General features: G+C 48.4%; 2 protein-coding genes across 8 annotated transcripts; one reads left to right on the top strand and one right to left on the bottom strand.

Moving 5' to 3' along the window:
* Window positions 1-16,723: 16,723 nt before the first annotated feature.
* On the bottom strand, window positions 16,724-22,681 carry LOC140898218 (uncharacterized). Its single transcript, XM_073311740.2, has 3 exons — window positions 22,416-22,681; window positions 21,232-21,353; window positions 16,724-20,621 (listed from the first exon to the last, which is right to left on the bottom strand). The coding sequence occupies exons 2-3, from the start codon at window positions 21,317-21,319 to the stop codon at window positions 19,090-19,092; spliced, it is 1,620 nt and encodes a 539-aa protein (XP_073167841.1). The 5' UTR covers window positions 21,320-21,353; window positions 22,416-22,681; the 3' UTR covers window positions 16,724-19,089.
* Window positions 22,682-22,722: 41 nt separating this feature from the next.
* Window positions 22,723-60,120, top strand: LOC140898208 (uncharacterized). Of its 7 annotated transcripts, none has more exons than XM_073311701.1 (4): window positions 22,723-22,847; window positions 24,488-24,593; window positions 47,578-47,652; window positions 56,751-60,119. In XM_073311701.1, exons 2-4 carry the CDS (start codon window positions 24,560-24,562, stop codon window positions 59,012-59,014), a joined length of 2,373 nt encoding a protein of 790 aa, XP_073167802.1. In that variant the 5' UTR covers window positions 22,723-22,847; window positions 24,488-24,559; the 3' UTR covers window positions 59,015-60,119. The 7 variants fall into 7 exon arrangements, with proteins under 7 accessions (XP_073167802.1, XP_073167801.1, XP_073167804.1 ...); XM_073311700.1 differs by lacking the exon at window positions 22,723-22,847 and adding an exon at window positions 22,859-23,084; XM_073311703.1 differs by lacking the exon at window positions 22,723-22,847 and adding an exon at window positions 22,859-23,084 and having other exon boundaries at window positions 56,799-60,119.
* Window positions 60,121-70,791: the final 10,671 nt, after the last annotated feature.

Below are 70,791 nucleotides of genomic sequence, written 5' to 3' on the forward strand. Positions count from 1 at the left end.
CTTGCTATTGGATAAGTATGCTGGGAAAAAGGATGTATAAAAGCCTGTGTAACTTCCTGCTTTGTTGTACAGGATTTGAGATTCAAATCTCCCTGTACCTTTTTGAAGCTTCAAATAAACTTTTCTGCTTCTCCACCCCGTTGTGATTATTGGGTGCAGCACACCGGGTAACGAACCAACTCAAGCTGTTGTTCAGCCTCTCGGCACTGGGTGCCGGCAACAGATTTATAAAATTCTTCCAGCTTCAAGTAATGTCTCAGGCCCATTCTACACAAAGAGCTGCTTACTTAGGTTTGCAAAAAATACCTCAGACGAGGCCTACACTGTAGACTTCTGCTGTGTTGGGTCACGGATATGAAGAGGTGTGATCCCTAAGCAGGCAGAAGTCTGTAGTCTAGATGCAGTTAAGCCAGCAAGACTGTGCATTTACTGATAGAGCTTGTTTCACCTCAGGGGCTAGAATTAGCTATACTGGTAAAAGTGTTAAAAGTGTTAAGTTTTGCCCGTATGAACTGCTGTTTTGCCAGTAGGGTGTACTAGGATAGCTATACCAGCAAAGTGCTCCTAGTGTAGACATTGCTTCAGCTGTCCAGGCCCTGGGATCACTGGCAAACATCAAACAAAGCTGACAGATTTTTGCCAGACTTTTCACATCCTTTTCATTGTTTGATATCACACAAGTCCAAATAATTCCTGCCACTTTGCTCTGTTTGCTCTTTCCTCAGAGCAAAGGTAGATTTGCTACTTAAAGGTTTGCTACTTAAAGGTTTTATCAACAGCTGAGGGTTTTTCCATTGTGAATATTTCCTTTTTTACAACAAGACCAAGGCTACGTCCTGAGAGAGGGACTGAGTTTTTCACAGCATCAGCACAATATTCCAGGCAGTGAATGGAATGAGTTTCAAGTTCTTCCCCTACGGACCAGCTGCTGGGAAATTGGCTGCATTAGCAGACTATTCAGGCGGGCTTTTGCTGTCCCTATGACTTGTCACAGCTGACCACGGCATTCTCACACACACTCACAGCTTTGGAGACTTAGAAATTTTGCTGGCTGGGACAAACCCAGTGTTTCCTATTCTGGTGGAGTATTTCTCACAATATTTGGTGTCTTTCTTAAAGCCTCAATTCTTGGAAGCGTCATAATTGCAGGGAAATCTCAGCTTTCGTTTTTTCAAGAAAAGTAAGGCCTGGTGTAAACCCAGTACTTGCCTTGGGGAACTATGTCAATCAGGGGGTGATTTTATAGTGATATAGCTAAATCAATACAATCTTGAGCGTGGACACAGTTGTATCAGTACAGAGGTATCCTATGCCAGTATGGATTATTTCCCTTCCTTTGCAGAAATTGCTATACTGGTATAAGCACCTTTAGATCTATATCATAGAATCATAGAATATCAGGGTTGGAAGGGACCTCAGGAGGTCATCTAGTCCAACCCCCTGCTCAAAAGCAGGGCCAATCCCCAATTAAATCATCCCAGCCAGGGCTTTGTCAAGCCTGACCTTAAAAACTTCTAAGGAAGGAGATTCCACCACCTCCCTAGGCAACGCATTCCAGTGTTTCACCACCCTCCTAGTGAAAAAGTTTTTCCTAATATCCAACCTAAACCTCCCCCACTGCAACTTGAGACCATTACTCCTTGTCCTGTCCTCTTCCACCACTGAGAATAGTCTAGAACCATCCTCTCTGGAACCACCTCTCAGGTAGTTGAAAGCAGCTATCAAATCCCCCCTCATTCTTCTCTTCTGCAGACTAAACAATCCCAGTTCCCTCAGCCTCTCCTCATAAGTCATGTGTTCCAGACCCCTAATCATTTTTGTTGCCCTTCGCTGGACTCTTTCCAATTTATCCACATCCTTCTTGTAGTGTGGGGCCCAAAACTGGACACAGTACTCCAGATGAGGCCTCACCAATGTCGAATAGAGGGGGACGATCACGTCCCTCTATCTGCTCGCTATGCCCCTACTTATACATCCCAAAATGCCATTGGCCTTCTTAGCAACAAGGGCACACTGCTGACTCATATCCAGCTTCTCGTCCATTGTCACCCCTAGGTCCTTTTCCGCAGAACTGCTGCCTAGCCATTCGGTCCCTAGTCTGTAACTGTGCATTGGGTTCTTCCGTCCTAAGTGCAGGACCCTGCACTTATCCTTATTGTACCTCATCAGATTTCTTTTGGCCCAATCCTCCAATTTGTCTAGGTCCCTCTGTATCCTATCCCTGCCCTCCAGCGTATCTACCACTCCTCCCAGTTTAGTATTATCCGCAAATTTGCTGAGAGTGCAATCCACACCATCCTCCAGATCATTTATGAAGATATTGAACAAAACCGGCCCCAGGACCGACCCCTAGGGCACTCCACTTGACACTGGCTGCCAACTAGACATGGAGCCATTGATCACTACCCGTTGAGCCTGACAATCTAGCCAATTTTCTACCCACCTTATAGTGCATTCATCCAGCCTGTACTTCTTTAACTTGCTGACAAGAATACTGTGGGAGACCGTGTCAAAAGCTTTGCTAAAGTCAAGATACAATACATCCACTGCTTTCCCTTCATCCACAGAACCAGTAATCTCATCATAGAAGGCGATTAGATTAGTCAGGCATGACCTTCCCTTGGTGAATCCATGCTGACTGTTCCTGATCACTTTCCTCTCATGTAAGTGCTTCAGGATTGATTCTTTGAGGACCTGCTCCATGATTTTTCCGGGGACTGAAGTGAGGCTGACTGGCCTGTAGTTCCCAGGATCTTCCTTCTTCCCTTTTTTAAAGATTGGCACTACATTAGCCTTTTTCCAGTCATCTGGGACTGCACCCATACTAGGGAGGGCTGTACTACTTTAATGAACACAGGTGTCATGTGACATCCTGTCTCCCTAGCTCCCCCTCATGGCAAGACCCAGCATTGCAGCACTCAGCCTCAGTTTCCCCCTCCTCAGGCTCTCGAACAGGAACTTCACAAACTCCTCCTTCCAATAATGCCCTCTTTTGGGCTCCTTTATGAAAACAAACATCAGCCTTTCAAGTCCAAGATCAAGCCTTCCGAGTCTAGACCTGCGAATGTCCTACAGACTGGAAATTTTACACTGAAGATCTTCCACCATCACCAAGGCTCCTCTCCCCTGGTCACCTTCAACAATGGTCACACCGTGTCCTTACTAACCAGAAGAAAACATAAATTTGGCCCCCTTTCTGGGCACCCCTTCTGCATGTTCTTCCCCCTATTCCCAGGCGCTGCAGGGTTCTTCCTTGATCTCTTAGCTGAGCTCAGGCTCCCAGGCAGCCTGTTCCCTGGAGGGCCCTTTTCCCCAGCAGATTCACACCATCTCTCCTCCCAGGGATCTCCCTTCTGCTTCCTTACTGACACCCACCATTGCTGCATCTCATTAAAGGGGCAGAGTGCTCTGTTATACACCAGGATAGTTAAAGCAAGGTAGCTTTTGTGTGTGGATAAGGCCTGAGGGGCAGATATTTAATGGGATTTAGACCCCTAACTCCTATTGATTTCCAAAACCTAAACACCTTTAAAAACCTGGGCCTGTTTTTCCAACCCTTATTGTGGAGGAGAAAAGCTGGAAAACAAACCCTAAGGGCTCAAGCACCAAACGACAAAGAAAAAGACCCCAGAACATATTGCTTTTCTACAGAGTGAGGGATTTTTCAGCTGATTGGCAATGCCGCTAGCTACTTTTCTAGCACACGCTCATAAGCAGTTTTGCAGACTTGGAAGCATGGCTGGGTGTGATAAAATCTGCATCTGGTTTGTTTGGCAGCATCCAGACATGGCTGCCCACGATGGGTTGTGCATGTAAGCGACTGTCGCCCACTCTTCAAAGATCTTTCAGGGCCGTACTCCCATTGAAATCACTGGGAGTCTGACCCCGAAATATCTTGGAAGATCTGTGGCTGAGTGAGTTCACTGACTCCCTTAATTTCACTAGGGGTTTGCCACCTGTAATCAGAAGGGGGAGTTGTAGCAACCGGGTGTATTCTAGAAATTGTGTGGGAACCGTCAGCTGCTGCATCCCTGGAGAGAGACAGCAACAAAACAGAGAGTGGATTCTGGGGACAAGGCAGAGATGCCTGGACTGAGAGTTCTGCAAAGCAGGTCTGCCCTGACACTATTTCTTCCTGGAAAACAGGATCTTGTGCACAGTTCATAAATAAGCTGCACAAGAGAAAACACCCTGAACTCCATGCCACAGATTTTCCATCCAAATGGGAGCCATCCTGTATGGCTTTCAACCTCAGCTCTCTAAACAAAAGCTGCAGATCAACTGTTGTTTTTAGCATGCCTCTCTCTCTCTCCCCAAAGTTAGCTTTTTCACATGTATCATTTCTATTTGTAAGTGAGGATCCTGAACTTTCCTAGCTTCTGCACTACCCCAGTGAAATGGGCTAGCGAAAGGGTCTGATTCCTCACTCCCACTCCCTTTATCCATTGGCCTGGCTGACCTTGAGGGCTCCCCTTCCTCCCTCCCATGTGGCAGAGTCCTTGTAACCCTGACAAGGCTAGGCCCAGGGTTCCTGGGGACTCGACCCCCAATCTTGTCACGGTCACATGAGCACTTCCTACTCCAGGGTGCTGTCTCCACACACCAGCCACTTCCCTGGCCAACTGATCACTGCATTAAGTTCAAACCAAATACAATTTATAAATCAGTAGGAAACAGTAAGAAAAATAAGGAAAAAATGGGAAAAGTTAAACAAAACAAATAACCCTGCTCTGTGACACAGGGACATCACAAACAGCTGTCTCTGGAACATAAAGTTCACAGTCTGTTCCTCACACGTCCCAGGCCTCCTGCCCGGACCCTGGCTTTGCTGCAGGGATGCTGCAGGTCAGACACTTGCTCTGGAAGTGGCCACATGCCCTCAGACTCTAGGAGGCAAGACCCTTCTCCCCAGCATGGGCCCTCCCATCGGGGTCATATCCCCCGCTTCGAGTCTGGCCTGCCAGACCTCTTGGCTGATGATGTCTCCCTGTGCTGGGCCCTTGGCCCAGGGACCCTTGCTGCTCACTGCACTCAGTGCCGGTGTTACTGGTGGCACGGCAGGCATCCACTCCCCAGCTCTGGGCCCGCAGCTCCCCGTTGTAGCTCAGTCCTGGTATGCGCTGTTTCAGTTCCCAGCTCTGGCTCCAGCTCCGCTCTGCCTCCTCCACCTCAGTGCTTCTGCAGCTTTGCTCTGTTCCTCTCCCCTTAGCTCTGCCCTGCTCCAGCTCAGCTCACACAGAGGATGTGCCCTGGGCTCCTGGCTCTCTCATTGGCCTGCCTCCCTGTCAATCAGGCTGACCCAGAGTTCTGGCCTCTCCCCATTGACCCTGGGAACTGTCAATCTCACGGTCTTGATTTCTCATTGGCCCTTTCCCTTTCTTTTGGTACTGGAAGAGGGCCAACCAAAAACCCCCCCTAAGTTTCAGTAAGGGGCCAATAGTTCCCTTACCTATTCATCATCATCTACAAGCATCTTTCTAGACACAGCCAGGGTTGGTGGAGGGAGCCCAGTGTGCCTGGACTGTGTGCCATTACTGGGTCCCCAAATTAGCAAGCTTCAGATTATACCTTTGGCTGAAAAGAATAACTCATGATGAGGTAGTGTTGCTGGCACCCAGTGCCGAGAGGCTGAAAAACAGCTTGAGTTGGTTCGCTACCCGGTGTGCTACACCCAATAATCACAATGGGGTGGAAAAGCAGAAAAGTTTATTTGAAGCTTCAAAAAGGTACAGGGAGAATAAAATCTCAAATCCTGCACCACAGAGCAGGAAGTTACACAGGCTTTTATACATCCTTTTTCCCAGCATACTTATCCAATAGCAAGCTGCCCTAAGTATCCATATAGCCAGCCAATCCAGTTCCCAGCTAGTTCCCTGGTTCTCTGTATCATTTGTTAAACTATACATAAAGCTGCTTTATTCAGCATTGTTCTTCCATATCTCCCATGTGTGGCCTTGCTTAGTTTCAGGCAGTCTGACTCTGCAACATATTGTTGCAGATTCTCAGCATAACTGCTGCGAGTGCCTCCAGGCGGGAGGGGGGGGCCAAGGACACCTGGGCCTAGTGCAAGGGGGCTTCATCGGCACTCGTGGTCTTCCATCCCCTCGAGTTACCTAGTGGCCATGCCCCAGTGTCCCCAACAGTAGGGTTGCCACCTTTCTAATTCCCAGTAATTGGACCCCTGAGACCCGACCCCATCCCACCTCTTCCCCCACAGCCCCACCCCTTTCCCTACCTCTTCCCCAAGACCGGCCCCTTCTCCATCTCTTCCTTCCAAAGCCCCACCCCCATCACTAGTTCCTTTCCCCTCCTCCCCATGTCGCTCGCTGGATCGTCTCAAGGAGTCTGGAGTAGGAGGCAGCAGGGCTGAGCAGAGGCTGGTGTGGGTTAATGACCTGATGCCTCCCTCTACCCCATGGTAACTGAATTTTTTGGTTTGGGTGCCATTTAGAGTTGCCAGGTCCCAAAATCCAGATTCCTGGCAACCTAAATAGATCCAGGACACAGAAGCCCAAAACCGGACTGTCCAGGTAAAACCAGATGTTAGGCCTAGGTTGGTCCCCTCTTAGTGATTCTGGAAGGCCTTGACAGGAAGCCAGGATTTTATCCTCCATAAACCAGGAGTTGGACTGCAGCTTCCAGAATTGCATAAAAAGGATGGTGCCTACTGGGGGTGATACAATTTGCAGGCACCTAGGAACGAGCCCTGACATCATAGGGCTGCTATAGTTGCTGGTCTGTGTCTGTGAGCTGGTCTGGTGCTGGTCAAACTTTCTACCTTGCTTCTTTCCCAGAATTTTAGACAGAATCTTAGAGCCATTTCCATGGGATTTTGTCACCTTCTTTACCAGACCCACTAGATTTAAAGGCCTCTATTCTCACAAGTGACTATAGACCATGGTTTCAGAGTAACAGCCGTGTTAGTCTGTCTTCGCAAAAAGAAAAGGAGTACTTGTGGCACCTTAGAGACTAACCAATTTATTTGAGCATGAGCTTTCGTGAGCTACAGCTCACTTCATCGGATGCATACCGTGGAAACTGCAGAAGACATTATATACACACAGAGACCATGAAACAATACCTCCTCCCACCCCACTGTCCTGCTGGTAATAGCTTATCTAAAGTGATCATCAAGTTGGGCCATTTCCAGCACAAATCCAGGTTTTCTCACCCTCCACCCGCCCCCCCCCAAACTCACTCTCCTGCTGGCAATAGCTCATCCAAACTGACCACTCTCCAAGTTTAAATCCAAGTTTAACCAGAACGTCGGGGGGGGGGGGGGTAGGAAAAAACAAGGGGAAATAGGCTACCTTGCATAATGACTTAGCCACTCCCAGTCTCTATTTAAGCTTAAATTAATAGTATCCAATTTGCAAATGAATTCCAATTCAGCAGTTTCTCGCTGGAGTCTGGATTTGAAGTTTTTTTGTCATAAGATAGCGACCTTCATGTCTGTGATTGCGTGACCAGAGAGATTGAAGTGTTCTCTGACTGGTTTATGAATGTTACAATTCTTGACATCTGATTTGTGTCCATTTATTCTTTTACGTAGAGACTGTCCAGTTTGACCAATGTACATGGCAGAGGGGCATTGCTGGCACATGATGGCATATATCACATTGGTGGATGTGCAGGTGAACAAGCCTCTGATAGTGTGGCTGATGTTATTAGGCCCTGTGATGGTGTCCCCTGAATAGATATGTGGGCACAGTTGGCAATGGGCTTTGTTGCAAGGATAGGTTCCTGGGTTAGTGGTTCTGTTGTGTGGTATGTGGTTGTTGGTGAGTATTTGCTTCAGGTTGCGGGGCTGTCTGTAGGCAAGGACTGGCCTGTCTCCCAAGATTTGTGAGCGTGTTGGGTCATCCTTCAGGATAGGTTGTAGATCCTTAATAATACGTTGGAGGGGTTTTAGTTGGGGGCTGAAGGTGACGGCTAGTGGCGTTCTGTTATTTTCTTTGTTAGGCCTGTCCTGTAGTAGGTGACTTCTGGGAACTCTTCTGGCTCTATCAATCTGTTTCTTCACTTCCGCAGGTGGGTATTGTAGTTGTAAGAAAGCTTGACAGAGATCTTGTAGGTGTTTGTCTCTGCCTGAGGGGTTGGAGCAAATGCAGTTGTATCGCAGAGCTTGGCTGTAGACGATGGATCGTGTGGTGTGGTCAGGGTGAAAGCTGGAGGCATGTAGGTAGGAATAGCGGTCAGTAGGTTTCCGGTATAGGGTGGTGTTTATGTGACCATTGTTTATTAGCACTGTAGTGTCCAGGAAGTGGATCTCTTGTGTGGACTGGACCAGGCTGAGGTTGATGGTGGTCACTTTGGATAAGCTATTACCAGCAGGAGAGTGAGTTTGTGTGTGTGGTTTTTGGAGGTGGGTGAGGGGGTGAGAGAACCTGGATTTGTGCAGGAAATGGCCCACCTTGATTATCATACACATTGTGAAGAGAGTGGTCACTTTGGATGGGCTATTACCAGCAGGAAAGTGAGTTTGTGTGTGGGGGGGGGCGCGGAGGGTGAGAAAACCTGGATTTGTGCTGGAAATGGCCCAACTTGATGATCACTTTAGATAAGCTATTACCAGCAGGAGAGTGAATTTGTGTGTGTATGGGGGTGGGGGTGAGAAAACCTGGATTTGTGCTGGAAATGGCCCACCTTGATTATCATACACATTGTGAAGAGAGTGGTCACTTTGGATGGGCATTACCAGCAGGAGAGTGAGTTTGTGTGTGTGTGTGTGTGGGGGGGGGCGGAGGGTGAGAAAACCTGGATTTGTGCTGGAAATGGCCCAACTTGATGATCACTTTAGATAAGCTATTACCAGCAGGACAGTGGGGTGGGAGGAGGTATTGTTTCATGGTCTCTGTGTGTATATAAAGTCTTCTGCAGTTTCCACGGTATGCATCCGATGAAGTGAGCTGTAGCTCACGAAAGCTCATGCTCAAATAAATTGGTTAGTCTCTAAGGTGCCACAAGTACTCCTTTTCTTTTTATAGACCATGGGTAACCAATGTTATGAGCTGGGTAAAACCTTGTTGTGGGCGTGGCTTAAAATCCCCATTTGGGTTAAAGCCCCATTGGATTAAAACCCCAAGGGTGTGAACTCACCCTTCAATTAACATAACTGTGAACATAAGCCCCACCTAAAACACGAGGTGTGTATGAACCCACCCAGGAGCTTTTTGGCTACATCTCACGGTGGCTTGTCTACACTTCAAACTCTGTAGCTGCACTGCTGTAGGGGTTCAGTGATGATGCTACCTATGCTGACAGGAGGGGTTCTCCCAACAGCATAGATACTCCACCTCTGCAAGAGGCAGGAGCTAGACTGAGGGAGAATTCTCCCGGCAACTGAGTGCTGTCCACACCAGGAGTTGGGTTGGTTTAATTGCATCACTCAGTGGTGTGGATTTTTCACACTTCTGAGCAATGTAGTTATACAGATCTAATTTCCTAGTGCAGATCTGGCATGAGTGAGAGAGAGGCAGAGGCAAAAAGCAAGAAAGCATAAGCATAGCCTCTAAGCAGAGTTTAACCTTGGCAAAAAAGCTAGAGGGAGAGCTTTTGGGACCATTGGATAAAGAGGATTGGGGCTGGAAACTAAGAAATTGCTCTTTTTCTTCTTGGTTCCTTCTGTGTTCAGATACACGGGACTTTGCACATCCTTTGTAAATAAATAAAACTGCATCAGTGAAAATATCAGACACCATCAGTTTCTATTTCCAATGGGAACATCCCCAGGGCCTGAACTTTGATTAACTGCTCAGGTTGAAAGGGGCCACAGCCAAGATGAGACACTGTAAAAGGGCAGGATTTCCAGAAAGTGTTATCATCTGCTCTCTGCAAATCAACCCTCTTTAGGGGGACATTTACAAAACTCTAAGGGGTTTAGGAAGACCAGTCTCATTGAAACTCAATAGGATCAGTGCACCTAAAGCTCTCTGAGTGTCTCCTGCTGTGCCTCAAAAACTGAGGCATCTAAAAATATTTGCCATCAGATTATTTTATTCTGCTGCTCTTGAAAAGTATTAAATTTGTTTTAGAAATTCTCCAGTCTTTGACAGATTTTTTTCTTTTTTTTTTAAAAAAATTTTTTTGCAACTGAAACAAACCAAAAGTGTGGTATTTTTTGTCATTTGCAACAATCCCACCAATATGATATCTGCTGGGAGAGCAATACAGCGGTGCACAGACAATCCAGGAAGTTTTTGGAAAGTGTAGGGGACAATTTCCTGGTGCAAGTGCTAGAGGAGCCAACTAGGGGCAGAGCTTGGGGGCTTTCTTGACCTGCTGCTCACAAACAGGGAAGAATTAGTAGGGGAAACAAAAGTGGATGGGAACCTGGGAGGCAGTGACCATGAGATGGTTGAGTTCAGGATCCTGACACAAGGAAGAAAGGAGAGCAGCAGCATACGGACCCCAGACTTCAGAAAAGCAGACTTTGACTCCCTCAGGGAACTGATGGGCAGGATCCCCTCGGAGATTAACATGAGGGGGAAAGGAGTCCAGTAGAGCTGGCTGTATTTTAAAGAATCCTTATTGAGTTGCAGGAACAAACCACCTGTATGTAACCCTTCTGCCTGTCAGAGTTGGCAGCAACAAGGGCCGGGTTCAGTATCTAGGGGTTCCGTTTCAATAACACAATGCAAAACTGGCTCAAACATCAACCCAGTGACCTGGGACAATTACATACCAACCCCCTGGGTGCCTCTAAGAAGCAATACTTCCCTTCTCACAAGCACAGAGTCTGAGTGTAGCAAAAGCCTTTTAATAAAGAAGGGAAACAATGCGGCATTATGTTGGGGAAACACCACAAACAGGATTCATAACACCAACCATGAGCAAAAGACCCACCCCCAAGCAAGTTTTGCAGCGTCCTTTTCCCTTCAGGGTCTTAAGTCCAGCAACACAATAGTCACCCCCCCCCCCCAGTTTCTGTCCTTAGTCAGTGCAGCCCTCGAGAGTTCAGAAGTTCATCTGCAGAGTTTACCTCCCAGCCTGGGTGGAAGTGGAGGGAGGTATGGGGTGGGATTGGGGGCATTTTACATGCTCCGCTGCTTGGGTCGACAGCCAAGTGCCACACCTCTCCATGGGGTTCTGCTGCAGCCTTCACTGGCCGCTGTGCCTCTCCGCCAGCCGCTCTGCTATCTGCTCCACTCCACTCTCCAGGCCTCTTCGCTTGCCGTCCTGCTGTCTGCTCCTCTCCACCAGCTGCCCGGCTATCCGCTCCGCTCTCCGCATCCTGCTGTCCACTCACCAACTTGTCTTCAGGCCCGCCCCCTTAACACAGCTCTTAGTGATCTCAGCTCTTAGTAACTTTAGCTCTCAGTGATTTTTAGCTGGTAGTAGGGGAGCCTCAGTGCTGGTGCATCACTAGCCCCAAGTAGATCTAATGCTTAGACCTAAGTATCAGTGATTTCAGCTCTGCTGCATGTAATAAGACTCCAAATGGAGTCAAAATTAGCTGTGGTATTACACAGGGAAAAGAGAAGAGGTCAAAATACCATTTAAGGTCCTCAGAAGGGGCCCACACTACAAGAAGGATGTGGAAAAATTGGAGAGAGTCCAGCGAAGGGCAACAAAAATGATTAGGGGGCTGGAGCACATGATTTATGAGGAGAGGCTGACGGAGCTGGGATTGTTTAGTCTGCAGAAGAAAAGATGAGGGGGGATTTGATAGCTGCTTTCAACTACCTGAAAGGGGGTTCCAAAGAGGATGGCTCTAGACTGTTCTCAGTGATGGCAGATGACAGAACAAGAAGCAATGGTCTCAAGTTGCAGTGGGGGAAGTTTAGGTTGGATATTAGGAAAAACTTTTTTCACTAGGAGGGCGGTGAAGCAGTGGAATGGGTTACCTAGGGAGGTGGTGGAATCTCTTTCCTTAGGTTTTTAAGGTCAGGCTTGACAAAGCCCTGGCTGGGATGATTTAGTTGGGGATTGGTCCTGCTTTGAGTAGGGGGTTGGATTAGGTGATCACCTGAGGTCCCTTCCAACCCTGATATTCTATGACTCTATGATTAAGCTGGCCAATCAAAAATTGTGATGAGGGGAAAATAACTCCTTTCCACCCCTCAGTGGGAAATAAAATCTGAAAAACAAACAAAAAAGTAAATGAAAATGGAAAATACTTATTGCTAAATGAAAATGTTTCCACCAAAAATTTTCAAAAAAATTGATAATTTTGAGAATGTCAAAATACTTTTGAGAAAATTTCTGTCTTTCAAAAATGGAACTTTACTGGCAGAAAACTGGAACGAAACATTTCTACTGGTTCTAGTTATGATTCACCCTTCTGGAAACAGAAGAATCTCTGTGTTAATGTGAAGGGACATCACCTTCATTCAATATTCTTGATCTTTCTTAGACAAATAATTAAAGATCCAATCTCTGTTCCCTGAGAAGCAGTGTCTTTGAAAATGACTTTACCATGAGCTCCCAGTGTGATGTTATTGCTAAAAGGGCTAATGAGATTCTTGAATGCATGAACAGGAATAGCAAGTAGGTGTAGGGATGTGATATTATCTGACATGTAGCATTAGCAAGATCACTACTGGGATGCTGTGTCCAGTTCTGGTGTCCACACATGTTGAATGGTCACGGAGGATGTAGAGAAGAGCTACAAGAATGATGCAAGGCCTGGAAAAGAGGCCTTATAATGGGATGCCAAAGGAGCACCATCTGTTTAGCTTACTGAAGGGAGGGTTAAGAGAAACAGTGATCATGGTCTATGCCGTCTCAAGGCAAATTGAAATCCAATGGCTGAAAGTTGAAGTTGGCAGGGTTCAAACCGAAAATGAGGTGCGCATTTTAACCCATTGGAACAGCTTCCTGAAGGACGCAGTGGATCCTCCATCACTCGGAGTCTTTAAATCAAGACTGGGTATCTCTTGTTAAGGGTACGTCAACCCTGAAATTGGTGGTGTAATTACAGCCTGGGTAAACAGACTCGGTGCTAGCTTTAATTTAGCTAGAGTGGGTAACAACAGCTGTGAAGCATGACAGCCCAGACCCTGGGGCAGGCTAGCCAATTCATAGTGGACTTGTACTGGGGCTGCCATGTCTTCATTGCAACTGTTAGCCATGCTAGCTAAACTGAAGCCAGCATGGGTATGCCTTCCCAAGCTGCCATCACACCTTAATTTGCAGTGCCAACCTGCCTTGAAAGATCTGTTCTAACTCTACTGCAGGTTATGGACTGGATGCAGGAATCCCCGGGTCTGATGCAGGAGGTGAAACTACATGATCAGAATGACCCCCTTCTGGCCTTAAAATCTATGGCTATATAAATCAGATCCTCTTTTGGACCCTGATTCAGCAAGGTATTTAGCACACCCCTAACTTCATGTGTGGGAACAGCTTCATTGAAGTCAATGGGCTCCCTAATGTGTTGAATGAGGGACTTTCCTTGAGTTACGCTGCCCTCTAGTGTTCATGAGTCATCAGAAGCATTGGGCATGCTGAAGTGAGTATGCATGAAATGATCTAACCTGTGAATATTGGGAGCAATTCAGACATTGACATGGCATTGCTGTGTCTATACCATGCATGTTGACTGCTAACGTTACCATCACCTAAACATCACCCCCTTTGCTGAAACAAATCTCATGGGATTTTTATTAAGTGACTAATGTTTAGACATGAGCTGCCTTTACACTGAAATAAGAGCATCCACACAGGGGTTTGCACTGGTTTAACTAAACGAGTTTATATGCACACCTTTAATTAAACTGGTTTAGACGAGCTCTTGTGTAAATAAGACTCAGGCCCAAAGGAGTCCTCTTTGAAAGCTGCTGTCTGTATGTATGAAGTCACCAAGGACTTGTCTACACCAGAAAGCTGCACCAGTATAACAAGGTGTGAATTGAAACTGGTTTTGATAAATAAGCGCAAACCCTAGCATAGGAGCTCTTATTCTGAAATAAGACTGTCTTATTCTGTTAACTTTCCAACCACAGTGGGGAAATCAGGCCCCTTTGTATCAGATCCTCAGCTGGTATAAACTGGCACACTTCTGTTGAGTAGCTATGCCCATTACACCCACTGGCTCTTGCTAGGAATATGTACTGCCTGAGTAGCTCACAGACACTTAAGTTCTCCACACAGCATCCCTGAGAGTCAGGGAAGTATTATTCCCATTGTGGGGAACTGGGGACCCAAGGAGCCAAAGACACACCCAAGGAGTCTGTAGCAGAGTCAGGATTTAAATCCAGATCTCCTTAGTTCTGGGCCAGCAGTTTAACCACAGTGTTGCTAATCTTCCCTGCAAGGTGCTGTTAGGAAAGTGGGGCTAATTCCATCTCTAGCAGAGAAATAACTGAAAACAGACCCAAGATAAATTCCCCCCCTTGTCTATTTTATTCACAATACACACACAGTCCCAGCTCCCCTTGACCAGAGATGGACCCGACAGCAAGGACAGTAGTGGAGCTTATGTCGAGTGAACATCATTCCCAGAACTCTAGCTAAAAAGCTCAGGGTTCAAGCCCCCATGCTAAACTACTACTCTACCTGGGCTCCTTGCTCCGGAGATGGGATTCTATGGCTGAAAAGAGACCTGCAGTGTATTGGAAAACAAAACCAGACCTGTGTCTTTGTTTCCTGGTGACGCAGAGCAAAGGCTGGAAAGATTTTATTTTTTGTAACTACATGTGTCTTTTTGGCTGCTTGTTTTTTACCTCTGAAATGTCAGGCATGTCAAGCCACATCTCCCCTGGCTAGGCTGGATGTCTTGTTGGGGCCTTAGAGATATCGACAGTGAGTCTTCATTGCAATATTTTTGAGCTGAGATGCCTAAAGCTTGGCTCCAAAATCCACATTTAGGCACCTAAAAATGACCTAATATATTAAATAATATAATTATTTAGGTGCCTAAATATGGACAGAGGAACCCACTGTTAGGCAAGCTTTTCAAACAGGGCTGCCTATAATTGTTAACATTGATGTTCTTTTTTCACAGGTGTTGAATAGGTACTGGAGTGAAACAGGTATTAATAAAAAAACAAAAAGTTTTACAATAGGCTGGTCAAAAATCCCTTCTCCTTCCAATTGCTCAATTTCCATTTTCTTGGGATGTCCTCTCTTCACTGGTTCTCCCAGGCACTGTAGAGTCTTCTACGGTAAACTAGACCAGAATTTCTAACATAAAAAACAAGCATAAAAGAAAGCAAAATCCCTTTGCAGGTCACCTTTAACTCCAGCCAATAGCCTTTTCTGCTTGGGCCATCGCTCAGCAGCATGTGTCGCTCCAGCCCAGCCAGGTAACCAAGTGTCCAGTCAAAGCCAATGCCCAGCTAGGATAACCCACTCTGGGGCTTCCCAACCGGCCCCATGTGAAAGGGCTGCTGCCTCCATGAGGGACGTAGGCTTTGTTGTCCAACATTTCCCACTATTGCGAGGGCCGGTTCAACTCCACCTGTGGTAAGAATGGGGTGAGTGCTACTTTAGGCAGGGCTCCAGGAACAGACCAGCATTTGAAGCACTGTGTTGACATGCACAGAATTAGCTTACACAGAAAAGTGCTTAACATGCTGGTAGCCACAAGTACTCAGTCTACATTAGGGCTCCCACTTCTCACATCAATGGAAAAACAGAACCAGTGGTAGCAGCGGTGGGACACTTTCAGGCCTTGTCTACACAGAGTTTTTGGACTAGATTAGCTATATGGGATAGGAGTTTGATTTTCCATCAGAATAGTACAGTGGGTACAGCCCCTAGTGCGGAGGCACTTATATTGGCATAAAGATGTCTTATGATGGTAGAGTTTATTCTCCTTCCTTTATGGGAACAGTTATACTGAGAGAGGACACCTTTGTACCAATACAACTCATGTGATCTTCGCCAACTGCTCCATCTCAAGTGTTGGGACAAGGTCAGCAATGAGGATATTTGTAGCCAAACCCAGCATCTGCTTTCATCAGCCCAGGTTCAGTTTCGGTGGCTTTCTTGGTACTGATGTATTATTAGGATGAATTAATAATACTAATGAATACTCCTCGGGGAAGTCTGCACAACTGTGCATTCGCAGAATTTATGTCCCCCACAAATTTCTTTGCTTCCCTGCAGAAAAATGACTTTCTGATGGGGAAGCAAAGGGAAGCCACAAGAGAGATCATGAGACCCTCCCCAGCAGTATGTTTTGGGTGCCCAGGGCAGCTGGCAGAGAGGTAAATCACTGTGGGGCAGGAGGCAGAACTGAGGAAGAGCCGGCTGGTGACTCCTACCCTGTGCCAGGCTCAGCTGCTAGTCTGGGTTGGGCTGTGGAGGACGGGACTTCCTCTTCCCCTGCACAGCATCCAGGGCCAGCTCAGACCCATCCCCAGATTTCTCCCACAGCTGCAAGAAGCTCTGCAAACTCCCTTCCCTGCCACTTCCTGCACTCATTGCTCCTCAGCTGCAGGGGTTGGGATAACTGTACAGAGAGCTTCTCCCTGCATCCACCCAACCCCTGTGCATCCAGACCCCCTCATATCCAGATCTTCCCGCTGACATTCACTCCCCTGCACCCAGAACCCCCCAACGAGCCCCACTCCCACTATACCCGGACCAACCCAACGAGCCACCTACACCTTGATCCCTACCCCACCAAGTCCCAACCAGTCGCACATGGATCCCCAGCCCACTGAGCCCCACTCCAGCATCTGGACCGCCCACTGAGCCCCACATACCCAGACCCCCCTGCCAAGCTCTATCCCCCTATACCCAGACCCCCCCTGCTGAGTCCCAACCACCTTCACCTGGATCCCCTGTCAAAGTCCCATTCCCACTGCACCAAGAACCCCCCAGCAAGCCCCTGTGCATCCAAATCACCTGCACACCTGGATCTCCCACTGAGCCGTCCACACCCAGATTGCCCCACAGAACCCTCTCAACCCATAACTGCATTCCCCCCACACTAAGATCCTGCCTTGCTTAGCCTACCTGGTGCATCTGGCACGGAGGGGCAGGGCCATGGGGTGTTTCTGGGGCAGGCCCTGTCCTTGCACTATGTCAGGATTGGGTGACGCCTCACCGCTGAGTCTGTGTCCCGGGAGGGAGCTGCACAGTGATCTCCCACCTCTGTACAGCCAGTGGCCAATGCTCCCTAATGCCATGCTGGAGCCTCCACATTTATTTGACAAATAAAATTTTCAGAATTTTAAAATATTGTGCACAGAATTTTAATTTTTTTGGCGCAGAATGCCCTCAGGAGTAATAATGAATTACGAAGTGCGGTTACCAAGGAACACTGCTACACAGCTAGCGATCACGTGGTTGTCAAAGACTTTGATAAGCTCACCAGTGACGGACATAGACTGACCATCCAGCAAGACCATACTGAGGATCTAGCTACAAATCGATTCGGGTGGCGCTCAATCTGCAGGGAGGTTACACCCCTTTGGGATTTGCTGTGATGATTTTGATAACATTCATACTAAAGGGGGTGAGGGTTACACTGCTTTAACTGTACCCATCGAGTTAAGAAGCAACTCAACTTTGATGCACAGACAAGGCCGAAGCCTACTGTAGAGAAAGGACTAATTTATCACTGGGCATAAATGGGCAGAAATCCCTGGATGTCCATTGACACCAACAAAGAATCTGACCTCTAACAACAACAGATTTCCTGGTATGTAAATACCTCACAGATCCTTCCAAAAAGTGCAGCTGATGAAGCTCACGACCTTCTGAGCCCCAGCTTGGATAGCTAATTTCAGAAGTGACTAGCTTTCTTCCTTTACAGAAACTCACCCCCTCCATATCCCTAGAACAGTGGAGAGCAGGTTCTTGTCCCTCATGCTCTGAATTAGGATCGGGACTGGCAGGGCGTGTGTCTAAGGGAGATTTTCACACACGCAGGAAGTCGTTTGGAAGTCAACAGCCCCAGACTGCTCCATGGAGCTGGCAGAGGGCTTTGCTGAGGTGTTTGCCCCAGTCATCTCCTGCAGCTGTGAACTCCACAAGTTAATCACACTCTACCCTAAGGTTTTCTGTCTCTCATTCCTGCTGGAGTCAGGTGCATTACACACCAAGCTCTCTCCACTTCCCAGGCTCTCTCCATGCTGAGTCCCCTGCATTTCCCCTCCTGGATGGGATGGCTTGCGGGGGGTTCCGTGTGGCAGAGTTTCTTCTCTTCCTGGGTCCTGTCTGATCAGGAGGCAGGGATAGGGCATGGAAACCCAGAGAAGGAGTGGCAGTAAACTTGGTCCCATCCTCCTCAGTCTGGAGACCCCTAGCAGTGCCATATCTGCCCCACCAGCCCAGTCCACAGACATGCCAGTCCTCCATCACCCACATCCCTCTCTTGCTCCCACCACACAGACACTCCAATCCCCAAACACTTCATTTCCCCTCCCAGTCTGGTTCCCATCTTCCTCGCCACCTCCTGCCCCACCTGCCTGATCCCCAGATACTGCCTTCCACCCGATCCCCAGATACTGCCTCCCGCCCCAGCTCCGATCACCCATTCACCCTTGCCTCCACACTCCTGTAACTGCACTAACCGCAGTGGGGTTACTCCTGGTTTACACGGGGGTGAGCGAGAGGGGAATTGGCCCCAGTGACTCCAGTGGGGTTATTCCTGATTTACACCAGGGTGAATGAGAGGGGAATCAGCCCCCATGACTCTGGTGAGTATACTCCTGATTTACACCGGAGTGAGCGAGAGGGTAATCCGCCCTCAATCACACACCATTTAACATTCTCCCTCTCTTATTTTCACCCTACCCAGCCCCCTAGTACAGCCACCACTCTGCTCTACCTCCTACCTATCCTACCTACCTAATCTACCTTATCTACCTATATCCTCAGGGCTGATCCAGACCCCCATTGACATGGAGCCCTTCAAGGGGCTCCAGACTGGGACCTTACACTGCACCTGTCCCTGTGGCCCCAGAGTGCCCACAACGGGGTTGCCCGCTGCTCTCCTAGAGGTCTCAGCTACCCCTGCAGGTCGGCGATCCCCATGGTCAGATCCCTGTGAGGTAAGCCCCACTAATGCTCTGGCTGGCAGTGCATGGGGTTCACTCCCATGCTCAGAGAGGGGCAGCCAGGTCCAGGTGAGCTAAACCTCCAGCATGGGGGGGTTCCTCTCCCAGGTAAAGGGGGAAGAGGAGTTGATCTCTAGTAGGATGCGATCTCCTCCAGCGGCTTCTCCTCGGTGTGGCTCCTCAGGTGGCGGTACAGGTGAGAGCTGATGCTGAAGCGCCGTCCACACTGGGGGCAAGGGAAGGGCCGCTCTCCGGTGTGGGTGCGCCGGTGCTTGGCCAGAGCGGAGCCGTCAGCGAAGGCCTTTCCGCAGTCGGGGCAGGCATGGCAGGGGGCTTCACCTGCGTGGGCCCGCCGGTGCTTGTGGAAGTGCAGGGTGCTGTTGAAGCTCTTGCCGCAGTCGGTGCAGATGTGGGGCTGGCCGCCGGCATGGGTGCGCTGGTGCCGGTAGAGGTGGGAGGTGCGGCCAAAGCGCTTGCCGCAGTCGCCGCACTGGTAGGGGCGCTCCCCAGTGTGGATACGCTGGTGTCGTTCCCAGTGGGAGCTCCAGGAGAAGCTCTTGCCACAGTCGCCACAGCGGTAGGGCTTCTCGCCGCCGGTGTTGGCAGCGGCGGCACCGTGCAGGCTGCGCCGGTGCCGGGCATACTGCGCCCTCGCCCCGAAGCTCTTGCCGCACTCCTCGCAGTGGAAGGGCCCATCCCCTAGATGCAGGCGCTGGTGCTTGACCAGGGCCAGCCCATCGCCAAAGCCCTTGCCACACAGGGTGCATTTGTAGGGGCGCAGGCCGGTGTGGGTGCGCTGGTGCCGGTCGAAGTGCAGGGTGCTGTTGAAGCTGCGTCCACAGTAGGTGCAGATATAGGAGCGGCCCCCAGCGTGGGTGCGCTGGTGCCGGTAGAGGTGGGAGCTGCGGCTGAAGCACTTCCCGCACTCAGGGCACTGGTAGGGCTTCTCGCCGGTGTGGATGCGCTTGTGCCGGTCGAAGTGGGAGCTCCAGGAAAAGCTCTTCCCACAGTGGGTGCACTGGAAGGGCAGGCGCCCCGTGTGCAGCCGCTGGTGGGTCACCAGTTCCGTGTTGCGCCGGAAACTCTTGCCGCACTCCTCGCACTTGTAGGGCAGCCCCCGGGGCCGAGGAGTGGCAGGGTTAGGGGCACTCGCTGGCACCGGTGGTGGGGAGCTCTCGGGGCATGGGCAGGCCCGCTCGGCGGCATGGGCCCGCTGGTGGCGGTACAGGTTGGAGCTGACATTGAAGCTCTTCCCGCAGTGCAGGCAGCGGAAGGGTTTCTCGCCAGTGTGGGTGCGCCGGTGCTTGCTGAAGTGCGAGCTGCAGCTGAAGGTCTTGCCACACTCGCCACACTCGTAGCTCTTCTGCAGCACGATGATGCTCTTGAAGTTCTGGAAGCTGGCGCCAGCTGACTTGCCCCCGCCGCCCCGCCGCTGCGCCGGCTTCCCGGGGGAGTCGATCTGCTGCACCACCGTCCAGCGCAGGCTCTCACAGTCTGGACCCTGCTCCTCCGGGCTCCTGGCCCCAGCCCCCTCCAGCCTGCCCAGCAATGCTGGATCCAATTCCACGATCTCGGGGCCTTCCTCCCCGGCATTCTCCTCCTCAGTCTCACTTGCTGCCCTGTCCCCGGCTGGGGTAGGGAGAGAATCCGCACAGGAGTCAGGCCCTGCACAGGGGAGTGGAGGAACAAACCCAAATAACTGCTGGGGCACGCTGAAAGACCAGAAGTCAAATCTGCCCTCCCCCCACCCCAAACCCTTCCCTCTTAGAGCAGGGAGAAGAGGGGACCCACCCTGCCTCAACTTCCCATCTGCAGGTTCAGGGAGAAGGGAGCTACTGCCAGGGGTCAGGCTGAGTGGATGGGAAGCCCGGAGGATACACCTGCTGGAGACATGATCCTGAGGGAGCTGAAGGGGATTCTCACATTGATTTAACTCTTTCCTCACTTCTCGGGCTCTTATTTTCATTGAGCTTTGGGATACATGGTTCTTCCCCTTGTTCCCTTAGGGAAACCTCAGTCAATAGTAGGACTGGATAGACGTTTGCCCTGTCTTCTCACCCTCACTCTTGCCTAGATGTCCTCCCAACTCTGCTTCTCTTGTGGAAACCTGTCCCTTTCCTCTGTCCCCAGGAGTCTGAGGGGAGTCTGTCCCTTTCACCACACAACCATCCTCCTTCCCGTTGTTCTGAGTTCTGTGGAAGGGTCCACAGGAGAACACTGCTCAGAAGCTGACCTGGCAGCTGCAAAGACCCCACAGCCTCCATGGGATACTTACTCAGAATCATCAGGGGATCATCATTCTCCTGTATGCCACCCCTGCACAAAGGTTTCTGATCAGGATCCACAGCAGCCCACTGATCCATGGTGAGATACACAGACCTCGAAGGCCACTAGCCCCTGAAACAAGAAGCATCCCCTCCTCTCAGTTCCACAATCCCATAAGGGCCTGGGATTGCTGCCCCTGCACCAGTCTGCTCGCACTACTGCTAAAGTCTACATAAACCCAAATGACATGCCTTGTTATTTCAAACCCAGACCTGTACCCCGTGTCATGAAACAAAATGGGGCAGAGCCCCTGGCCTTTCACCCGTGACCCAACCCCAGGTGACAATCTGCAAAAGTGTTCACAGATGCTGCCTAGTGGAATCTGGGAACATTTAAAAGGTTTATAAAAAGGTTTAAAAGTTTTTGCAAAGTTTCATATAGTGAGAGTTTGGGTGTCTATAAAAAATTGGGGGCCAGATCCTCATCTGGTGTAAATCAACTGTGGCTCCACTGAAGCCAAGGGAGAAAGACTGATTTACACCTGCTGAGGATGTGACCCGGTCTCTCCCTAGAGCCGGAAGGGCAAGGCAAGTGGGGAAGCTCATGCATGCATTTTAGTGGCAGCTGGCTGGAAGAGGGGAGAGGATCTGCTAAAGCAAGTATCTGAAATCTTTGCAGGTGCAGGCAGCAGGCAATGCAGGGAGGGCAGGTGCAGGGATTAGGGCATATATGGCTTTAGAATTCAAAGGGGAAGAAGACACAGAGATGCCCAACTCTCCTTGAAAGACAATGGGAGTCAGGTACCGATCTCCCTAAACCTTCAGAAATCCCAGCCTTTCTACCGAGCTAGGGTATTTCCTAACAGGGTAGCTGAAGAAGAAACGGACCAGTGCCGAAAGGAAGACTCCGAACAAAAGCCCTAGCATGCAGGAAGGAACTTTGCTCCCAGTGTCAACGTGACCTCAGGAATCACTCCCCGTGGGGCAAATTTTTGCTAGTACCAGTGGGAGTTACCAAACTTTTGGTTAATAAACCAGTGGCTAACAGCTATTGTTCCGCTGGCTGGCTCGGCTCCTGCAGGGGCTCAGGGGAGCCGGAGCCTGGGGGTGTCAGTGAGGGGACTGGTAGAGATGGGGGCCGTGTTTTTTTTCTGCCCAGCTCCAGCCCTTTCCCCCCGGGGTCTTTCTCAGTTACCTGCAGGCTCCGGCTCGGGAGCTGGTGTCGGCAGAGCCCGGGGCTGCTCTAGGACGCCAGGGCGACCAATTGCAACAATGAGAAAGTCCCTGGCTGGCAAGATCACACCTCCCCGGCGCAGCCCGGCTTCCCGGCTCACAATGGAGGCACCCTGATTTTTTTGCAGCTGCAATGAAAAAGAGCCAGCCCCACCACGGGCTGGGGGGATCCTTCTGTTCTGTATTGTCCCCCCTTCCTGTCTCCCCTCCTCCCACCCAGCACCTAGCTACAGCCACTCTCAGCTGCTCCATCCCCTTCCTGTGTCCTTCCCCATACCCAACCCGGGCTGCAACAAACCCGGGCGCTATAGGACTTTTTCTCACGGCACTGAGCGGCCCAGGGAAGCCCCGGCCCCTGCCGCCCGACATCAGCTCCCTGAACCGGAAGCTCCAGGTAATTGAGAGCGAGCGAACTCGGGGAAAGTGCTGGGGATGGGCAGGAAAGTGACTCGGGAAAGGGCTGCTTTCTACCGCTCCGGAGTCCCAGCGCTGCCGCTGCCCGCCCGGACACACCCCGGCTCTGCCTGCCCGTAGCGCCTGCACCAGCCCAAGCAGCCCCGGGAGAGCCAACGCGCCCCCCCCAGACCAATGCAACAATAAGCCCGTCTCCCCAGCCAGAGGAAGGAAGAGGGTAAGGCGACGGGAAGGGGCAGCAGGAGCAATCTGAGGAGGGAGGTTCCCGGCTCCCAGCCCTGCCCAGCCCCATTCCCTGCAGCACCCCGGGCAGATTGAACTTTCCTGGGACAAGGTGAGGAGCAGGGAGAGGAAAAGCCAGTTCCTGCCTCTGCCTGGTCCTCGCGCTGCTGGGAACCGTGTGTGTGAGGGGGCATCCCTGCGATCAGGGCTTCTCAACCTTTTTCTTTCTGACCCCCCCCCCCCGCTATAAAAACTCCATGGCTCAGTTGTGCCACAACCATTGTTTTCTGCATATAAAAGCCAGGGCCAGCGTTAGGGGGTAGCAAGCAGGGCTATTGCCCAGGGCCCCACACCACAGGGGGCCCCTGTGAAGCTAAGTTGCTCAGGCTTTGATTCGGCCCTGGGTGATGGAGCTTGGAACACCAGGCTTTAGCCCGTGCAGTGGAGCTTTGGCTTTCTGTCCTGGACCCCAGCAAGTCTAACACTGGCTCTGCTTGGTGGCCCCCCTGCAGCCTGCTCATGGTGCCCCAGGGGGCCCTGGACCTGTGGTTGAGAACCACTGCCTAGGGTTGCCAACCCTCCAGGAATTAAAGATTCATAGTTAAAGATTCTGTCATATGAGGAAACCTTCAGGAATACCTCCAACCAAAATTGGCAGCCCTAGGGATCGCCCAAAGTGGCACCTTCGATTCTGCATTTTTCTAGCATTTGGTTCAGAAACTCTTTTACTGGCGGGGGTGGGGGGGTTAATATAGGGAGAGGGGCTGGATCTGATCTGTAATAAAACGACTGAGCATGGTCCCAGGGTTGCAGAGTGTCTGTCTGCAGGGAAAGGCCAGGGGAACTGGGGGTGTGAAATTGACTAAAGCCCCTTCCAAAACTCTCCAGTCACCCTTCTCCTCATGACAGGCTGCAGAATCACATCCGCTTTTTGTTCCAGCTCCTCCCTGGCATGTTGGGCTCACTTGAGCACCATCGCTAGGAAGTTTCAACCCAAGACTTCTTAGCCCTGCCATAGCCCAAATATGGTCCCTACCGCTACCAAGAGAAAGGAGACCAGAGAAATGGGAGTGCAGGGAGCTCATGATGTGCCTGGCTGTGCTCCATTAGAATAAAGATCCTGCCCCAATCCTGTATCCCTGCTGTCAGTGGTCTACTACATTTGTAGGGCCAGAGAAGCCATTCAGGGGGAGATGACTGTCTGGTACTCACCCAGAAATGCGGGTTGGCTTGGCGGGGGCGCTAGAAAGAATCATATGGGAATGTATAACCATCACTTTAAGGGAGGGACATGTAGGAGAGAGAGAGCAGAGAGACCGACTTAGGGGTCCTGTGGCTGAGCTGGTGGGATTGTGGCTGGGACAGCAGGTTCTGAATGAGGGTCTCTGGCTGTTTCAGGGACTGTCAAGGAGGCGGCTGTGTATTCCACCGAGGGGCAGTGAGTGAGCTAATCTGGATCCCACAGACGAGATGCAGGAGAACTATGAGAATGTGATCTCATTGGGTAAGGATCCCTGCACCCTCTGGTGTTAGACGGTGGGGGTGACGGGTGGGAGGTGTGTCCCTCAAAGTGCCTGGGTCAGATTCTCCCCTCCTCTGTAGCCTTCAGGGGGATCAGCCCCATAGTCCGCAGAACCCATTTGAGAGAGCCTGTCCCCTCCATGCCTCCCAGATTCAGGAACATAATACTGGTGGTGCTAATATATGGATTGATCCCTGGGTGAGGTTCTCTGGCCCTTGTTAGGCAGGAGGTCAGACTAGATGGTCATAATGGCCCTTTATGGTCTTTAAATCTATGAATCTCCTCCTCTCCAGGGCTTTCTATGTGGTGGTGCAGGCTTAGCTACTTGTCCAGACACACAGACAGTGTTGCTGCGCCTCCCCTTCCCAGGACTGGCTCCACCCCTAGGCAAGGCTTTGGAGTGGAGCCCGCGGAGCAGCTCCGGAGCAGTGGAGCTGCAGATTTTTGCCTGGAGCTGGAGCGGAGCCGGAGCACAACTCCAGAGCCCTGCCCAGGGGCAGGTTTAGACACAGATGAGGGGTTAAACACTTAGTGCTGTGACTGCATCATCATATCCCCTGGTCTATGGGGATGGTGGAGGAATGACCCCTCCTCCTCCAGCAAAATCTGCCCCTCCCACTCCATGAGCAGATTCCTATCTGTTTCGATGCCAGGTCCCCCCAGCCCAGAGTTAAAATAGTAGCATGGTCATTGTAACAAATGACTATTTCTGCAGCATCATTGGGATGCTAGATACTTTATAGAAATAGAAGAAGGGATGATTCTTTGCCCTCAGAAGTTCACAGTATGTTGGAAACTGGGGTGGGGATAACAACAGACAAAGGGTGGAGGAGAGCTACTCTAAATAAAGATTCTGAGATCCATTTAGCTTTCATTGCCTTTGCATCATTTTAGTGCCAGATTAATTTGTCCTTCCCCTTGGTTTCTTATCCTGGGAGGATTATACAGAGTTTTGCTTTAGCAGAAACTTAGGTTACTAGTTTTGCCCTCCTTTCCCCCTAAACAACATCACCATCACTGTTAGGAGGAAACGGTTAAGGTTGAAGGTGTATCTCAGATGAGAGGCCCTGATTCCTAGAAAATGCATCCGATGAAGTGAGTTGTAGCTCACGAAAGCTTATGCTCAAATAAATTTGTTAGTCTCTAAGATGCCACAAGTACTCCTTTTCTTTTTGAGAAAATGGATTGTAATTAATTTCCACAGGCTAATTCTTCTACCTCCAGAAGGAGCTCAGAAGAGTGAGGGTCAGATCCTATTTAGATTGAAAGCTCATCAGGGCATGGGCTATATCTTACTCTGTGTCTGTACAGTGCGCAGCACAGTGGGGACCCTGATCTAATTTGGGATCGCTAGGTGCTACTGCAATACAATTAATAATAATTAATGAAGTTAGCAAGCTAATCCTGCCAATTGCTGTAAATCAGCAGGCGCTTGCCAGTTTATATTAGCTGAGGATCTGGCCTTGAATGTCTCAAGCTCACCAGTTACTACTAGCAGCACTTCACTCCTGCTGTATATTTCATCTACATTAGCTATCACCCCTGCTTCTTGCACCTCTCCAGCCAGCCTAACTTTAATCACTTTTCATTTGCACAAATACATGTAAATTAAAGAGCATATTAGTAATGATTGTAAAATCCCATCTCCAATAACTATTTCCTAATGTTTTTTGTTCACCAGTTTTCCACTTGTTTTAGTGTTGATTTCTCTCTTGCCATATTTCTTTATACTATTTTATTTTAATTTGATTCCGAATCATGAATGGTGCCCAGACACTGGCTCTGAATCCCCTGAGAATGATTTAATGTTATAAGCCCAAAACTGCATTTGTACCAAGTGGCAGATCATAATCATCCATATATCAGCCTCCACTGAGGCCTTCTACCTCTCTTCACAGCCCAGGAGAAACAAATGCAGCATGTTTCGAAATTTAGCAAATCTGGGCCATTTTGGAGTTTGTATATGTATAATTAATGTGCGAATGAAGAGTCGCCATACAGCCTGAATGTACAGAGACACCCTTGTTTTTCCTTGTTGTCCCTGTGTTTTGGGAACTTCTTTTGGAATTCTAGAAATGTGCCAGATTTTAATTTCATCAGACAAAATATTTGGGTTCGTTTATAGTTACAAAGTGTTTGTTCCAGATGTGTTGCTCTAGTGGTAGAATTGACTCTGTGTTTGCCTGGCTGGCGGAATCAGGTTTGGAGTTGTTTGGAGGAATGGTGTTTGGAGTGAGGAGAAAAGTTGAATGAGCATAGATCGTCTCAGAGCTGTTCTTTTGCTCAGAGTGAATGCTAATGACACTCGGTCACAATCTCATGGTAAACTCATGCAGACACTGAGTTACTGAGAACAATCTTTTACTCCCACGTGGCTGTTGAGTTGGAAGCAGTCAGTAGCAAAATCAGCCCATTTTTTTTTTAAAAGTTCTCTTGTTTTTGCAATAACTATTTTGTGACTCTAAAAAAATTCACCACAGAAGTGCTCTGGTTTTTTTTTTTTTAAATCAGCTTAAGGCATGAGGTATAGAAAGAGTTGTAAAGTAAAAAATAGAAATAATTAAGACTAACAATTACTAATAAAGAAATATGAAGTAAACAGAGAGATCATATGCACTGGAAAAGGCCAAATATAGTGTCCATCTATAAAAAGGGAAATAAGGACAACCTGGGGAATTACAGACCAGGCAATTTAATTTCAGTACCTGGAAAGATAATGGAGCAAATAATCAAGCAATCAGTTTGCAAACACCGAGAAAATAATAAGGTGATAAATAACAGTCAGCATGGATTTGTCAAGAACAAATCGTGTCAAACCAACCTGATAGCTTTCTTTGACAGGGTAACAAGCCTTGTGGATCGGGGGGAAGTGGTAGATGTGGTATATCTTAACTTTAGCAAGGCTTCTGATGCTGTCTCGCATAACCTTCTCATAAACAAACTAGGGAAATACAATCTAGATGGAGCTACTATAAGGTGGGTGCATAACTGGTTGGAAAATCATTCCCAAAGAGTAGTTATCAGTGGTTCACACTCATGCTGAAAGGGCATAATGAGTGGGGTCCCGCAGGGATTGGTTCTGGGTCCGGTTCTGTTCAATATCTTCATCAATGATTTAGATAATGGCATAGAGAGTACACTTATAAAGTTTGCAGACAATACCAAGCTGGGAGGGGTTGCAAGTGCTTTGGAAGATAGGATTAAAATTCAAAATGATCTGGACAAACTGGAGAAATGGTCTGAAGTAAATAGGATGAAATTCAATAAGGATAAATGCAAAGTACTCCACTTAGGAAGGAACAATCAATTGAACACATACAAAACGGGAAATGACTGCCTAGGAAGGAGTACTGCGGAAAGGGATCTGTGGGACATAGTGGGTCACAAGCTAAATATGAGTCAACAGTGTAACACTGTTGAAAAAAAAGCAAACATCATTCTGGGATGTATTAGCAGGAGTATTGTAAGCAAGACACGAGAAGTAATTCTTCTGCTCTACTCTGCGCTGATTAGGCCTCAACTGGAGTATTGTGTCCAGTTCTGAGTGCCACATTTCAGGAGAGATGTGGACAAATTGGAGAAAGTCCAGAGAAGAGCAACAAAAATGATTAGAGGTCTAGAAAACATGACCTATGAGGGAAGATTGAAAAAACTGGGTTTGTTTAGTCTAGAAAAGCGAAGACTGAGAGGGGACATGATAACAGTTTTCAAGTACATAAAAGGTTGTTACAAGGAGGAGGGAGAAAAATTGTTCTTCTTAACCTCTGAGGATAGGACAAGAAGCAATGGGCTTAAATTGGAACAAGGGAGGTTTAGGTTGGACATTAGGAAAAAATTCCTAACTGTCAGGGTGGTTAAGCACTACAATAAATTGCCTGGGGAGGTTGTGGAATCTCCATCATTGGAGATTTTTAAGACCAGGTTAAAACACCTGTCCGGTATGGTCTAGATAATACTTAGCCCTGCCTTGAGTGCAGGGGACTGGACTAGATGACCTCTCAAGGTCCCTTCCAGTTCTATGATTCTATGATTTCTATATTTGATTGACCAGAATCATAGAAGATTAGGGTTGGAAGAGACATCATGAGGTCATCTAGTCCAACCCCTGCTCAAAGCAGGACCAACACCAACTAAATCATCCCAGCCAGAGCTTTATCAAACCGGGCCTTAAAAACCTCTAAAAATAAATCTTAAGGCCTTAGTTCTCCAAAGATTTATGTATATACTTAACTTCGTTTACTGTGGGTCAGATCCTCAGCTTGTATAAATCGTCACAGCTCAGTTGAAGTCTATGAAGATACAACAGTTTACGACAGCTGAAGATCTGTCCCTGTGAGTTGTGCCATTGAAGGCAATAGGGGTTTTACCTCTGGTTTCAATGGGAGCAGAGTAAGACCAATGCTGAGCCCTTTTGAAAATCTTGTCCTTAGTGTATCAAAAAAAAGGGAGGGAGAGAGATTTGTAAGGGAAAAGTCAAATGCAAATTGAAAATCCTTTTCTGACTCAATGGTGGGAAACACATTCTTAAAGCTAAGGATCTAAATGAACAGATGTCCACATATATATTTAATTATGTCTCTAACTTGAAGTCATCTACATCTGTTTACTGTAGCAGGAAGATATCATATTGCTCTATTCGAGTATCCCATAATGGATGACAGCCACAAACAAATTTACTGTAGATACTGGAGTACCAACACCACAGGATTTTTTGTAAAAATGAGGAATCCTAGAATCATAGAATATCAGGGTTGGAAGGGACCTCAGGAGGTCATCTAGTCCAACCCCCTGCTCAAAGCAGGACCAATCCCCAACTAAATCATCCCAGCCAGGGCTTTGTCAAGCCTGACCTTAAAAACCTCTAAGGAAGGAGATTCCACCACCTCCCTAGGTAACGCCTTCCAGTGTTTCACCACCCTCCTAGTGAAAAAGTTTTTCCTAATATCCAACCTAAACCTCCCCCACTGCAACTTGAGACCATTACTCCTTGTTCTGTCATCAGCTACCACTGAGAACAGTCTAGATCTATCCTCTTTGGAACCCCCTTTCAGGTAGTTGAAAGCAACTATCAAATCCCCCCTCATTCTTCTCTTCTGCAAACTAAACAATCCTCATAAGTCATGTGTTCCAGTCCCCTAATCATTTTTGTTGCCCTCCGCTGGACTCTTTCCAATTTTTCCACATCCTTCTTGTAGTGTGGGGCCCAAAACTGGACACAGTACTCCAGATGAGGCCTCATCAATGTTGAATAGAGGGGAACGATCACGTCCCTCGATCTGCTGGCAATGCCCCTACATATACATCCCAAAATGCCATTGTCCTTCTTGTCAACAAGGGCACGCTGTTGACTCATATCCAGCTTCTCGTCCACTGTAACCCCTAGGTCCTTTTCTGCCGAACTGCTGCCGAGCCATTTGGTCCCTAGTCTGTAGTGGTGCATGGGATTGTTCTGTCCTAAGTGCAGGACTCTGCACTTGTCCTTGTTGAACCTCATCAGATTTCTTTTGGCCCAATCCTCTAATTTATCTAGGGCCCTCTGTATCCTATCCCTACCCTCCAGCGTATCTACCTCTCCTCCCAGTTTAGTGTCATCTGCAAACTTGCTGAGGGTGCAATCCACACCATCCTCCAGATCATTTATGAAGATATTGAACAAAACCGTCCCGAGGACCGACCCTTGGGGCACTCCACTTGATACCGGCTGCCAACTAAACATGGAGCCATTGATCACTACCCGTTGAGCCTGACAATCTAGCCAACTTTCTATCCATCTTATAGTCCATTCATCCAGCCCATACTTCTTTAACTTGCTGGCAAGAATACTGTGGGAGACCATGTCAAAAGCTTTGCTAAAGTCAAGGAACAACACGTCCAACGCTTTCCCCTCATCCACAGAGCCAGTTATCTTGTCATAGAAGGCAATTAGATTAGTCAGGCATGACTTTCCCTTGGTGAATCCATGCTGACTGTTCCTGATCACTTTCCTCTCCTCGAAGTGCTTCAGAATTGATTCCTTGAGGACCTGCTCCATGATTTTTCCAGGGACTGAGGTGAGGCTGACTGGCCTGTAGTTCCCAGGATCCTCCTCCTTCCTTTTTTTAAAGATGGGCACTACATTAGCCTTTTTCCAGTCGTCCGGGACTTCCCCTGATCGCCATGAGTTTTCAAAGATAATGGCCTATGGCTCTGCAATCACATCCACCAACTCCTTTAGCACTCTTGGATGCAGCACGTCCGGCCCCATGGACTTGTGCTCGTCCAGCTTTTCTAAATAGTCCCGAACCACTTCTTTCTCCACAGAGGGCTGGCCATCTATTCCCCATGTTGTGATGCCCAGTGCAGTAGTCTGGGAGCTGACCTTATTCATGAAGTCAGAGGCAAAAAAAGCATTGAGTACATTAGCTTTTTCCACATCCTTTGTCACTAGGTTGCCTCCCTCATTCAGTAAGGGGCCCACACTTTCCTTGACTTTCTTCTTGTTGCTAACATACCTGAAGAAACCCTTCTTGTTACTCTTAACATCTCTTGTTAGCTGCAACTCCAGGTTGATTTGGCCTTCCTGATTCAAGGAAATAACCATGAATGTTATTGATATATCTGTATGCAAAGATATATTTACATTGTACAATTATGTACATACAGTAGACCCTCAGAGTTACGAACACCAGAGTTATGTATTGACCAGTCAATTACACACCTCATTTGGAACCAGAAGTACGCAATCAGGCAGCAGCAGCGACAAAAAAAAAACCAAAAAAACAAAAACCCCCCAAACCAACCAAATACAGTACTGTGTTAAACGTAAACTACTAAAAAAATAAAGGGAAAACAGCATTTTTCTTTTGCAGAGTAAAGTTTCAAAGCTGTATTAAGTCAATGTTCTGCTATAAACTTTTGAAAGAACAACCATAACATTTTGTTCAGAATTACAAACATTTCAGAGTTACGAACAACCTCTATTCCCAAGATGTTCGTAATTCTGAAGTTCTACTTTAATACTATCAGTAAGGCTGTGAGTCTGTCGTGGAGGTCACGGAAGTCACGGATTTGGAGACTTTCTAGGACCTCCGTGACTTCTGCAGCAGCTGTTGCAGCTGGTCTGGGAGTTTCCTGAGCAGCTCAAGCAGCCCCCAGGCCAGGCGCACTGGCCGCTGCTGGGGCAGTCTCGGGCCACCAGCCCTCCGAGCAGCAGTGGTGGTCTTGGGCCACGCGCTGCGCTCTCCCTGCTCCCTTCTGAGCACCAGCACCCCTGCCCTAGAGCACTTGTGGCGCCCCTGGAGCCCCCCCTCCAGAGCACCCAAGATTTAGTCAGGGCTATATAGTACAAGCCATGGACAGGTCATGGGCTGTGAATTTTTGTTTACTGCCTGTGATCTGTCCATGACTTTTACTAAAAATACCCGTGACTAAGTCTTAGCCTTAACTATCAGCAGCTAAGGGTCCAGGGGGCTCCTTACATATATCAATTCACTATGCCCCTGATTAACCAGTGTATTTAAACCCATGCTTCTTTCCTAGATTTAATAGATTATCAAGCCAGAGGGGATCATGTAGTCTGACCTCCTGTATAACTATAAATATATGAGTAATCCCATCCTTCTTCAGCAAATCATGTAAACACATGCTTAATTTTAAGCATTTGAGTAACTTCAATGGCCTAGACTCACAAAAGTGCTTGGGTGCCTAAATAATTTAGGCTACACTGAGATTCACAAAACTTCAGTGCCTTAGGTACTTATGTTTCTGCCTCTGAGTGTGAGCACTGTTGCCTCCCTCTAGGTGCCTGTCTGCTGCCTAAGCCCTGGAGAGATCCACAAACCAGGGGAAGTTAGGTTTTCAGCTACCTAAATCATGTGCGAGGCCCAATCTGGTCTGAGCACGCTGACTGTATTGGGGCCCTCTAGGCGAGTTTACACAAAAGTCGGAGGGAGAGGAGGCACCTAATCCGCTTAGTTGGATTTTCAAAAGTGCTTATCTGCATCTTTAGGCACCTAAATACCCTTACAAATCTGGCCCAAAGTGAGTCCTTATGAATGGTGACATGATCTATAGAATCATAGAATATCAGGGTTGGAAGGGACCCCAGAAGGTCATCTAGTCCAACCCCCTGCTCAAAGCAGGACCAATTCCCAGTTAAATCATCCCAGCCAGGGCTTTGTCAAGCCTGACCTTAAAAACCTCTAAGGAAGGAGATTCTACCACCTTCCTAGGTAACGCATTCCAGTGTTTCACCACCCTCTTAGTGAAAAAGTTTTTCCTAATATCCAATCTAAACCTCCCCCACTGCAACTTGATCTCATTGTTTCCACTTGCTATGTTTCAAGAGCATTTTGCATCTTTCATATTGTCTGGAAGTCTGCCTTCAGTACTACAAATTGCATCCTGATACTCAGACGTTTTGTAAGGCTTTCATAACCCTGTCGTACAATGTCCTCTGACTGTATTTTGGTCCTTGCGGAATGCAATTCCTTCAATGCTGAGTGTGCATTTGCCTGTGAAAACTCACCCCTCTGCAAAGGGCCACTTAAGCGGTGCTTAGAACTTATGCTGCTGATGGCTAGATTTCTAAAAGGGCCCAATTATTATTAAATATTGATGTTATGGTAGCGCTCAGAGGTCTCCGTTGGGATCAGAGCCCTATTGTGTTGGGTGCTGTACAAACAGACAGAGAAAATCCCAGCCCTGAAGAACTTATGATTAAATGACACAACCAGACAAAGGGGACAGGGATACAACCTAAAAGCAAGTGAACATGGCAAAGAATTTGCACCGTTTAATTAGTATTTCAATCAGAGCTGTGTGAATAACTGACTTTTTGGTTCACAGTTCAGTTCCAAAAAAAACAAAACAAATTTTATTTTCAGATCCAATACAATGCTTTGTTTGACCTGAAATGAAATGGTTTGTTTAGATTTTGAGCGTTTTTTCAAGTTCTTAATTTTTCTAAAATTTAAGGAAATTTCTAAAAGAAAAGTAATTTTGAATAGAAAAATAGAAATGTTTTGATTTTTTTTTTATTATTTTTTTCTTGACTGAAAGAATGTGGGGAATTTGACATGAATTTGTGAAATAATAATAAAGTCTAATACAAATAACAAAGTCTAATACAATAAGCGATAACTTGATCTGACTTGTTAGTGAATTGGCAAAATGCACATGACCGCAGGCCTCAGCTGGAGCAGCATGATTCATATGGGGTGTTTTCTTCCCTTTTCCCTAGCCCACACAAAATCATTTACCATTGACAGAAACTGATTAGGTTTGGCTGAAAGTGGGGGGCTCGATACAGGAATCATTGGATGAAACTCTGGCCTATGTTGTACAGGAGTTCAGACTAGATGGTCCCTTCTGGCTTAACATCAATGAAGAAGCAAAGCATCTGGAGAGGTATAGAGACACTATGGAGGAGCAGGGTATAAAGACCAAGGGAGAGGGGGAAAGTGCATGGGAAGGGAGAGATGGAGCAAGGGAGAGCTGGCGTGATAGAGGACGACTGCGGCTGTGGTTAGTCTAACTGCTAACATAAGTCTTGGGAGACCTGCATTCAATTCCCTGCTTTGCCCCAGATAGGGTTCCATATTTGAACATTCAAAAAGAGGACACTCCCCGGGGTGGAGGGTGGTATTTGCTTGTGCGCCCCTGCCCCTTCCCAATTCCAACCCCTTCCCCAGATTCTCTGCCCCCTCCCTGCCTCATTGGACGCCTTCCCCAAATCCCCAGCCCCGCCTCCTCCCCTGAGCACGCCGCGTTCCCCTTCCTCCCCCCTCCCTCCCAGCCGCATGAAACAGCTGTTTCGCGGCGCAAGCACTGGGAGCTGGGGGAAAAAGCGGCACTCTCTCAAGTGATCAACATTCACTCTCTTTCTTGAATGATCAACTCTTCTTTGGGGAAAAATAATAATGGCAAAATCCCAGACGTTTAAATTTAATTTAAAAATTCCTCCCGGATGGCGATTTAAGAACCAAAAAGCTGGACATGTCCAGGAAAATACGGACATATGGTAACCCTAGCCCCAGATTTCCTATGTGACAGCCACTATCCCTTAGCCTCTCTATGCCTCATCTCCCCTGTCTGAAACACAGAGACAGTGGCAGGGCCCTGCCTCCCAGGAGTGTGGTGAGGCTAAAGATTGTGAGGAGCTCAGATACTATGGTGATGGGGCTGTATAAGTAGCTTAGATAGCTGTGGGGCTGGATGGCTAGAGGCAGTGTATGACTCTGCCTTCCCTTTAGACCCCCACATCCAGGTTCTGTGAGACTCTTGCCATTTTCCCCCTACACCCAGGCTCTCTCTCTCCATGCCTTTAACCCCCTCCTCTCTGCCCCCATCAGACACAAAGCCTCTCTCCCCAGGGTCCCACTTCTCTCTCTTACTCCCATTGGGGGCAGAGGGTGGGTGAGGAGTGCACTAGGTCCTGTCTCCTTGGTTACAGTGCAGAAGGGAAGCTATAGGACTTCAAACCATGGGCAGTGGGATAGAAGGGAAATGGGAACCAATCCATGAGGGAATTCTGGGGGCCAGCCAGAAATGGTGGGGGAGTTATGGTAGGTAGCCAGAGAGAACAGGGAGTGAGGATGGGGGAAGTTGAGGAGGAGGGAGGGAGGCAGAGATGTAGGTACTGTGTGTATGGGAGTGAGGGATTTTTGGAATAGGAGGCTGTTTATGCAAATGAGTTGATGCATGTTTATCATTATGCAAATATGATATTACCTTGTTTGCATAGACTTTCCCACTCAGTGCCCCAGAGCCAGCCCCTCCACCGACTTGTATGGAGCTAGGCCAGGGCTGAATGTGGCATGTTCATTTTGAAGCCAGGTTTGTCACCATGAGTCCGGATTGTGTCGGAAAGAACCAGGAGCAGGCTCTGAGAAGCAGAATGAAATAGAATTGTTCTTTTTCAAGTGATTGTTCACGTTGATTCTAATCAGATGTGCGCGTGCCGCGTGCATGGTCATCAGAAACTTTTTCCCTCAGCAGTTCCCATTGGGTCGGCCAGGGAGCCCCCTGGAGTGGCGCCCTGATGGCGCTCAATATATCTTAGAATCATAGAATATCAGGGTTGGAAGGGACCTCATGAGGTCATCTAGTCCAACCCCCTGCTCAAAGCAGGACCAATCCCCAATTAAATCATCCCAGCCAGGGCTTTGTGACCCTGCCGAGCCGACCCCCCTTCAGTTCCCTTCTTACCGTCCGTGGCAGCGTTGGAACTGCATTTTGCTTGCATGCAAGTGTTCCCTTAGCTATTACTTAGTCCTACAGAATCTTTTGTTTTGTGGTTGGTTTATTGTTCGGTAGTTAGGATAGTCTTGGTGAGTAGGTCATTCTCCCTTCCCCCCACCTTGGGTTTCCGGGCATGCCTCAGGTCCAAGGATTTAAATCTTGCGGTGTATGCAAGAAGCCTATGCCCAATAGCGACCCTCACGACTCGTGCTGGAGGTGTCTAGGGGAGGCGCATCAGTCCGAGCGCGGTCAGATCTGTAAGGCTTTCAAGCCCAGGACTATGAAGGAACGTGACTTCCATTTGAAGCAGCTATTATTGGAAGCCGCACTTGGTCCAGCAGCACCTGACTACCAAGTCCCAGGCCCAAGCTTGGTGTGGAGCGCCCGGTGTCAGACCACGAATTGGTACAGGAAGGATTCTGGTGCTAGAGACCCTCAGTAATGGAAATTCCTGACGCCGCAGTACGGAGCAGCGCCCTGGCACCGATCAACATCCCCAGTGCCCCACAAGCGCCATAAGAAGGCGGACAGAGGGCACTCTCCTCAGAGAGCGAGACCATCTGGGGAGACTTTGCTGCCCCAGAGGAAGGACTCAACTTCCAAGCAGCAAGACCTTGTGCCGTTGACTCTGGGGCCCCAGTTGGCACCGTTGAGCCCACTTAGTGACTTTCCGGCTGGGCAGTGCTTTGTGGAGGAGTTGGAACTCCCCTCCACCCCAGATACTTTCCAGCCTGCAAAAGAGCTTATAGAAAGTACTGTGCCTCAGCCCCTTGCTGTTAGAGAGAAGCCTCCGGCACCGCCCAGACAGGTGCCATCTAGAGGCAACCCTACAATGATGAGGCCCTCTTCATTGCCAGACCGGCATCGTTCCTGGCACTGTTCCCAGTCTACATCACTGCAACACACACCCCCTACCCCGACACCGACCTCAGTACAAGATCACCTGGAGCAGGGAGCACAACAATCTGTGTCTCCAGCACCGAGAGGTTGGCACCGATCATGGTCACCCTCTATCGGCCGGTACCGAGACACGGCACCGGAACACAGGAGACATTCTCCGGCACCGGACTCACAGCACCGGTCTAAGTTGTAGGACAGCTGGCACCGATCCTCTACATGATCGTCGCAACTCTAATCCCCAACTTCCTTTTCTCAGCACCGACCACCAGCTTGAGGATCGTCGGCACCGCCGTGGTCATTGCCTTCGGGATCCTCGGACTGTGAGGCTGACTCCTACTACTTGTGACGCAGTAGGCACAGTTCAGATAAGCGCCGGAGATACACACAGTCGACCTGGAAGCCACAATGGCCACCCGCTGCACGATGGCCCTTCTGGACCCCCTGGGCTTACCATCAACCCCATCCAGGGTTTCTAGGTCTGTGACATCGTGGTATCATCCTGCACAGTCACCGGTGGATAGACCCACGCCTTGTGCTACAGAGGCGACCCTATCCAGACCTCCCCTCATTCTACAGATGGGATAATGGAACTGGCTCCAGACCCACCCACAGCTCAGGTCACATATGACCATGCCAAACAACTGGACACCAATGCTACCCAGGAGCAACCTGGGCACATAGTGGGCCACGATGACCCTGTTCCCCCAGTGGCCTCCTCGTCAACTTCGCCTGATGAGGCAGTGGCAGGAGCATCAGCTTCAGGTCCTCCGTACATTGACCATAGGGTGCACCAGGACCTGCTCCGCTGCATTGCCAGTAACATGGGCCTACAGGCGGAGGAAGTCATTGAGTCAGAGGACCTGGTGGTGGACATTCTCGCTCTGGAAGGCAGGAAAATTTATGCCGTGGGGGTCTACAGCTGAGGACAGCTAACCAACAAGCTATCCTCAGCAGGTATAGTTTTAATTCATGGGACTCCATGTCCAAATACAAGGAGTTGCTCCCCACTGAGTCGAAGGCTGAGTTCTTGGCTCTGGTCAAGGAAGGGAAGGCAGTGGCCAGGACATCCTTGCTGGCTTCACTCAACTGGGCTGACTCTGTGGCATGTACCGTCTCCTCTGGGGTGGTCATGAGGAGAACTGCATGGCTCCAAGTTTCCGGGCTTCCACCGGAAGTTCAACAGACCCTGCAGGACCTTCCCTTTGAGGGCACAGGGCTGTTTTCGGACCAGACAGATTCGAGGCTCCACAGCCTAAAGGACTTGAGGGCAACTATGAAATCTCTGGGGAATCACACTCCTGCTACCCAGAGAAAGTCCTTCAAGCCTTAGCCCTTACCACGCAGAGGCAATGCCAACCCCGCCCAAGGCAGGATACATACCGCCGTAGGGGCAGGAATACCAGGCGTAGACCTTCCAACCCTCCCTTGAGCCAAGGGCAGGGCCCGACCAAGCCATCGTCGGGGTCCAAGCAAGGGTTTTGAAGGGATGCCCGAGAATGGCGTACCAGCCACTATCCCGGATCCTTCTGAACCGTCTATCCCACTTCTGTCGTGCATGGTCCCATATAACATTGGACCGCTGGATTCTTCGCATGGTAGAGGTGGGATATTCTCTCCAATTCTGCTCCTCCCCTTCCTCCCACCCCCCTTTCCTATCCCTCTTCAGGGACCCCTTTCACGAGCAACTCCTTATCCAGGAGGTGCAATCGCTCCTCACTATAGGGGTAGTGGAGGAGGTTCCTCAGGGAGCTAAAGGGCAAGGGATGCTACTCCCATTATTTCCTAAACCCCAAGGCAAAGGGGGGGTCTCAGACCCATCTTAGATCTGCAAGGATTCAATCAGTTCATGGTAAAGTTTAAGTTCCGCATGGTCTCCCTGAGCGCAATTATTCCCTCCGTGAATCCGAGGTACTGGTACGCTGCCCTCGACATGAAAGACACGTACTTTCATATAGCCGTTTGGTCAGCCCACAGACGTTTCCTGAGGTTCGTTGTTAACCGCATACATTATCAGTTCAAAGTGCTCCCATTCGGGTTATCATCAGCCTCCTGGGTGTTCACCAAATGCAAGTCTGAGGTTGCGGCTTTTCTCCGCAAGAAGCAGGTGTATCCCTACCTCAACAACTGGCTGCTGCAGGGACGCACCAGGAAGCAGGTGGAGTCCCAGGTCCAGTTGGTCAGAGAGACCTTCCAGAGGCTGGTTCTTCTCCTCAATCTGGACAAGTCGACATTGTCACCCACCCAACAAATAGAATTCATTGGGGTAGTGTTGGACTTGGTTCAGGCAAGAGCCATTCCACCAAAGCCCAGATTCCAGTAGGCTGGTGGTTGGACCCTCGCATGGTCTGCGAAGGAGTCCCATTTAGCAGCACTCAACCATCCATGACCTTAGTAACGGATGCGTTAGACCTGGGGTGGGGGCACACCTAGGAGACCTACAGACTCAGGGTAGATGGTCGCAGTCCGAGATCCCGCTTTACATCAATATAAAGGAACTCAGAGCAGTGAGACTAGCCTTCCAGACCTTCCATACCATATTGCAAGCACAGTGCGTGGCGGTGCTGACCGACAACACCACTGCCATGTTTACATAAACAAGCAGGGCAGAGCCCGCTCCTCCCTTCTCTGTTGGGAGGCCCTCCACCTGTGGGAGTTTTGTATAGCCCACTCCATTCACCTGGAGGCGTCCTATCTCTTGGGAACACAGAATGAGCTTGTGGACCACCTCAGCAGGTCGTTCCACAGTCATGAGTGGTCCATCCGTCTGGACATCATACATTCCATCTTCCAAAGGTAGGAGTTTCCCCAGGTAGACCCATTCGCCACCAGGCGCAACAGGAAGTGTCCAACGTTTTGCTCCTTCCTAAAGCACAGTCCAAGCTCTATCTCAGATGCATTCATGATACACTGAGGGATCCATCTACTGTATGCCTTCCTTCCGATACTACTCATCCAAAAGGCTCTCCTCAAGATCCGCAGGAACAAGGCAGAGGTAATTCTGCTGGCTCCTGCATGGCCAGGTACACCGTGCTTCCGGAGTGGTCAGTGGACACCCTGATTGCGCTGCCGCTCCTCCTTGATCCGATTACACAGGACCACAGCTGCTTGCTTCACCCGGACCTCTAGTTCCTCCATCTCATGGCCTGGAAGCTTCATGGTTAAACCCAATGGAGCTCCAATGCACGGAATCGGTGAGGGAGGTGCTGCTTGGAAGCAGGAAACCTTCCACCAGGGCCACTTATCTGGTCGAATGGAAAAGGTTCTCGTGCTGGTGCGATCACAGTCACGTATCCCCACTTCAGGCATCTATACCATTCATCCTGGACACTCTACTGCACCTGAAGCGGCTAGGCCTGGCCGGATCATCCATCAAGGTACAGCTATCCCAGCGTTCCACCCGGGAGAGTTGGGATGCTCAGTCTTCACCAACCCTATGGTGGGCTGTTTCCTTAAGGGCATGGAATGGCTATATCCACAGTCCCACCCAAAGATACCGACTTGGGACCTCTACCTGGTCCTAGCTAGATGAATGGGAGCCCCATTCGAGCCACTGGCTACATGTTTCCTTCTGTATCTCTCGTGGAAGGTGGCCTTTCTGGTTGCCATCACATCGGCCAGGAGGGTGTCTGAGTTAAAAGCACTAACCTCCAACCCCAATCTTCCACAAGGACAAGGTACAGCTCAGGCCACACCCAGCCTTCCTGCCCAAGGTGGTATCCCAATTCCACATCAGCCAGGACATTTTTCTACCAGTTTTCTATCCCAAGCTACATGCCAATGCACAGGAGCAGAGGTTTCACTCACTAGATAAATGGAGAGTGCTAACATTCTACATTGAGCGCATGAAGCCTTTCAGGAACCAGCTGTTTCCCACCTTGTCACAGTGCATTTCTTCCAGGATTATGGACTGCATCTGTACCTGTTATGACCTTGCCAAGGTCCCAGCCCTGGCTATTATGGCCTCATCCACTGCTTTCCGGGCCCAGGTGCCCATCCAGGAGATCTGCAGAGTGGCAATCTGGTCCTCGGTGCATACGTTTGCCACCCACTATGCCATCACCCAGCATGCTAGAGATGATGCAGCTCTCGGCAGAGCGGTGCTCCAGTCAGTGATTCACAGAATCTTAGAATCATAGAATATCAGGGTTGGAAGGGACCTCAGGAGGTCATCTAGTCCAACCCCTGCTCAAGGCAGGACCAATCCCCAATTAAATCATCCCAGCCAGGGCTTTGTCAAGCCTGACCTTAAAAACTTCTAAGGAAGGAGATTCTACCACCTCCCTAGGTAACGCATTCCAGTGTTTCACCACCCTCCTAGTGAAAAAGTTTTTCCTAATATCCAACCTAAACCTCCCCCACTTCAACTTGAGACCATTACTCCTTGTCCTGTCCTCTTCTACCACTGAGAATAGTCTAGAACCATCCTCTCTGGAACCACCTCTCAGGTAGTTGAAAGCAGCTATCAAATTCCCCCTCATTCTTCTCTTCTGCAGACTAAACAGTCCCAGTTCCCTCAGCCTCTCCTCATAAGTCATGTGTTCCAGACCCCCAATCATTTTTGGTGCCCTTCGCTGGGCTCTCTCTAATTTATCCACATCCTTCTTGTAGTGTGGGGCCCAAAACTGGACGCAGTACTCCAGATGAGGCCTCACCAATGTCGAATAGAGGGGAACGATCACGTCCCTCGATCTGCTCGCTATGCCCCTACTTATACATCCCAAAATGCCATTGGCCTTCTTGGCAACAAGAGCACACTGCTGACTCATATCCAGCTTCTCGTCCACTGTCACCCCTAGGTCCTTTTCCGCAGAACTGCTGCCTAGCCATTCGGTCCCTAGTCTGTTCCTATTCCTATTCCTTAACCCCCATGGGAGGATTTGGGAGTCCCCTGATTGGAACTAATGTGAACAAGTACTCGAAGAAGAAAAAAAGATGGTTACTCACCTCCTTGTAACTGTTGTTCTTCGAGATGTGTTGTTCACATCCATTCCAATACCCACCCTCCCTCCTCTCTGTTGGAATAGCTGGCAAGAAGGAACCGAAGGAGGGTCGGGTCGGCAGGGTCATATATTGAGCGCCATGGAGGGGGCGCCACTCCAGGGGGCTCCCTGGCCGACCCGATGGGACCTGCTGAGGGGAAAAGTTTCTGACGACCGTGCATGTGGCGCGTACACACCTGATTGGAATGGACGTGAACAACACATCTCGAAGAACAACAGTTACGAGAAGGTGAGTAACCGTCTTTGTTTCTTCAAGTATAAAGACACCACATGGTGTCAGGCTGTTATTAATATTAGTTGTGATCATTATGGTGGCATATTATGGCCCCAGGGCCCCGTCATGCCATGCACAGCACAGAAACAGTGACTGAGATCAGGGCCCCATTGCACCGGAGCTGCACACATACGATGACTGAGATCAGGGCCCCGTTGTGCCGGGCACTGCACAGACACAGTGAGAGACAGTCCCCTGATCTCGGGCACTGTGCGTCCGTGCAGCATCAGGCACAGTGTAGCTCTGGGACATTTATGTGCCACCATAATGCTCACAACTAATATTAACACTTGAAGTCTTGCATGACCTTTTCATATTCAAACTAGGGAAACGCAGCCTAGATGGAGCTACTATACAGTGGGTGCAAAACTGGTTGGAGAACTGTTCCCAGAGCATAGTTATCAGTGGTTCACAGTCATGCTGAAAGGGCATAACAAGTGGGATCCTGCAGAGATCAGTTCTGGGTCCAGTTTTGTTCAATATCCTCATCAATTATTTAGATAATGGCATAGAGAGTACACTTATGAAGTTTGTGAATGATACCAAGCTTGGAGGGGTTGCAAGTGCTTTGAGGATAGGATTAAAATTAAAAATGATCTGGACAAACTGGAGAAATGGTCTGAAGTAAATAGGATGAAATTCAATAAGGACAAATGCAAAGTACTCCATTTAGGAAGGAACGATCAGTTGCACACATACAAAATGGGAAATGACTGCCTAGGAAGGAGTACTGCGGAAAGGGATCTGTGGGTCATAGTGGGTATATCTGGGGATAATAGTGGACCATCAACTAAATATGAGTCAACAGTGTAACACTGTTGCAAAAAAAGCAAACATCATTCTGGGATGTATTAGCAGGAGTATTGTAAGCAAAATACGAGAAGTAATTCTTCTGCTCTACTCTGCGCTGATTAGGCCTCAGCTGGAGTATTGTGTCCACTTCTGGGCACCACGTTTCAGGAAAGAAGTGGACAAATTGGAGAAAGTCCAGAGAAGAGCAACAAAAATGATTAGAGGTCTAGAAAACATGACCTATGAGGGAAGATTGAAAAAATTGGGTTTGTTTTGTCTGGAAAAGAGAAGACTGAGAGAGGACATAACAGTTTTCAAGTACATAAAAGATTGTTACAAGGAGGAGGGAGAAAAATTGCTCTTCTTAATCTCTGAAGATAGGACAAGACTCAATGGGCTTAAATTGCAGCAAGGAAGGTTTAGATTGGACATTAGGAAAAAATTCCTAACTGTCAGGGTGGTTAAGCACTGGAATAAATTGCCTAGGGAGGTTGTGGAATCTTCATCATTGGAGATTTTTAAGAGCAGGTTAGACAAACACCTGTCAGGAATGGTCTAGATAATACTTAGTCCTGCCATTAGTACAGTGGTCCCAAGGCCCTCTCAAGGTCCCTTCCAGTCCTATGATTCTATGATTCTCTGCTGGAGCGGGGCATAGTGAAATGAACAAGTTTCTCCTACCAGTTGATGTGCTTTTATTCTTTATTTTATTTTTTTAAACTAAACAAAAAGCACTCCATTTCTATTTTCTTTTTATATTTTTCTTAAACCACTTTTCCATTAATTTTGTAACTTTAAAAACTTTTCTATATTTAAATTCCTGTACCTTTCTTCTCCCCCCCATATGTGTGTGTGTGTATGTGTATATATATATATATATATTTAAATTTTCGGCTTATTTATATTTTTTTAAAATCATTTGCTTTTTCCTAAGTCCCCAGGCCACTTTGTATTATTTTCAATAATTTATTTTACATCTCTGCGAAGCTATATTATTATTTTCATATATATATTAAATCACGGCCTATATGGATTGAATATTTGTCATAGTTTTTGTTTGGTTTGGTTTGCTGTTCTTTTTTAGAGAATCTGAGCCAAAGTTTTGTCCACTCAGTTGCTGTTTGCATTCCAGAATTGCTTGGGGCTCATTTCCATCTCCTGGATGTACAAGGACCAGCACCTCAAGCCCCAATCCTGCAAACAATCAGGCCGATACAGTTTTTGTACTTATAGAACTATGTTGTTATTGTTAATCATCATCATCATCATGTTTATTGCGGTAGGGCCTAAGGACCAGCCAAGAACGGGTCCCCATTGTGCTAGGTGCAGTAGAAACAGAGAAGTTGATAGTCCATGCCACAAAGAGCGAACAGTTGAAATAGACCAGACATACCCAGGGTGAGGGAAGGAGTAGAACACAGCAGGAGAGTGAGAAATGGGATGGGAGCAAATGACACATTAGTGCCATGGGGTATTTTTTGTTCTGGGAGGGGGGGAAGTGGTTAGTTAGGAAGGGATCAGCTAGATGGAAAGAAAAGGGAAGGGAGAGGGGACATGAAAGGGAAGAGGTAGGGAAGAGGGGGGACAGGGCAGGTGTGGAGTGAAGCAGGTGAAGAGACAGTGAGGATGTGTGTGTGGGGGAGGTTTGGAACAAACAGCTTCTCAGCACAGGGCAGAGGAAGTCCAGTCAAAGCTGCAGTCAGTTCCCTGAATGTCCAAAGGTCACTGCTGTGACTAGAGTCTCTGGCTGGCTCCTCTCTGCAGTTTTCCCTAAAGGCCACATGGCAGGGGGGAGGGGAGGCGAGGCACCACCTAAGTCCTATGGCCCCCAGAATTTGTCCATGTGTGTGTGAGGGGGTCCCTCTGCACAGTTCTGGGTCCAGGGGGTGCTGAGCCCATTTTATCCCCTTCCCCAATTGCAGCCCTACTTTGGCTGCTTCACTCAGGGGCAGTATTTATTTATTGATATGATTATAGTAGTTTTCAGAGTAGCAGCCGTGTTAGTCTGTATTCACAAAAAGAAAAGGAGTACTTGTGGCACCTTAGAGACTAACCAATTTATTTGAGCATAAGCTTTCGTGAGCTACAGCTCACTTCATCGGATGCATTATAGTAGTGGTTTACGCAGTTATGTGGCTATAAAGGTGCCTTATACCGGGATAGCTTATTCCCCTTCCTGTACGTGAATAAACTGTACCAGTAATATGGACCTTTAGCCCCATAATACTGTGTCCACAGTAAAGGGGGTTATACTGCTTTAACTACACTAGTAAAGATACAGTGGTACAACTTTCTAGTATAGACAAGACCTTACACTGACTTGCTCCACCAGAAGTCATCTGCTCGGGGTAGAAACTGTTGGGGGAGGTCCCTGGCCTGTGTTCTGCAGAAGGTCAGACGAGATGATCAGAATGGATCAGACGGGAGTTCTCCTGTTGCTGTAGCTAATCCTCCTCCCTTCGATGCCATGATTAGGTCCACCCAGCTGCATCTACACCGAGGATTAGGCTGACCTAACGATGTCACACAGGGTGCAGAATTTTTCCCAGCCTTGAACTAATTTTGTAGGTGTAGACCAGGCCTATGTGCTTAACGTTTCTCACCTGTGTAGCGTTAAACATGTGCACAAGTGTAGGTGGGATGAGGGCACTGCCCGCTAGCAGGCCAATGGATTAGATGACGCCTGTGCAAAGGAATGACAGACACCCTCGCACTTCTCGTGGGCTCAGAGGAATAGATGGGGCTACCTGCCCATTGATTCTTTCTCTTGAGCAGGCGATGGGTGTAGCCTTGGGTCCATCACCTGGCTGCTCACTGAGCCAGCATGGGGTGGGGTAGTAATTGATTGCCGCTCTAGGCTAGCTGTAAATTACTCCCCCCTCCAGGAGTGAACGGGAGGAATTGTGACTCAGAAGGGTGTGTCTGAGGCACAGTCCCAGGACTGGCATGACACTCTGGTCAGGGCTGGGCCTAAAGTTACAATCTCACCTGCTGAAGCCAGGGAAACAAGGCTACTACTCAAGGGCTGCAATTTTCTAAGGAGGCTAAGGCCAGATTTTTAAATGGGTTTAAGCATCTAAATACCTTTTAAAATCTGCCCCTTAGGGCCAGCCTCCAGCAAGAGGGAGACTTGCTGGTGCTCACCCTTTAACCACCCAAACAATCTCCTCTGGGCTGTGCCAGCCCTTACTTCACCTGGCAGGGTAACGATCAGTGTACCCTTGTCTGAAGTCCCTTTGATGCATCCCCCTGTAGCGTCCAGCCCCTTGTCCCCTCACAGAAATCCTAGGTTGACTGTCCCCAAAGGCCCAGCTTGAAGGATTGAATTCAGGATCAGCTCCTTGGATAACACCATGCACTGAGATATGTGTATAATGAAAACAACAGTACTTTTTTTTTTTTATCAAAGGCCAAGATTCAAGAGATAGTGAGTCAGTATAATGGAAACAGAAGGGTTACGTATAAAACTAAGGCTATAGGTGCTTTCTAGAGACTAAACTTAAGAGGCTAACCTCCTGTCTCGGGCAGTCTTATCTCACCCAAAGCCTTCTGCAGGGTTTCCAACCAAGTCCAGTTGGCATCCTGTTTTTATGAATGTAAATGTGCTGCCCGTTAACTTTCTAGATGCAGGATTAAGGAGTGTGTCTTCTTGCCTTCCTCTTATGTTCCCCAAAATTCATTGTCTGCCCCATAGGCAGGACAATCCCCTGGAGTTCATTTTCTGGTGTTGTGTCTCCTGTTGACTTTGTATGTAAATGGCGTTTCCATTGTGTTGGCTTGCAATGCTTAATTTACATGTGAACGAGAGATACAGGGGTGAATATACGTCCCTGGTCTGGCAGAAACCTGTTTGTCGACCCAGCCTTGATACAAGTTCTAGGAACATATTTTCTTTACACATCCATAAGTCTATACATAGTCTGCACGCACGTTTCACAATGATATTAATGACCAGAATGACTGTGGCTTTCATTTTAGATCCTACTTGACATTCTTTGGTGAACCAGAATATGTGTATCAGGATATTAGAATAATAGACCCATAGGGCTAGAAGGGATCACAAGGGTTATCTAGTCTAACCCGCTGCCAAGATGCAGGATATTCTTGTAACCTCCTTGACGTGTTGACATTGAAGGGCTCTTAGGCTCGTGGGGCCATATCCCATTGATATTGAATGTGGTTTGGGCTCCTGACTGTTAGATTGCTTGGAAAATCCCAGGCGGGTGCAGGTGGTTCAGTCTGGCCCTTTGTGGAGCTGTGGTTCTGATTTGCCAACTTCTGTGTGAGACCCAATGTTTGCACTGGCTCAGAAGTTTGGTTTTGCTGGGTATGTGTTCATAGAGCATAGGGCCAGAAGCGGCCATTAGACCATGAAGTCTGCCCTCCTGCATAATACAGGCCATTCAGTTTCGCCCAGTTACCCCAGCCTTGAGGCCAGTGACTGTCATGAAACCAAAGCATTTGGGTCCTCAGGAGACTACACCGTTGTGCCCCAGGCACAAGAGGTAGGGAAGTGGTGGGGATGGGGCAGGTGTGGAGTGAAGCAGGTGAAGAGACAGTGAGGATGTGTGTGTGTGGCGGGGGGCAGGGGGGGCAGAGGTTTGGAACAAACAGCCTCTCAGCACAGGGCAGAGGAAGTCCAGTCAAAGCTGCAGCTTTGAGAGACTGGGGTGTTTTGTTGATATTGGGGGCTGGAGGGGAGGGAGTGGCTGCTTTCCAGAGAGCACCCGCACCTACCCTGCCACACATCTAACTCGTGTCCAATCCATGTTTCGCCTAGCGGAGGAGATTGCGATCAGCTGGCCCCGGATAACCGCGTTTGCCGAGTCACACAGGAGGAGAGGATTGGTCTCTGGTAAGTTGCTGTGGGTGAGGCAGTGGGCGATTGCAGTGCTTTGCTCTCCCGGACTCCACCCCCTCCCCTGTGGCTGAAGCCCTTGCTATTTGGGGAGGGCAAGATGGAGTACTGGGAAGCTGGGGGGACGCGGCGGGTGAAATTCCCCACTCTGTAGAGGGCCAGCAACACAAGGAATGGGGGGGATGGGACGGGTGGACTAGCAGGAGCTCAGATCACAGCTCACCAAGACACCTTTCTGTCGCACTAGTCCCACTCCAAGACCCTGATCCTGCAAACGGATGAACAGGGGTACAGGCTAAAGGATCCAGCCGCATAGATCTGAAACAGGATTGGGGCTCATATGAGGCTTGCTGAGCTGCTGAGGGCAAAGCATGTATCAAAAATGCAAACTGCAAAGAACAAGGAAAGGCAGAAGAAAAGTGTTTTTAAATAAATCTTTAACCAGACACAGACTAATATGGAAAGGTTGCTAGGCAAATATTTTTCCTTTGCAGTTGATCTGTAATTGTCTGTAAATGTAGGGTTGGGATTCACCAGCAGGCTCTGGTTGCTTTGGGCTATTCTGGTGACACAAATCAGCCAGAAACAAAGGTTAACTGGCTGGTTATGCCAGGTTACAGCTGCGTTGCACTGAGCAGAAGCCAGGTAGGTACTGATGAATCTGTCCAGATGCAACCTCAGCAGATGCAACCCCAACAACATTCATACTACACTAGAATGGGGCCCTAGTCTGAAAAGTGACCACCTTTCTCAACAGCCCTGCTGCTTGTGTGCAATGTCAGCCAGAGCTGCTGACTTCCTGTAAATAAGTTCTTACTGCTGTTTACCCCTGCATGGATCTCACTACAGGACTGAGGCCTTTTATGGTGCTATTGTTCTTTATCCCTGCTAGCCCTGAGCAAACGTAGCTCCACCTCACCCATGATCAACAGCCTTGTGAATTAAATTCTGAATGCAGATACTTTGTTGTTGGTGAGGTGTGAGGCAATGGAAAAAACAGCTTGGTTTTCAGACTGCAGGCTCACTTTATCTAGCTAAGCGTTAGGAAAAAAATACATAATATGACTAGCGTGGTCTAATGGTTAGAGCACACAGAAGAATTAAGTTTAATCTGGGCTCTGCCACTGACCTTTTGGGTGACTTCGAGCAAATCTCTTCCCTGTCTATCTCCCTTTTCCCTCTACCCCTTTGTCTTGGGCATTGCAGTGGTGAGCTCGGTGAGCCAAGCCTCTTACTATGTATATGTGCAGCATTGAGCACTATGGGGCCCTGAACTCATTTTTAATAACTTTAGCTCAACGGATTTCATCTGAGAAATCACGGACCCCATAAATATGAGCCCTCTTGGGGCTGTTTTCATGGATCCCTTTAATGGTGTTGCGCTAAGTAGTCGAAAGTCAGGAATTGCCCAAGTGAAGGTTGATCATGCAGCCGGCCCTCTGCCCCCTTTGTGCAAACACATGGCAATCCAGTCTTTAACCACTCAGTCAAGTGCCAGTTCTCATCAAATACAGTGAAACACACCATTTTTCTGACATCCTTAGATACTTTGGGGCAAGTTGGGTGGGGTTTTTTTGTTTTTCCTTTTTAATAGATGAGATTTTCACATATGTGCTAGGCAGAGCAAATCATTCTACAGCATCAACTATGTGCGAAATCAATGCTTTTCTGTGACTGGTCCGTGGACAGGTGCCAGTCCCTGAGATCTCCCTGACACAGTTTAGGAAGGCAGCAAGCCAGTCCCTGGTATCAGCAAGGTTGAGAAACACTGTGCTAAATAAAGTGCTTTTCTTTTGAGATAAGTACATTTCCATTCAACTGACATATTCTACTCTGAAATTCTCTCTGCAGTTTTTAATTCACTGATACACTGTGTCTTCCTTGTGCAAAGGTTAACAAAGCTGGAATAGCTCTGAAAATTAGCTAGCATAGTAACGTGTCTTGGTTGGTGCGCTTCAGCATTCCACATAGTCTGCAGTTTCTAATGGGCCTGAACAAACTCCCTCACTGGAAAATATGTCTGCAAGTGATGGTGTAGCTCTGCCAGCGCCCCAGCTGGTGCCCATCGCTGTAGCTCTGCTGAAGCCAAACTTTAATTTGAAGTCAGTGGTGCTTTGCCAATTTACACCAGCTGAGGATCTGGCTGAAGGTTCTTTTGCAAGCTGTCATCTCCCCTTTGTTTGCAGATAAGTTCTGATTTGCTATTTTGCAAGCATTTACATCCCTCTCCTTGGGTCTTTGCCTTTCTGTATCATCGCTACAATGAAATGCGTTAACCCATCTGCCCCGACTTCCTGCTTCAGAGGAGATTCCACATTCCTTGTTCATCTGAGTCCGGTGTGATTACAGAAGGCAGTCCTGTCTCTGAATTCCTCTTATAATTCTCTTTCTATCTTTGTGCTTACTTTGTTAACTCTTTGGCTATGCCTATACTAGATGCGCTTTATCAATTTAGGAATACGGATGTACTATATTTGCAAAAGTGCTCTTAATGTGGACCCAGCTATCCTGGCTAAGATATGCACTGTCCAACCCTCATGAGTGAAAACAAGCAATACCAGTAAAACTGCACTTTTGTTTGTGTAGCTGTATCCACATGACAGACTTTTGCCCGCACAGCCCTGCTGGTCAGCGATCACACCTCTTCACGCCCCTGACTGTCATAGCAATGCCAGTGGAAGTCTGTAGTACAGACACAGTCTTTGTTAGGATGCACTGGGAAGACAGTGTGGGACTTCATTTACAGGATCTCACCCATGGCATGGCAATGCACCTTTCTCCTTTTATGACTCCATCTAGCTTTTTATGGCCTGCACACATCTGGACTTTCACTATTGCTTTGTGGCTTAGGCTACAAACTGCCACTATTAAAAACTATTCATATGCCATTATTGCCTAGATATCCCATCCAATATCAGAACCTCTTTGTGCTGGGCACTGCAGAGATATCGTTTCTATCCTAAGGGTCTTACAGTCTCAGTGAAGAAGTCCCACAAAGGATGTATCATTACAGGTGGAGAGCTGAGGCCCAGAGAGATGAAGGGGCAGTGAGCAGGTCTGTGACAGAGCTGGCACTTGAATCTAGCTCTCCCGAAGGCTAGGCTATGATTACAATGCCATCCTTCCTGTTGCCCCTTCTTTCTCTACTCCTGTTACCTGCTCTACGCATGCTGGGCTCAGGCAGGGCGGAATTCCCCTGGGTTAGGCTGTTGCTGGAGGCGAGCCTCTTGCTCTGTGTCACTTCACAATCCTGCCTCTTGCACTCCGTCCGCATTGCTCCCATCAGCTGGGTTTGCAAGCACTCTGTGACAGGCTCAGTTTGTGCTCTTGCCACATGGTAACCATGGCAGCTGCAGCCTGTCGATATTGCCAGAGGCCTCAGCTGGCACCTGGCTCTCTTTCTGTAACCGGTTCATCCTGCCGCTTTGTTACAGTGCAGATGGGCCAGTCTGGCAGAGCCCGTGCTCCTTTCCCTCTCAGAGCCCTATGTGCCCCTGGGCGGAGGGCCATCCCAAAGCCTAGGCACCACTCGAGCGTGGCATGGCCGTGATGTGCTCTTCCTCTGCATGGGGGTGGATTTCAACCCGTATGGATAAAATCCAGCAGCCACAGGCCTCAAACGGGACATGGCTCTGCTAGCTCTTCTTTGAAGTTGAGCTTAGTTTATCATTACAGTGTTGTTGTAGTCTTGTGGATCCCAGGATATTGGAGAGACAAGGTGGATGAGGTGATATCTTTTATTGGACCGACTTCTGTTGGGGAGAGAGAAAAGCTCGTGGACTACACAGAGGTTTTCTTCAGGTCTGTGAAAATTCAAAAGTTTGTCTCTTTCACCAACAGAAGTTGGTCCAATACAAGATATTACCTTGCCCACCTTGTCTCTCCATTATGATAAGACATGCTTGAATCTGCTGTGAGATCAGAGCCTGATAGTGGTACATTTACATTAACTTCTCGGCTGCTGGTTCTCCAGGCCTGGTGGAAAATGGGAACACAGTCTGTTTTACCAACTGAGAAGAGGGCTGCATTGTGCCAGGTGCTGTATACACACACATTGCAATCAGAGTTGCGACTGCAGTACAGGTAGCATACCTGCACTAGCTTTAACCTAGCTAGCATGGCTAAAAATAGTAGTAAAGCCAGGTCAGCACAGAACCCAGTGTGGATTAACAACGCTAGTACATTGCTTGTAAAGCCCATGCTGCTGTGTCTTCATTTTTAGCCATGCGGGTGAGATTAAAGCCAGCATGGGTATGTCTAGTTGAGCTGCTGTCACACCTCTGGCTGCCATGGAGACATTCCATAGTGAGAGACATTTATAGTCTAAACAGACAAAGGCTGGGAGGGGGGAGAGAGGTGCAGCAACTCACCGCCCACAGAGCTAGGACTAGAACCCAGGAGAGCCCTGCCTGCCTGTCCTGTGCCTTTTGCACCACATCCTGCTGCCTTTCAAGAGTTGAGGGTTTCTGTTGTCAGCAGTGAGAGGCTCACTCATGCTCTCATTAACATTATGGGGAGGTTTTTGCCATTAATTTTGGTGAGAGTGAGATTGAGCACTATGGCTGTTTCTCTGCAAATACTTTTATTTTTGTGGTGGGGCTACTCAAGTGCTTAAAGTTAAGCAAGTGCATACATGTTTGCAAGATCAGGGTCTTTCTATTTGTGTGCTAGAATACTACCCTCTATCACCTGGTTTAAGCTTACAAAGGAAACAAAAGATTCAGAGTAGCAGCTGTGTTAGTCTGTATTCGCAAAAAGAAAAGGAGTACTTGTGGCACCTTAGAGACTAACCAATTTATTTGAGCATAAGCTTTCGTGAGCTACAGCTCACTTCATTGAATGCATTCAGTGGAAAATACAGTGGGGAGATTTATATACATGGAGAACATGAAACAATGGATGTTACCATACACACTGTAATGAGAGTGATCACTTAAGGTGAGCTATTACCAGCAGGAGAGCGGGGGGGGGGTGGCTTTTGTAGTGATAATCAACGTGGGCCATTTCCAGCAGTTGACAAGAACGTATGAGGAACAGTGTGTGTGGGGGAAATAAACATGGTGAAATAGTTTTACTTTGTGTAATGACCCATCCACTCCCAGTCTCTATTCAAGCCTAAGTTAATTGTATCCAGTTTGCAAATCAATTCCAATTCAGCAGTCTCTCGTGGGAGTTTGTTTTTGAAGTTTTTTTGTTGAAGAATTTCAACTTTTAGGTCTGTAATCGAGTGACCAAAGAGATTGAAGTGTTCTCCAGCTGGTTTTTGAATGTTATAATTCTTGACGTCTGATCTGTGTCCATTTATTCTTTTACGTAGAGACTGTCCAGTTTGACCAATATACATGGCAGAGGGGCATTGCTGGCAAATGATGGCATATATCACATTGGTAGATGTGCAGATGAACGAGCCTCTGACAGTGTGGCTGATGTGATTAGGCCTTATGATGGTGTCCCCTGAATAGATATGTGGACAGAGTTGGCAACGGGCTTTGTTGCAAGGATAGGTTGCTGGGTTAGTGGTTCTGTTGTGTGGTATGTAGTTGCTGATGGGTATTTGCTTCAGGCTGGGGGGCTGTCTGTAAGCAAGGACTGGCCTGTCTCCCAAGATCTGTGAGAGTGATGGGTCGTCCTTCAGGATAGGTTGTAGATCCTTGATGATGTGTTGGGGAGGTTTTAGTTGGGGGCTGAAGGTGATGGCTAGTGGTGTTCTGTTATTTTCTTTGTTGGGCTTGTCCTGTAGTAGGTGACTTCTGGGTACTCTTCTGGCTCTGTGAGACTGTTTCTTCACTTCAGCAGGTGGGTATTGTAGTTGTAAGAATGCTTGATAGAGATCTTGTAGGTGTTTACCTCTGACTGAGGAATTGGAACAAATGTGGTTGTATCGTAGAGCTTGGCTGTAGACAATGGATCATGTGGTGTGGTCTGGATGAAAGTTGGAGGCATGTAGATAGGAATAGCGGTCAGTAGGTTTCCGGTATAGGTGATGTTTATGTGACCATCGCTTATTAGCACTGTAGTGTCCAGGAAGTGGATCTCTTGTGTGGACTGGTCCAGGCTGAGGTTGATGGTGGGATGGAAATTGTTGAAATCATGGTGCAATTCCTTGCAACAAAGACCGTTGCCAACTGTGTCCCCATATCTATTCAGGGGACACCATCCTTGGGCCTAATTACATCAGCCACACTATCAGAGGCTCGTTCACTTGCACATCTACCAATGTGATATATGCCATCATGTGCCAGCAATGCCCCTCTGCCATGTACATTGGTCAAACTGGACAGTCTCTACGTAAAAGAATAAATGGACACAGATAAGATGTCAAGAATTATAACATTCAAAAACCAGTTGGAGAACACTTCAATCTCTTTGGTCACTCGATTACAGACCTAAAAGTTGAAATTCTTTGACAAAAAAACTTCAAAAACAGACTCCAACGAGAGACTGGTGAATTGGAATTAATTTGCAAACTGGATACAATTAACTTAGGCTTGAATAGAGACTGGGAGTGGATGGGTCATTACACAAAGTAAAACTATTTCCCCATGTTTATTTCCCCCCCCCCCCACAGTTCCTCATACGTTCTTGTCAACTGCTGGAAATGGCCCACGTTGATTATCACTACAAAAGGTTCCCCCCCGCCCCCCGCTCTCCTGCTGGTAATAGCTCACCTTAAATGATCACTCTCGTTACAGTGTGTATGGTAACACCCATTGTTTCATGTTCTCTATGTATATAAATCTCCCCACTGTATTTTCCACTGAATGCATCTGATGAAGTGAGCTGTAGCTCTTGAAAGCTTATGCTCAAATAAATTTGTTAGTCTCTAAGGTGCCACAAGTACTCCTTTTCTTTTAAACAAAACAAAGGTATTTCTGTATGTAGCAGGATTCTTCCTTTATAGCTGACATGCCTGTGTTTGTAGAACCTCTGGAGCTGGGGTTCTCACCCTGGTTCGGTTGGCGTGTGTTTAACTCAAAAAGAGGACAGTCTCTTCATAGGAAAGGTTGCAACCACAGTCCCATTGCTAAGGGTGATTTTGATCCCTCTCGTAAATCAAAATTCCTTTTGCTTCCACATGATTTGAGTTAATTCTCCTTGGCACACGGTGCATTCCTGAAATATTTCATATGTACTTTCTGACAGGAAAAAACTAAAAATGGCTCCTTTAGAAAATTTTGGAAAGGGCTAAGGTTTGTTTGTGCCCAGCAAAATCACACAGCTCCACCAGAGCTGTCCAGAAAACGGCAGGAAAAAAGGGGAGAATTTCAGCAAATTGGAAGTTGTTCCTCATCCCATTCCATTCCACAATAGTTCCATATTTCATTTTCGCAATTTCCATTGGAATTTCCTACTTACAATACAAGCTGGTTGCAAACTTAACAATGAAGGGACTCTCGCCTCAGTGAAATGAGCCTTATTTTAGTCTCACTCTTTAACTTCACCTGGACTAAACCGATCCTTCTGGAATTTCATACAAGTGATCTTATGCCCAAGTAGAAAAATCTCTGGACAATCTGAGACAAAAATGGGAACTCACTGGGGCAATCTGATTCAGAAAATGAAGTGATCTCAGTCCTTCAACATTTTTCTACTCTTGATTTATCTCATCATATATGATTGGGCCAGACACAGCAATCACTGGATGAAATCCTCCATCCTATATTACGAGAGTTTAGACTAGATGATCACAACGGTCCCTTCTGGTGTTAAGCCCTGTGAATCCAAAATCACTGGGCATAGAAACTCCAGATGTGCTTTAATCAGTGCTTTTGATGAGGAGTGGAGCTGCTAGCTAGTTTGGGTGGCAGGAATTTGGGGCTAGATTATGATACACTTACATTGAATGGTACCTTACTCCATGAGCGATCCCAGTGAAATTGTTATAGGATTCAGTACAGGGGTAATTGGGTGGAATTATACAGGAGATCATACTAGATGATTTAATGGGCCCTTCTGGCCTTAACATCTATGAATCTATGCGCAAGCAAACTGTGTGTTATAATATGGCTAAATGTAAGTGTATACGTCTAGGAACAAAGAATGCAGGTCATACTTACAGGATGGGGGACTCAATCTTGGGAAGCAGTGATCTTGAAAAGGACTTGGAGGTCATGGTGGGTAATCAGCTGAATATGAGTTCCAAGTGTGAAGCTGTAGCCAAAAGGGCTAATGCAGTCCTTGGATGCATAAACAGGGGAATCTCAAGTAGAGTAGAGAGGTTATTTTACCTCTGTATTTGGCACTGGTGAAAACACCGCTGGAATACTGTGTCCAATTCTGGTGCCCACAATTCAAGAAGGATGTTGATAAATTGGAGAGGGTTCAGAGAAGAGCCACAAGAATGGTCAAAGGATTAGAAAACCTGCCTGATAGTGATAGACTCAAGGAGCACAAGCTATTTAGCTTAACAAAGAGAAGGTTAAGGAGTGACTTGATCGGTCTATAAGTACCTACATGGGGAACATATTTAATAACGGGCTCTTCAGTGTAGCAGAGAAAGGTCTAACACGATCCAATGGATGGGAGATGAAGCCAGACAGATTCAGACTGGAAATAAGGCATATATTTTTAACTGTCAGAGTAATTAGCCATTGGAACAATTTACCAAGGATTGCAGTGGACTGTCCATCACTGACAATTTTTGAATCAAGATTGGGTATTTTTCTAAAAGGTCTGCTCTAGGAAGTATCTTGGGGAAGTTCTCTGGCCTGTGTTCTACAGGAGATGAACCTAGATTATCACAATGGTCCATTCTGGCCTTGGAATCTATGACTCTCTGATTTATTGGGCCATTCTGGTCTTGACTTCATAGATTCATAAATGTTAATGGGACTGTTCGCAGCATAAGGTGCTACTCAGTAAAGCTATGAGAATCTGGCCCTGTTTCTCAAAGGCTTTTGCAATGGACATTACGGGTCATGAGGCGGGTGGCTAGGTGAGGGGAAGCAGTGGGTGGGAGCTGGGGGGGAGGGAGGGTCTCAGGGGATGGGAGGGGGCAACGGGAGCAGTCTGGCAGAGCCGGCTCCTGATCTGTTCCATTGTGTTGATGGGTATTTGAATATGTGACAGACCCTCTCCAATTCCCTTCTCCAAAGTTTCCTTTCCTAGACCCAGGGAGTTACTGGATTCTCTCGTTGTTCCAGCAGATGATGGGATGGTGAGTGAGAATGAGGAGGAGGATGCTCAGCAGGGAGGCCTTGAGAAGGTGGACACCCAGGGGACAATGCCGGGCAAGTCGAAGGGGAGTGCTCCCCAGAGCGCTGATGTGGGGAAGGCTGGCGAGGGCCCGCAGAAGGTGGAAGGGCAGCCAAGGAAACCTTCAGGCAAGAGGCAGGGAAAATCCGCTCACCGTGGCTTCAAGAAGTTCCACCAGAGGAGCCTGCTGGGGCACAGCCGGTGCCATGACTGCGGCAAGAGCCTGGGCTTCGGCTCGGGCTTCAACAAGCGCCCGCGGTTGCGCAGTGCCGAGAAGCCCTACAAGTGCAACGAGTGTGGCAAGTGCTTCCGGCTCAGCTCCACCCTCATCACCCACCAGCGCCGCCACGCCAGCGAGAAGCCCTACAAGTGCGCCGACTGCGGCAAGAGCTTCAGCGTGGGCTCAGCCTTCATCCAGCACCAGCGGGTCCACACTGGTGGCGTCAAGCCCTGCCAGTGCAACGTCTGCGGCAAAAGCTTCAGTGCCAGCACCAGCCTGGTCAAGCACCAGAAGCTGCACCTGGAGGAGAAGCCTTACAAGTGCGACGAGTGCGGCAAGGGCTTCAACTGGAACTCACACCTGGAGCGCCACCGGCGCATCCACACCGGCGAGAAGCCCTACACCTGCCCCGAGTGTGGGAAGAGCTTCAGTTGGAGCTCCCACTTGGACCGCCACCGTCGCACCCACCTGGGTGGGGAGAAGGCCTGCAAGTGCACTGATTGCGGTCGCTGCGACGGCTCCAACGGCACCAAGCCCCAGCGTGGAGCAGGAGGAGCTGCCGCTGCCGAAAAACCCTACCAGTGCCCTGAATGTGGCAAGGGCTTCAACAAGAGCGCCACGTTGGCCAAGCACCGGCGTTCCCATGCGGGTGACAAGCCCTACAAGTGCGAGCAGTGCGGCAAGAGCTTCGGGCTGAGCGCCTCTCTGCTGCAGCACCAGCGGAGCCATGCAGCCGGCAAGCCCTACCAGTGCGGTGACTGCGGCAAGAGCTTCGCCTGGAGCTCCCACCTGGACCGGCACCGGCGCATCCACATGGGCGAGAAGCCCTACCGCTGTGAGGACTGCGGCAAGAGCTTCTCACAGAGCTCCCACCTGGAACGGCACCAGCGGGTGCACCTGGGCTCGGAGCAGCCCTGCCAGTGCACTGACTGCGGGAAGAGCTTCCTGGCCAGCGCCAAGCGGCGCCGCGTGCTGAGCGGGGAGCGTCCCTGCAAGTGCACTGACTGCGGGAAGAGCTTCCTGTGGGGCTCCCGCGCCAGGCCTGCCCCCGTGGCGGAGAGGACCCACAAGTGCACGGAGTGCGGGAAGAGCTTCACCTACCGGGCAGAGAATGTCAAGCACCAGGGCACGCAGACGGGCGAGAAGCCCTACACCTGCCCCGAGTGCGGCAAGAGCTTTGGGCAGAACTCGGCCCTGGTGAAGCACCGGCGCATGCACACCGGCGAGAAGCCCTACAAGTGCGGGGACTGCGGGAAGAGCTTCAGCGTCCGCTCCAACCTCATCAAGCACCAGCGCACCCACCTGGGCGAGAAGCCCTACAAGTGCCCCGACTGCGGGAAGGGCTTCATCCAGAAGTCGGACCTGACCAAGCACCGGCGCATGCACACCGGGGAGAAGCCCTACAAGTGCAACGTCTGTGGGAAGTGCTTCAGCGTCAGCTCCAACCTCATAAAGCACCAGCGCATCCACCTGGGCGAGAAGCCCTACCAGTGCTCCGAGTGCGGCAAGAGCTTCATCCAGCGCTCAGAGCTCACCATCCACCAGCGCGTGCACACCGGCGAGAAGCCCTACAAGTGCCCCGAGTGCGGGAAGTGCTTCAGCCGCAGCTCCCACCTCAACCGGCACCAGCGCACCCACGGCGGCGACAAACCCTCACTGCTCTCCACCTCCAAGAACTCCGTCTCTGCCGCTGCCAGCAACCCCCTGCAGGCCTCCTCCGCCTTCTCCTCTGCCTCCTTCTCGTCCCCACTGGGCACCTCCTCCACCCCCCTCCCCGCCCTGCCCTCTTTCCCTTCCTCTCCCTCGCCCATTTCCATCCCCGCCCTCTCCAACAACCCGCTGGATCTGCCCTGGGCCCTGTCCTTCCCATCCCGCGCCTTCCCCCACCCTTCCTTCCCCTCGCCTGCTCCATCTGGGGCCCCGGCCCCGTCACTAATAAACTAACCGCCCCCCGCAGCCTCTCCGTTCCCCGTTGCTCCCCCTAATTCTCGCCTGCCTCCCTCTTCACCTCCTCCCTATCTGCCCCCTCTGCCCTGCCTTTTGCTACCCCTCTCACTCTGCCTGCTCCCAGGGCTGTGCAGTTGGCTTCCTACTCTTTCCTCCTTCCCCATTCCTTCTCCTCCTTTGAAATTCACACCATCCACCTCTTCTCTCCCCTCTCCTTGCCCTTCACATGCCTGGCTCCTCCGTTCTTGGTGCCTCCAGCTTCCGTGCTGGTGACCCATCCAACATGACTGCATCTTGCTTCCTGTCCCCAACATCCTCATCTGACTCGCAGCACTGGATCAGTTTCCTTGACTCTCTTTTGACCTGGTCCTCGCCACACCCTGTTCCCTTTCTGGCCCCTCTTGGGCTCTGAATTCTTATTCCCCAGTAATCAAGTTACCTCTTTCCATACAGCCCTCTTCCTGCATACTGCCTACCCAGCTTGATGTTCCTCTCATGATCTCCTGTCTATGCCTTCCTTGATGTTCTCAGCCCCTTTCTCATCTCGCTACAGATTCACACTGGGAGGTGTGAGATTCATTATTTACAATCCATTAGCCATGGAATCCCTCGCACGTCCAACCTTTCTTGTCTATATCACCACACCCTGGCTTATACTTCTATTCCAACTCCCTTGCTGCAGGGGGACTCTGGAGAATATCCTATAATGATGCATATTTCCTCCACTGAAGGTTAATACTTATTCTCTTCTACTATCTTCCTTGCCTAACTCTGCCCATCACCCATCCCTCAGTCTAGGCACCATCCAGTGCTGCTTCTCCCTGGTTATAGCCTAGAGCTAGATGAACAACTGAGAAAGTGATTTGTGAATATGTTTGTGTTCAAATGGGCTAAATTCTATTTTGCTCCCTTTTGTGGGATCATATTATTCTATGTTACTGTTATTCACAAGTTGAGCTGTTCAGTGTTTTTGAGGGGTTTTTTAAAGAGAATATTTTTTGACAAAACATGTCCTTTTTCAAAAATGAACATTTTTGCAAAATCATTTGGGTTTTTGTTTTTTTCAAATTTTTCAATTTTGTTTTTTACAGAAATGTTGCAAATATTTTAGACTCTTGTTCTTTGATGTGAGTTTTTTTTTCTTCACTTTTTCACATTTTCGGTTTCCATTTTGTTTTATTTCCATTGCCAGTTTTGACTGGTGGGCTTAGTAAAATGCTGGTAATTATTCAAAATCAAAAAAAATCTTTCATTGTCAAAAAAATTTTCATTTCAGATTCAAACATTCCATTTTCTAAAATTATGATTTTCAAAAATGAAGACTAATCTATAAAAAAATTATGAAAATTTAGAAAAAATGAAAATGATCAATAACTATTTTTAAAAGCAAAAGAACAAAAATACTTTTGAAATGTTCACAGTTAAAAAAAAAGTTTCAGCCAATTTTATTAATTGGAGGTGCCTACAACTTATTTGTGAAAATGTTCACAAATCCAGAACTTTTCCACAAATTTTCATATTCATATGTGTGTGTTCGAAAATATTCACTGGAAAGTGTGATATCCTTTTTTACAAAAGTTTCACTCATCCAATCAGGAAGCAGAAACAATACCAAGTGACTTAGGTGACCAATGGCACAAAAGACACACATAAAAGTAGTGTATAGTCAAATTAGGCAACTGGCAAACAATCCATAGAATATAAATTGTTCACGTAGGTTATTCTGCTGATATTTACAAATCATTGGCCCTGGTGTTCAGCTAGTCTTTGTTGGGGTAAATAATGGAGCGGTATCAGTTTATGACAGCTCAAGAACTGGCTCCATAAATCTATTGGTAGGAATCAGGACTGGTTTGTGAACAACCAATTCACAGAAGAAAGCTAAAATCAAAACAAATATTATTCACAATGAAAAAATTCTACCAGCTACATTGAAAGCCTCTTGACCTGCCTCTGCTTTCAGTCCTGATCAATATTCCAACTGCCTTCTCCTCTCTCTCTCTCTCTCTCTCTCTCTCTCTCTCTCCATCCAGAACTTTGCTAAGTACTTCAGATAAGGGAAAGAAATCAGTGCCATCTGGTAGGAGTCCTCTGTCCCCCACCCATGCTGCCCCAATTCTCTTCTGAACCCCAGTTCCATTTGCTCATCCTTTGATCTGTCCCCATCTCCTTTCAGTTCTTGATTTCTCTTTCTCTAGCTCTCTCCTGGACTGGTCTATACTAAAAAGTTTGATCGACCCAGCTATATTGCTCAAGAGTGTGAAAAATCCGCACTCTGGAGCGACGTAGTTAAGCTGACCTAACCCCCAGTGTAGACAGCACTAGGTTGATGGAAGAATTCTTCAATCGACCTAGCTACCATCTCTCAGGGAGGTGGATTGCCTACCCTGATGGGAGAACCCCTTCCGTCAGTGCAGGTGGTGTCTACACTGAAGTGGTATAGCTGCACTGCTGTAGCATTTCAAGTGTAGAGAATCCCTCCGTATTCCTTCCATCGGCTTTCCAGCATTCACTCCAGCGCAGCAGGATCCCAGTTCCCTGACTTCCCTCCCGCTCTGTCCTTAGCCTGTTTTCTCTGCCTCTGTTGGCAATTCCACTGTCCTCCTGTCTGCCTAGAGTCACCCCCTCAGAATTATCGCAGACTCCAATCTCTCCATTCCCTTCTACCCCATCCTGGCTGTCTTCAGCTCCCAACAGTTCTTCCTCTTACAGCACCTCCCTTTCTTTCCCACTGCTCCCTGGCCCAGTCTCAACATGACCACTGCACCCTACTGCCTTCCAGCCTCCTTGCTTCCCACTTCACATCCCTTCAGTCCACGCTGACCATCTTCCTTGCTCTCTGCTCCAACTATACCACCCGCCTCCCAGATTCCAATCCTTGCTTCTTCCTGCAGCAGTATTGTAGCCCTCGCATCTGATCCCACAGACTGTCCCATTTCAGCATTGATTTCATTGGGACTCAAGTGCTTTGCTGAGCTAGGTCCCTCATCCTCCCCTCCAAGGCTGCATGAGGCTGCTCCAGCCTGCATCTCGGATCTTATCTCCTCCTACACCCCACTCCCTCGTTCCATCTTCCTGCCTACATCCCCCTGCCTAATCGTGCCCACTGTGGCCTTCAGCTGTTGGGCCAGAGCCTGAGTTAGTGCAAATCTGCATCAATGGGGCAAACACCAGGTTATGCTAGCTGAGAGGCCATATCCCATTTTCTCCATTGTGTTCCTTATTGGAAGGTGTAATAGGGAGGGAACAGAGGAGCGTATCCGGGCATTGGATAAAAGTTAAACAAGAAAGTAGGAAAGGGTTAAAGCCCCCATCCTGCAACATATAAGCACATGCTTAATTGATACAGTCCCATTGAAATCAGCAGAGTGATTCTCAGTGCATAAAGCTAAGCATGAGCATTAGTGTTTGCAGGCTGAGGGCCTAAATGAATAAACCCAATAATCGTAATAATTCAAGAAAAGTGCAAAGAGTTAAAAGATGTTTCTGGAAAACCAGTGGAAAAGGATAGGGTTAACCACAACTGAAAAATGCTAAAGAGTTTAAAAGAAAATCAGAAAAGAAGAAAACAAAAAAGGGTTAAAGGAAAAAAACCTAAAAAATAGAAAATAAGAAAGGTTAAAGTTTTAAAAAAGAAAATAGGGAAGAGTTGAAAAATATATATACAACTGTAAATGGTTAAAATTAAAAGAAATTAGGAAAGGATTAAATGTTAAAGAAAGGAATTGGAAGGGGTTAAACAATTAAAAGTAACTGAAAGGTTTAAAATAGAAATAAAAACCAGAATTGGACGGTATTAAAAATGAAATTTGAAATGTTTGAGTCTAAGAAAATAGATTTTAAAAAATGAAAAAAAAAAAAAGAGGAAACTGTAAAAGGTTAAAAAGTTATAAAAAATAGGAAAGGCTTTGTTGGGTTTAGCGTGTGGGTGCTGGTGGCCTGTGATGTACAGGAGGTCAGACTATTTTATTCAGTCATCCTTTCTAGCCTTAAACTCTGATTACGTACAACAAGAAGAGGAAAATTAAAGAAAACGTGTATTAAATAGAAACAAGGCAATGGTTCAAGATAAAAACAGAGAAAGGAATAAAAAATTTTAAAACTAATAGAGAATATTTTAGGCAATGGTTCGAATCATATAAAAGCAACTGAAACAAAACAATAGACAATGTGGAAAGGAGGAAACAATAAATGAGAGGAATCAGGCGCGCAGCTGATGATCCGAAAGGCATGGAGGCATTGGTGTCTAGTGAAACCTATGGCCACTGCAGATGCTGATATAGCCCGAACCCTGTAAACGCTCATACACATGGGGTGAAATTCATCCCTGATATGGGGTCACTGAGCTCTGCAACCCTGCAGGCATGCAAGTTGTAACATGAGGCCCCTGGATGAGATGTCAGCAGCTGGAACCCTGGGCCTCTGGTTCTCAAAGCATGAGCTGAAAGCTGTGCTGCCAGAGCTAAAAGAATTGGCTTTGATAGCTGAACAGAAGGCTGCAGCAGCTCCTACATCTGTATGTGATCCACCACTAGAGCGGGACAGAAAACCACATTGAGTAAGCTGGTGTCCCTGATCTCTTTGTGGGAAGGCACACTGGAGTTAGTGCAAAGGGGCTGCCTGCTGCTCTAGCACAGAGGTTGGAGTAGCAGCTCCAAGGGACCTGAGCAACAGCCAGGGGTGGGTGTGGATGGAGTCTGGATATCTGGAGAGAGACTGTAAACTTTACTCACCTGGGTCACCCCGTTAAGCTGACTGGGACCGTGAACAGAGTTGCTTGTGTGTGTGAGTGTTTGCAGAATCAGGGTATGACTGCTGACTGCCTTTCTCCCATCTGGTGGAGCTATTTACACCTGTACAAATGTGGGTGTTAAATATTGGGAATTACCCACTGGAGTCCTGGGGGCGGGTTCCCCTCTCGCTCACCCTGGTGTAAATCAGATGTAACCCCACTGGAGTTACACTGATGTAAAACTGATGCATCGGAGCTGAGGATCAAGCCCAGTGACTCCCACGGGACTACTCATGTAATTAGTGCTGGCAGAATAAGCACCTGGGGAACCCCATACACAGGCAGCTGCTCTCATGCAGATCTTTACTGGCATTCATAGTCAGTGTGGGAGTAATAAAGTTTTAGGGACAGATCCTCAGCTGCTGGAACCTGGCAGAGCAGCATTGACTTAACGGGAGTTATGCGAATTAAATCAGCTGAGGAACTGGCTGAGGAAACTGTTTGCAGGTTCATAGAAGTTCTGGGGGAAGAGACCTGGCCGCCTAGCTCAATTTCAGAGCATGTTGGGCCAGACCTGAAGTGATCCTGAGCACCTGCAATGATACCATCGCGATGGGTGCCAGATAAAACCCTGCAGATACACTGGTGCTTGGCAGCTCCCCCTGGATATGGCCCAGCGTTCTGTCATGATGCTGGGAATGGATGCTACGGCGGGAACACCTCCCCATGCTGGTGGAGCAGGGTCCTGCCCTCTCTTCTTCTTCAGATCCCTGCGAAGTGCAGCTGTGCTATTCCGCTACCTGCAAAAGCTTGACTTATTAACTTGTTAATAACAAACGCTGCTATGCTCTGTGACACTCCAGTTAGTAGTCAAGCAGGAGGTACTGGCTCCAAGGCCTGCCAGAAGTCCAAGCACCTGTAATTATACCACCGTGATGGGTGCTAGAAGAAACCCTGCAGATACACTGGTGCTTGGCAGCTCCCCCTGGATTTGTCCCAGCATTCTGTCATGATGCTGGGAATGGATGCTACAGTGGGAACACCTCCCCATGCTGGTGGAGCAGGGTCCTGCCCTCTCTTCTTCAGATCCCTGCGAAGTGCAGCTGTGCTATTCCACTACCTGCAAAAACTTGACTTATTTACTTGTTAATAACAAACGCTGCCCTGCTCTGTTACGCTCCAGTGACTAGTCAAGCGGGGAGATACTGGACCCAAGGCCTGCCAGAGGTCCAAGCACCAGTTTGTTCGTGGACCTCTGGCAAGCTCTGGGCTCAGGGCCAAATTTCCCTCTTTCTCTGCTTCATGTGTCTGAGCTGCTGTCTTCTCTTTGTTTCTTAGGTTGTAAGCTCCTTAAAGCAGGGACCGTGTCTTTTTCTGTGTTCTGTGGGGCAAGAGCACATGCTAGCCGCTTGATGTGGAACAAACAGAGACTGTAAGTGCCCTGACTGTGGTAGTGGTGGAGGAGAAGTTTATGGCCTATCAGATTCCATGCAGGAGAGAGAACCATTATAAATGCCCAGCTGTGGCCGGAGCTCAGGGCTTGCGTCACATCAGAGGATCCGCTCTGGAGAGACACCCTTATAAGTGACCTGACTGAAGGGGAAAGCTTGGGTGAGAACTCAATCCTTGTTATGCACCAGAGACTCTGCACTGGAGAGAGACCCTATAGATGCCCTGGTGAGGGCTGGCTGCAGTGCATATCAGAGGCATAAGTACCCAGCTGTCTGTCTCTGGATTCAGGGGGCATCAGCAGGTGACCCCAAGATGATTGGTGATCCTCTGACTCCACCCAGCCTAGCAGACCTCAGGTGGGTGAGAGAGAGAGAACCATCCTCCTGTAGCTTCCTGCCCCTGGCTGAAGATCCCCTCCCCATGCCCTGCGGTCCACACTACTCCCACTGCTGGGTCCAGCAGAAGAGGAACGGAGAACCCCAGCCCTCGCTATGTCTCCCTCATCTTCGAGCCTGGGAACAGGGATGTCGGGCATATCACACCTTCCCAAGAGCACCTGAGACCCAGTGGCCTTCTGTCTCTTAACATGTCCATTGCCTGGATCTGTTTCTGGGGAGACGGTGAGGAAGTGGACGTGTCTTCATAACCCCTTTTCTTCCAAATTCTTCCAGGACGTCTGGTGGGTCTCCTCCTGGTGTTCTCCACTGAGCTAAAGGGTAGCCCCTGGCTCTTATGAGAGAAATGGATGGGGACTGAGGTTGAAGGGAGCTCCGTGTGTGTGTGGAGAGGGGTGGGGGGTTGAGTGTTTGAGGATGGGGGGATGAGAACCAGAGTGGGAGGCAGCTTTGGGATGGGTAGAAATGGGATTGAATGTTTGGTAATGCGGGGATGGGAACTAGAGAGGGAGGGAGCTCTGGTTGTGGAGGATCAAATGTTGGGAGGTTATAGAATGAGGGGGAAGGGGCAGGATTGGAGAAATGCTGCCCCTATATCATTCTCCCTCTCTGCCCCCAACCCTGCCTCCCTCCACTTCCCCATGCACAGTTTCTTCCCTTCTGTCCCATCTCCTGCTCAGACTTGACTTGGGGAGTTTCCCTGTAGCAGTGACTCAAACAAGATAAAGGGAGAAACTCTTAAATCATCGGTTCATGGGACCTGCTGGGCCCAACCTATCCAGCAGGGGAAATAAGGGAGTCAGAGGAGAGAAGATGGGGGGGGGGGGGATGGAGGAAATAGGTGTGAGTAACACTCATGAGCGTGGGATGAGAGATTCTATTCATGGAAGAATCCTTATTGCAGCATGTGATTAACCTGTGGAACCTGCGGCTGCAGGAAATTACTGGGGCACACAGCTCCACAAAGACCTCTCCTAGCTCCAGAGTGCAGGCTGGGGCTCTGCATTGTAATAACTGCATGACAGAGAGCTCAGTGCCTCCTCGCAGGTGGACCTGCCTTGGACCAGCTCCAAGTAAAAGGACAATCTCCCTGAGGGACAGAGACACAAATGTATCTGGTCCTGATCCTACCCCAGGCCCCACCTCTTCCAGGTGAAGGTCTTTGTATTATTCAAGAAGGAAGCTGGGGAGATGATCCCCCTGGTCAGGCCTGAACCCTTCCTGACCCACATTGCTGAGGCTAGAGGGAGAAGAAGACCTTGACATTCAGCTGGGCATCTTCCATCCCATCTGCCACAGAGTGCTGGGTGGGGATGACAGAGATATAACCAGAGAATGACTCTCCACTGCACTCATACCCAGAGGGGATAAAAGCCTCAGCTAGGATCAGAGATGCTGAAACCTGCCCCCTGCCTGTGAGAGTGGCTGCCAGCCGACAAGAAGTTAATGCTAAAATATTAGATGGTAATTACTTAACTACAATTTAACTGAGATTTATATATTTTCTTGTATCTGCTCATTTGCTTTTGTAACTGGCGCCCACTGTCTCTCTGATTGCCTGTACTTTCTGATCAGCTTGGAAATGTTTTACTGCTTGTGAACAGCAACGTGCCCATTTGTTTTTTTGAAATGCAATGTACTGGATTGAAATTTTTGTGCATTGAGTTGTCATGATGGCTCCGTTTTTATTTTATTTTATTTTATTCTCTTTCTTTCAATGAGTAGTAATAAATTAGAACTTAGTTATCCCAACAGCATAGCATCTCGAGTCCTTTCGTGGGAAAGACCAGGAGAAACTGGCCTTTACCAAAGTGACATGGAGCTTTCCAAAAAGTCTCTTGAAAATGATCATTCCATTTGAATTAGGGGAAAGAGAAGTTAATGGCTGGGACTGAGGAGCCCAATATTCAATAGGATTTAGGCACTGAAATCCCAGCCAAAATTGGGAAAAATCAGTTAGCAGTACTGCCAACTGGATGTGTTAAAAAACCAGCAGTCAGGCCTCAAAAAATTATCATGTGTTTTACAAAACAATAAATCTTATTACTATGAATTGCTTTGTTATGGTAGTGCCTAGGAGCTGTAGTCATGGGGCTGGACTCCATTGTGCCAGGTACTGTGTACATATTTATTGCTATTTATTTGGTATATTATGGTAGCACTTAGGAGCCCCAGTCAAGGACCAGGACCCCATAGTGTTAGGCGCTGTACAAACCTTGGGTTCTTTCTCATTGTATCCTGGTTTCTGAAGCTTGTAGATGCCCTGGGTTCGCATTTCAGGCTTTTCTCTGTAACCAGGAGGGCTAGAAACTTGGTGGGGGTGGGGATAATGAAAGCTGAGATTCTCACATAATCACGTGATTCCAGCAGCTGCTTTGTGGCCCATGTTATGTGGGAGGTCACACTACATGATCCCTTCTGGTCTTACAATCTAAGAGTCACTGTAGTATCTGAGCGCCTCCCAAATAGTCATGGATTTATGCTCACAGCATCCCTGGGAGGCAGGGAATCATTCCACACAGACCCAGAGAGATTAAGGTCAAGATTTTGCAAAGTGATCTAGCAAACAGGAGCTATCAGGGGAGTTTGGCCAGGGAGTTCTCTGGGTGAAGGAGCAATGACTGTGTGACCCCCTTGGGGTGAGTATGTTGGTTGTTAGTTTGACTGTTGTGCGCTTGCTTGCTACCCATTTTTTGGCTTGATTGTAGTTTATAGTGAGGACTGTGTGCGGAGCTAAGCGGCCAGTGGCTGGGCTAGGCTGAGAGTTTGCTACTGAGGATCTAGCATGGTATCCCTAATCCATTTAGGATTCCTTGACAAGGGTTCAGGGATAACTCAGGGAGAAAGAGGTTTAAAAAAACAGCTCCTAAGTGGCAAGAGGAGCTAGCAAACAGGGGAGTTTTGTGAGGGAGTTAGGCGAGGGAGAGGCAGGTACACTTAACAAACATACCCTAACCATAGGTTAATAATCCCCATCAACAAAACAAAACCAAAACCAAAGCAAACAAAAACCCCTGAAAGAATAAAAGTGATGCAGGCAGAAGTCCAGCAGCAGAGCGGGGGCTATCCAATTTATTGTCCTGAGTGCAACATGTAAGATGCTCTGCCTTGTGAGCAGGTGGTGTATGTGTGCATTCAGTGCAAGCAATTCATGGCCCTCAAAGACCAAGTATGGGCTCGAGGCCGGAGTGGCTGAACTGGAGGAGCCAAGGGTGATAGAGAAGTACATTGATGAAACTTTCCGGATGCAGTACAGTGGTTCCCACCCCCAGTCTGACAGTTGCTGCGATGTTGAGGAGAACGAAGGTCTTGGAGAAGGAGAACACCAAGCTTGAGCGGAGGAAAATGAACCTATAGTTGGGACCCCCCTTCCAGATGATGTCATGGTACCCTCTCACAGTGAGTTTTTAGGAAGAGACAGGTAATAGTAATGGGGGATTTGGTTATTAGAAATATACATAGCTGAGTTCAGGGGTGAAAGTAATAATAATAATAATATTATTAAAAATAAACACCAGTACAGGGGCCTGACATCAGGCGGAAGGGGTGGGGCTGGGGGTCGGCCTTCCCCAACCAGCCCATCCGCGCTGCCTGGCCTGCGCTGCGTGGGGCTCCGGCAGTGATTTAAAAGGGCCCGTGGCTCTGGTTGCAGCGGTGGCAGCCGGGAGCCCTGGGTCAGCTGCCTGTTTTGCCCCTACCGGCAGGGCTGCCGACAGGGGTGGGCAAAAGGGGCAGTGACACGCGGCAGCGCTTTAACATCAGTTGCATGGGGCCAGTACCAGCTTCTTACCAGCACGCTGTACCAGCCTGCTTTCACCCCTGGCTGAGTTTGTAATGACCAGGAGAACTGCATGGTGATTTCCTTGCTGGGTGCGAAGGGTGCAGACCTCTTGAGACATCTAGACAGACTTATGTGCAGTGCTGGGGAGGAGCCAGTGGTTGTGGTACATGTAGGTACCAATGACATTGGGAAAGATAGGATAGATGCCCTGTAGGCCAGATTTAGGCTGGTAGGTAAGAGATTAAAGTCCAGGACCTCCATGTAGCATTCTCATTCCAGTTCCATGAGCAGGGCCAGTTAGACAGCAGAACTGCTGAATCTCAATGTATGGTTGAGACAATGGTATTGAGAAGAGGACTGGTGAGCCTTTTGGGAAAGGAGGAGCCTAGACAGGAAGTGTGGGCTTCACCTAAACCAAAACCAAACCAGATTGCTGGCACAGGTGGTGTTTTGATTGACCACCTGTGTGCGTCAGGGGTAGGGCCCCAGGCACACACAAACACATACTGGAGATGGCTGCATGGATGGTGTTGCCAGAAGGGCTTCAGATTCCTCGACCGCTGGATGCTGTTCCGAAAAGAAGGACGGCTGAGCAGTGACGGAGTTCTTCTATCAAGGAAGGGGAAGAGTATCTTCACATACAGACTGGCTAACCTAGCTGTAAACTGGGTTTGATGGGTGCAGGAGACAAAAGCCCGCAGGTAAGTCTAGAACATGGAGACCTAAGTGAAAATATAAAATCTGGGGGGAACATGGGCAATCACAGCAGGGATAAAGGAGAGACAAGCAAGATAGAGGGGAAATCTAATGAACATCTTAAATGTCTGTGTATTAATGCAAGAAGTATGGAGAATGAACAGGAAGAACTAGAAATACTAGTGAAGAATCATATTTAGGACATAATTGGCATCACAGATGATAATTTACGACTAGAATATTGGTATAGAAGGGTACAGCTTGTTCAGGAAGTCTACTCTAACCAGGAAGAAGAGGTGGATGAGGCTTTTTTTAAACTAGCAAAATAATCCAAAGCACAAGAGTTGGTGGTGATGGGGGATTTCAGCTACCCAGACATCTGTTGAGAAAATAATACAGCAGAGCACAGATTATCCAGCCAGTTCTTGGAATGCATTGGAGACAACTTTTTTTTATTCCAGAAGGTGGAGAAACCAACTAAGGGAGAGGCTGTTCTAGATTTGATTCTGACAAAGGAGAAAATGGTTGAGAATTTAAAGGTGGAAGGCAGCTTGGGTGAAAGTGATCATGAAATGATAGAGTTCATGATTCTAAGTAAGAGGGGAAACTGCAGAATAAAGACAATGGACTTCAAGAAGGCAGACTTTAGCAAACACAGAGAATTGGCAGGTAAGATCCCATGGAAAGCAAGTGTAAGGGAAAAAAGACTTCAGGAGAG

This window comes from Lepidochelys kempii, chromosome 14 (genome assembly GCF_965140285.1).
Source record: "Lepidochelys kempii isolate rLepKem1 chromosome 14, rLepKem1.hap1, whole genome shotgun sequence".
NCBI lineage: Eukaryota > Metazoa > Chordata > Testudines > Cheloniidae > Lepidochelys > Lepidochelys kempii.

Excerpts from the sequence above, each read along its gene's own strand:
- LOC140898218 (XM_073311740.2), bottom strand. The coding sequence starts at position 21,319 with ATGGATCAGTGGGCTGCTGTGGATCCTGATCAGAAACCTTTGTGCAGG. Across the intron at positions 20,622-21,231 it reads TGATCCCCTGATGATTCTGA|GGCCTGACTCCTGTGCGGAT; the intron begins GTAAGTATCCCA and ends TCCCCTGTGCAG.
- LOC140898208 (XM_073311701.1), top strand. The coding sequence starts at position 24,560 with ATGCAGGAGAACTATGAGAATGTGATCTCATTGG. Across the intron at positions 24,594-47,577 it reads TGAGAATGTGATCTCATTGG|CGGAGGAGATTGCGATCAGC; the intron begins GTAAGGATCCCT and ends TGTTTCGCCTAG. Across the intron at positions 47,653-56,750 it reads GAGGAGAGGATTGGTCTCTG|TTTCCTTTCCTAGACCCAGG; the intron begins GTAAGTTGCTGT and ends CCTTCTCCAAAG.